The following is a 72,089-nucleotide window of genomic DNA, read 5'->3' as shown; positions in this document are numbered from 1 at the left end:
TGTCTGCACCCCCAAGTCCGTGCGCATCCGCGAAGCTGCCGACACTCCTATGGCGCTCACAAACCCAGATCCGTGCGCATCCAACAGACTGGCATCCCAAAAGCAGGTTCGATTATCGCTGAGCAATAATCATTTCAAACGGGTCGATTTGGTATTGGGAAATTAACCTGATCAGGTGTCAGATCTCTCAGTGGGAGAGCATTTTGGAGATAGTGATCATAAATCTATCTCCTTTACAGTAGCATTGTAGAGAGATAGGAGCAGAGAAATTAGAAAAGCGGTTAATTGGAGTAAGGGGAATTAAGAGACTATCAGGCAGGAATTTGGAAGATTAATTTGGGAACAGGTGTTCTCAGAGAAATGTACGGAAGAAATGTGCCAAATCTTCAGGGGATATTTGTGTGGAGTTCTGCATAGGTACGTTCCAATGAGACAAGGAATTTATGGTAGGGTACTGGAACCGTGGTGTTCAAGGGCTGTAATGCATCTAGTCAAGAAGAAAAGAAAAGCTTACAAAAGGTTCAGAGATCTAGATAAAGTTAGAGATGTAGAAGATTATAAGACAAAAAGCAAGGAACTTAAGAAGGAAATTAGGGGAGCCAGAAGGGGCCATGAGAAGTCCTTGGCGGGCAGGAATAAAGAAAACGCCAAGGCATTCTACAAGCATGTGAAGAGCAAAAGGATAAAACGTGAAAGAATAGGACTTATCAAGTGTGACAGTGCGGAAGTGTGTATGGAACCGGAGGAAACCCTTCTTAGGGATTTTAGGGATAAATTTGCCCATGTGAGGAAGATAAAGAATGGTAGGGTGAAGGAACGATGGGTGATACGTGAGGTGGAAAATCTAGTCACGTGGAAGAAACCAACATATATGAGGTTTAGGAAACAAGGATCAGATGGGTCTATTGAGGAATATAGGGTAGCAAGAAAAGAGCATAAGAAGGAGCTGAGGAGAGCAAGAATGGGGCGTGTGAAGGCCTTGTCGAGAAGGGTAAAGAAAACCCCAAGGCATTCTTCAATTATGTAAAGAGCAAAAGGATGACAGGAGTGAAGTTAGGACCGACTAAAGGTAAAGGTGGGAATATGTGCCTGGAGGCTTTGGAAGTGAGCGAGGTCCTCAATGAAAACTTCTATTCCGTATTCATCAATGAGAGGGAACTTGATGACGATGAGGACAATATGAGTGAGGTTGATGTTCTGTAGCATGCTGATATTAAGGGAGAGGAGGTGTTGGAGTTGTTAAAATACATTAGGACGGTTAAGTCCCCGGGACATGACGGAATATTCCCCAGGCTGCTCCACAAGGCGACGGAAGAGATTGCTGAGCCTCTGGCTAGGATCTTTATGTCCTTGTTGTCCACGGGAATAGTACAAGAGGTTTGGAGGAGGCGGATGTTGTCCCCTTGTTCAGAAAAGCTAGTAGGGATAGTCCGGGTAATTATAGACCAGTCTGTGCTGTTGGAAAAGATTTTTAGAGATAGGATCTATTGGCATTTAGAGAATCATGGTCTGATCAGGGACAGTCAGCTTGGCTTTGTGTAGGGCAGATCGTGCCTAACAATCCTGATGGGGTTCTTTGAGGAGATGACCAGGCTTATAGACGAGGGTAGTGCAGAAGATGTGATCTACATGGATTTTAGTAAGGCATTTGACAAGGTTCCACATGGTAGACCTATTCAGAAAGTCAGGATGCATGGGATCCAGGGAAATTTGACCAGGTGGATTCAGAATTGGCTTGCCTGCAGAAAGCAAAGGGTCATGGTGGAGGGAGTACATTCGGATCGGAGGGTTGTGACTAGTGGAGTCCCACAACGATCAGTTCTAGGACCTTTAGTTTTCGTGATTTTTGTTAACGACATGGATGTGGGGGTAGAAGGGTGTGTTGGCGAGTTTGCAAACGACACAAAGGTTGGTGGTGTTGTGGACAGGAAAAATTGAAAACTAAACCTACCGTGCCTCGCGCATTTCCGCCCAAACCCGTTGAGACAAAGCCGTTACGCCTTCACTCTGCTCCCGGCTCACTCCTCCGCCCCCAAACGACGATGTCCACTGTATAAGGCTGTGCTTCTTTTAAATCTTCCGCGCTTCACTACCGACGTCACACGCCTGCGCAGTCCCGTCTCTCTTAACCCCCGATGAGAAGAAAAATATCAAAATGGCTCCCGCAACACTCCCGTTCTGATTGTCAGACTTCCTTCTCTTCCGCACCCTCTCCAAAACATCAGCATTCTTCCTATAGTGGGATGACCAGAACTATATGAAATACTCCAGATGTGGCTGAGCCAGAATTTTTAAAAAGTGCAGGTTAATCCCCTGACTTTTGACCTCAATGCCCTTCTCCGTGCCTCTGCTAGGATCAAGCGACAAGCTGACGGCCATCGCTCCAATGTCCCACATTACCGCCAAGGACAGCGTGTGTGGCTTTCAACCGGAGACCTACCCCGCAAGGTGGATTCCCACAAACTCGCCCCGCCCCGCTTCATCGGCCCCTTTCCCATTGATAAAGTCACAGCCCTGCTGCCGTATCTCTCAAGCTCCCCTCCACTCTCCGCCGCATTCATCTCATCTTCCATGTGTCCCGCATAAAGTGTATCATGAGCCACCCCTGCGTCCTGTACCCAACACCTCCCTCCCTCACGGCTCATCGATGGGTCAGAGGTGTTCACGGTGCGTCGACTGCTGGGCGTTCGTCACCGGGGGCGTGGCCTCCAGTATCTTGAGGACTGGGAGCGCTACGGACCGGAGTAGCGGTGCCGGATCCCCGCCCGTTACATCCTGGAGGCCTCTCTCATCAGGGACTTCCATCGCCAGCACCCAGCTCTACCTGCCGTGACGCCAGGAGGCGTCCGTAGTGTGTGTGTGCGGGGTCTGGGGTACTGTCAGTACCTCCAGTTGAACTCTGTCTTTTTGTGTGTTTCCTCCAGCTGTCAGTCTGTGGTTTAGCATTGCCATGTGCTCCTGTCCCCGCTCCTGCTCTACTCGGGCCCCTGTGTTACTGAGTACTCCGTCTCTCATCTGTTTCTCATTATTACCTGTATTGCTGCCACCTGTGTCTCACTGTGCTCCACCTATCACCTGCCGCTCTGTTTATTGCTCAGTGTATTTCAGTCCGGTGCTTTCACCGGTTTGTTTCCAAATTGTGTCAGTGAATTTTCCTGAGCGTTTCCAGCATTTGTATCTGTACCTTGTCCGTCTGAATATCGACTCTGCCTGTTTCCCGATTCTGGTGTTTGGATTTCTCTGGATGTTTTGATCTTCACCTGAACTTTGACGCTGACTTTGTTTGTACCTCGGGATTTGTGACTCAGTATATATCACTGTGTGCACTGTCCTGGGTCTGCGATTGGATCCCTGCTCCAGAGCCTTGACAGAAAGAGCAAACATGAATTGCTCTGCTCACTCACCAGGAACTCCAATAGATAGATAGATAGATAGATACTTTATTCATCCCCATGGGGAAATTCAACATTTTTTCCCATGTCCCATACACTTGTTGTAGCAAAACTAATTACATACAATACTTAACTCAGTAAAAAAATATGATATGCATCTAAATCACTATCTCAAAAAGCATTAATAATAGCTTTTAAAAAGTTCTTAAGTCCTGGCGGTTGAATTGTAAAGCCTAATGGCATTGGGGAGTATTGACCTCTTCATCCTGTCTGAGGAGCATTGCATCGATAGTAACCTGTCGCTGAAACTGCTTCTCTGTCTCTGGATGGTGCTATGTAGAGGATGTTCAGAGTTTTCCATAATTGACCGTAGCCTACTCAGCGCCCTTCGCTCAGCTACCGATGTTAAACTCTCCAGTACTTTGCCCACGACAGAGCCCGCCTTCCTTACCAGCTTATTAAGACGTGAGGCGTCCCTCTTCTTAATGCTTCCTCCCCAACACGCCACCACAAAGAAGAGGGCGCTCTCCACAACTGACCTATAGAACATCTTCAGCATCTCACTACAGACATTGAATGACGCCAACCTTCTAAGGAAGTACAGTCGACTCTGTGCCTTCCTGCACAGGGCATCTGTGTTGGCAGTCCAGTCTAGCTTCTCGTCTAACTGTACTCCCAGATACTTGTAGGTCTTAACCTGCTCCACACATTCTCCATTAATGATCACTGGCTCCATATGAGGCCTAGATCTCTGAAAGTCCACCACCATCTCCTTGGTCTTGGTGATATTCATTTTCTCTGTCCAGTGATTTGTCCTCCTGTGCTGCAGACGATCTCTCGGAATGAGATGTTGAGATTACACATGCCTGAGGCTTTTAATATCAGTTAGCGACTACACGGAGACAGATTTCAACAGACTTAAAAGAAAAGATATTTAATTTATTTACAAACCAATTACGTCAAGCAGGTGTAATCCTCGCTGTGACAGATTCAGAATAAACTGATAACTTTATATTTAGACCATTTGTGGGAGTTAGTTTGTCCCAACAATGGTGGCTGATCCTTCCGAGGTGTCTTATCAGCTAAATGTGCTTCCACTGTACATATGCCCAATTCGTCAGACATAGAATATGGCAGTAATTTAAGGCATAGTAGCTTGTGAAACTGTATTGAATCACCGAATCACCGACTCTTACCAATGTCCTCAAGAGTATGAACTCTTGATGAAGGTTATGTTTAGGGGTCTCTACCGAGGAGGTCTCCAAAATAATGTCTGTATGTGGTGATGAATAAAGCGGTTCCTATCCATGAAACGCTCAACGACTTCAGAGACTCAGTCATACTTAGAACATTTGGGGGCTCGTCCAGGACCCATCAGTAAACCTGACATATCGCCATCAAACTCACCAGTCTAGTGTTGGGGAGGATGCTTTAATCAGTGCACCCTGTATGTGTCAAATAACACGGATGAGAGCCGAAGGGGCGGTAAGATAGTCTGTGTGTGTGTGTGTGTGTGTCTGTGTGTGTGTGTGTGTGTGTGTGTGTGTGTGTATGAGTGTGTGTGTGTGTGTGTGTGTGTGTGAGTGTGTGTGTGTGTGTGTGTGTGTGTGTGTGTGTGTGTGTGTGTGTGTGTGTGTGTGTGTGTGTGTGTGAAGACCCATTGTCTCTGCCTGACCCCGCATGACTTTTCACGTCTCTTAATCCAATTCAGTTTATCCCCCTTCGTCCGTGCCCCTAATATAATCTCACTAGTCATTTGATAAGGTGCCCCATGCAAGGCTTATTGAGAACGTAAGGAGGCATAGGATCCAAGGGTACATTGCTTTGTGGATCCAGAACTGGCTTGCTCACAGGAGGCAAAGCGTGATTGTAGACGGGTCATATTCCGCACGGAGGCCGGTGACGAGAGCGGTGCCTCAGGAATCTGTTATAAGCCCATAAGACCAAAAGATTTAGGAGGCCATTCTGCCCAATAATCCAGAACTGAGGGCAAAATTCAAATTTCATTTATTATTATTTTCTGTACAAATACCTTGTGCCTTGAGGCTCATAACCTGCCCAGATCAGCGGACACTCCCACATGCACAGAGCAAGATTAATTTCAAATAGTTCACAGATCGGCTGTCTCCTTTTAACTGAAACAAGAAAAGAAGTCAAAGTTCATAATGCATTTAATATTGAAGTCTGTATAAACGGAACAACTTTGAGATTCGATACTACACAAAATCCAACGGCTCCCACAAGGCAGTGTGCACTCCCGAATCCGGCAACACACTCAAATCTGTGCAAATCACTGTGAGCCCACGAATCTGTGCTCACTGGTAAACGCGCATTCAACCCCTAAATCAGAGTGCATCCCGAAAGCAACGGACACCTCAAAATCCATGTGCACCCACCCATTCGCTTCCATACCCCTAAATCTTAGCACATCCGTAAAGCAAGATCAGTCGCCGAATCACTCCTGCCTCCCCGGGTCTCCACTGTGTCCTGTTCCTTGTGCATTCAATATTCGATAGCTTTCAAACTGATTTCTCCCTCATTTTTCGCCCAGAACCATCAAACGCGCCTCAAAGGTTCACTCTTTCATTCCCTGTTCAACCTCCTCAGAGTTAAGCCCATGATATTGCTGTATCCCTCACAAACAATGCAATGCTATATAGTTTCCCGATCCAGCGTACACACATCTCTCTTTTGTCCTCGCCAAGTGTTCTCAGTAGCCAAGCCTACATGAAAAAGCGCCATAGTTGTCTGCTAGCTACTCTCTGACTCAAAGACACACACGGAAACTCATATAAACACGCACAGATGCAGACAACAAAGATACATTAATAATGAACACATTAAGAGTTTTGAACTTTTTAGATAGATAGATAGATACTTTATTCATCCCCATGGGGAAATTCAACCTTTTTTTCCAATGTCCCATACACTTGTTGTAGCAAAAACTAATTACATACAATACTTGACTCAGTAAGAATATGATATGCATCTAACTCACTAACTCAAAAAGCATTAATAATAGCTTTAAAAAAAAAGTTCTTAAGTGCTGGCGGTTGAATTGTAAAGCCTAATGGCATTGGGGAGTATTGACCTCTTCATCCTGTCTGAGGAGCATTGCATCGATAGTAACCTGTTGCTGAAACTGCTTCTCTGTCTCTGGATGGTGCTATGTAGAGGATGTTCAGGGTTTTCCATAATTGACCGTATTAATATGGAGGCAGCTATTTCGCGAACTGTTTGAAATGAGTTTTGCTCTAGGAAAATCTAACGTGTCTGTGGCGTTGTCAGCGGGTTTGGGGGTACACATGGAAATGGGGCTGTACATTGATTTGCGGATGTCCGGACGTTTCAGGGCATGTTGGCGAATACGGGTGTGCACACCGATTTCGGAGTGTCAGTGAATTTCGGGGTGCCCACAGCTGTGACATGTGAGGGTGCACAGGGTGTGCAGATCTATTTGAGTCACCGCACAGAATTGGGTGTGTCGGCGGATTTGAGGATGCACACAGATTGCGGTAACCTTGGATTTAGGGGTGTGATGTGAATCTCAAGATTGTTTCACTTATAGACACTTTAATAACAAATGCACTTTGAACTTTGTTCTTGCTATTTGATTTAACGTGGCGGCAGCTTTTTTTGTGATTTGCTTGAAATGATTCTTGCTCTGGGATAAACTAATGAGCATGTGGAGTTGTCAGCAGCCTTGAGGTGCGCACAGATCTGGGTATGTAGGTGGATTTGGGAGTGTCGGCAGGTTTGGGGTGCGCACGGATCTGGGTATGTAGGTGGATTTGGGAGTGTCGGCAGGTTTGGGGTGCGCACGGATCTGGGTATGTAGGTGGATTTGGGAGTGTCGGCAGCTTTGGGGTGCGCACGGATCTGGGTATGTAGGTGGATTTGGGAGTGTCGGCAGCTTTGGGGTGCGCATGGATTTGAGGACACACACTGATTTGGGAGCGAACACTGAGTTGTGGCTTGCATGCGGCTTTGCGGGTATGCACAACTTTAGGAGAACAAAGGTTTGCAGATTAGCGCAGATTTGGGAATCCCGGTGGATTCGGAGGTTGTCGAATCTCAAGTTTGTTTCATTGATACAAACTTTAATAATGAATGCAATTTGACCTTGACCTCAGTTCTTGCTATTTTTTAGGGTGGAGGCGGATATTTCGAGAACTGCTTGAAATAATTCTTGCTCTGAGATAATGTTACTTGCATGTGGAGGATTCAGCAGGCATGGTGTGCGCACAGGTCTGGGTATGTCGGTGTATTTAGGGGTGTCTGCCGGTTCGGCGTAGGCACGGATATGGGGCTGTACACAGATTTGAGGATTGTGCTGATTAGGGATGTTTTGGTGAATATGGGGGTGCACAGGGATTTGTGGATGTGAGCAGCCATCGGGGTTTGTCAGCGATTTTGGGACTCGGTGGATTTGGGAATCCCACTGATGAGGGGATAATGATAAGTTTGGTGAGGTGCGCAGATTTAAGGGGATGTCAATGATTATAGGAGGAATATGCATGTGGGTGTGTGTTTGCAATTTAAACTTTGTTCTTGTACTTTTTAAGGTGGACGCAGTTATTTTGTAAAGTAGTTGAAGTGAATCCTGCTCTGTGATAGTGTAATGTGTAGGTGTGCGCACGGATTTGGGGTGCGCACGGATTTGCGGATGTGCGCACATTTCGGGACCTGTCGGTGAATCTGGGGGTGCATGCGGATTTGGCAGCGAATGTTGCTTTGAGGATGTGCACAGATTTAGGGGTATGTCAGAGAACGTGTGATTGCACTGGAATTGTCGGGTGTCGGTTGCTTTTGGGGTGCACGCTGATTTGAGGGTTGAATGAGGTTTTGCCAGTGAGCACAGATTTGTGGATGCACACTGATTTGCACAGAGTTGGGGGTGTTGGCGGATTCGGGGTTGAGCACTGGCTTGGGGGAGCCGGTGGATTTGGAGGTGTGTCAGAACTCAGGGTTGTTCCGTCTTTAATGCGATATTAATTAATTCAAGATGAACTTTGACCTCTGTTCTTGTTTTTTATATGGAGACAGCTATTTTGTGAACTGCCTGAAATGACTCTTGCTCCGGGATAATCTGATGTGCATGTGGGGGTGTCTGCTGAAATGGAGCTGTGACGAGTCTCAAGGTTGTTTCACTTCTACTTACATTAATAACAAGACGGCTCAATTTCATGGCATGTGTTCGGGTTAGGGATGGGTCACGGATGAGTCCCCAAATGATCTGCGTGACACAAACAGACATTTTCCTCGAGGCCCTCTCAGTAGAGTCCCACAAGCACAAACTACATCAAGAGTTTATACTCTTGCGGAGAATAGAACAGTTGGTGATTCAGTACAATTTCACAGGCACAATGACATAATTTACTTCAATATTCTCAGTCCGACAACTGGTACCTTTACATATTTTCAGTGGAAACACACTTAATTGATAAGACACCTGGAACGGCTCAGTCACCTTTGTTGTAACAAACTAACCCCGCAAATGATCTAAATATTATTCATTAATTTAATCTCAGTCTGTCATCGCAGGGATTTTACCTGTCTGACGTAATTGGTTTGTAAATAACTTACAAACCTTTATTTTTAAATCTTGTTGAAATCTGTCCCTGTGGAATTGCTAAATGGCTTTAAAAATCCCAGTCATTTGCTGCTTTAGCATTTCATTCCGAGAGATCCCCTGTCGCATAAAGGGACAAATCACTGGCCAGAGAAAATGCTTGCAATGTTCTATAGGTATATCAGTGTGGAGAACATTTTGTACATGTTCATTGCCGCCATTGGAGTTCCTGGTGAGTGAACAGAGCATTTCATGTTCGATATTTCTGTGTGTTAACCTGTTTAAGATAATGTTACAAGCTTACAACCTGATCATCACTGCACAGATATCCATTAGAGATATCGATCCTGTCAATTTTACATTCTGAATGTTCGTATTTAAAAACAAGTGGAACTAAGTCTATGAGTCTCCTCTAACTCACGGGATCGAATAGAACGCTATTCTTGCCTTAAATGACACCTTGCCCAGAGATGTCCCAGTGCTGGGGCCAGGGATCTCTCCGGGAAGTTGTGACTGGGAGATGTTTGCATTCTGTAGTACACTTTTCCTAAGTTATTGATCAGAGTGAAACCCTAGTCCTGTGCTTCACGTCTCCCTGTGGAGTCTCTCACAGTCGGATCCCTCTGTCCGTTGGTCAGTTATTGGGTCTGATCACCTGAACCAGTGGAATTAATGGAATTAAACAGCGCTGGAATGTTATGGAATTAAACAGCGCTGTAGAATTAATCCATTAACGTAGCAACTCAGCCACAGGTCACTAAGTGGTTCCTTCTCTCCCTCTAAAACCCGTCAGAAATCGGGGCAGCGCTTCGTCCTGAACGAGGGTCTCGACCCGAAACGAAAGCTGATTCAATTCCACGGATGCTGCCTGACCTGCTGAGTTCCTCCAGTTTTGTGTGTGTTGCTCCTCTCTGTATCCCTTCTCGGCCTCATCAGATGCTGACTTTCCAGAGTGCTGGTCAGTCACAGTTAAATCAGTGAAACCGGCCCCATCAGCGACTGGAATGGGAATCAGCACCGATCGTTGTTGTTCATGCATCTCGTTTTTTATCGCCAACGATTCCCGGCACATCGTCCTATCTCCACAGTGAAGAAGACAGGTCAGAGACAGTGCGAGCCATTTCTGGTGTTAGATTAGCAGCCGTTTACAGAATCTAGCACTCTCGAGTTTTAGCTAAAGCCCGATCCCGTATTAATTCCTGGAGAATGTTTTCAGTAATGCCCAGTGTCTGTTCCCTCTCTCCAGTGAATGTAGTGGCGATTGTGATCCTGTCCCGGGGAAAGTGCGGCCTGTCTACCTGCATCACTCGCTACCTGGTGGCCATGGCAGCGGCGGATCTACTGACCATAATCATCAGCGTCATTTTGAAACGACTCAGAGTGATTTACTTCCGGTGGAGTTTTCTGGGCATCACCCCTGTGTGCAGTGCTATCGATGTACTGAGCTTCACAGCCACACACTGTTCTGTCTGGTTCACCGTCACTTTCACCTTTGACCGGTTTGTCGCCATTTGCTGCCAGAAACTGAAAACAAAATATTGCACCGGGAAAACTGCGGCTGTGGTTCTAACAACAACCGGCGTACTGTCCTGTCTGAGAAACGTTCCCCGATACTTCACATGGGAACCCGGAGTGATCATCGACAATGTACCGTGGTCCTGTATTACCAAGGACAATTATTTCACTGACCCCTGGTGGGTAGGATATGACTGGCTCGATATGGTTTTAACTCCCTTCCTCCCTTTCGCTGGGATCCTGTTGCTCAACGCTCTGACAGTCAGACATATTTGAGTGGCCAGTCGGGTCCGTAAGGGGCTGAAGGGTCAGATCAAGAGGGAGAACCGCAGTGACCCGGAGATGGAGAGCAGGAGGAGGTCTGTGATTTTACTCTTCACCGTTTCCGGCAGCTTCATCCTCCTGTGGATGACAATGGTTGTAAATTTCATACATTATCAGGTATCAGGGACAGGAATCAATTTCAATGACTCTGAATTGATCTGTCACTACTTCGGGTTTTTCCTGATGGATCTCAGCTGCTGCACTAACACATTTATTTACGCGGTGACTCAGTCGAAATTCAGGGAGCAGGTGATCAGCGCGGTGAAATATCCCGTCACTTCGATGCTTCAGTTGATTAATGGCGCCGCATCCTGAGTAGTCGTCAAAGGCGGCGGCAGAGTCTCCAGTCCGGGCTCCAGCAATTCAGATTCACCACCTCATCTCCCTACTGTTATTCCCGGACGGATTGTCCCATCATCCGGCAGTCCGGGACGTTAAGATAGTGTGTGTGTCGGGAGGGGCAAAGCACCGTCCTAGAGAGTCAGAACCTCATTCTTCCCGCCAGATGCCAGACAAAGAACTACTCCGGAATGCCGCCCGCACATTCGTCTGCGGATATGTCCATCTATTCCCATTCCGCTCACCAACTTCACTGTCAGACTTTCCAACAAGACGGCGCGGGGCGAGTCAGATGATCATTTACTAACCTAATATGAATCACACCAGTCCCCGCCATCTCCTTGAATGATTGGCTAAATTAAGAAATAGGTCAAGCTTTGGATTAACGACGGTTGACACCCCAACTTAAAGGCGCTTTCCCATTATCAATTGGACTGGACTGTGGTGCAGAGAACTGGGAAATAAAATCCTCACTGCTTCGGTCTTCTAATGAAAGCTGAATTACTCGCAACAAATCCTATCGATTATATGTAATGAAACAGAATACTGCGAATTTAATTAAAGACACACCCATTACTAAGAAAGCGGTTAAATGAAATCAATCAAGACCGCCAAAATTGCAATGAAGCCTGCATGATTTCTTTCCTGATATCCTTCACCTGTGTTCAACCGTTTCTTAATGAACAAACCTACACGATCCGGAAGCTTGTTTTGTAACAGGACAAAAAGAATAATTAAGCATAGTAATTCATGGCGATATAATTCCTTCCCTTCTTGTTTCTCCCATAAACACAGCACTTTTATGTTCCCAGTCTGGTTCATGTCAATATAATTCCGTCCGTTCTTGTTTTACCCCTTTCTCCCCATACACCCAACACGTTTAAGTTCCCAGTCTGGTTCATGTCAATATAATTCCGTCCGTTCTTGTTTTACCCCTTTTTTCCCCATACACCCAACACGTTTATGTATTCTGTAAAGGTATACCCATTTTCACATCAGTCTTTCCATCAGCTCCTAATTCTCAACATACATAACTCCGAACCTCTGATTTGTTAACTGAAGGGTCTTTATCCACAGTTGAACTTTTGTAACTTACAGTCAACCCACTCATTCCCCTCAATACCTCTGTGTGCAGGGACCTATAAGAAGAAAATATATAAACAAGTACTTGAATATGAATTAATGTCTGGTGAGTTTCCAACAGTAAATCTGACCGACTGCTAGAATAACGTGTTTAAGGGTCATCAAAACCGAAAAGTAATCTGAACAACTATAACGTTACGTGGGAAAAAAGTCTCCACCCACCTTAAGCCAAAAATGATGGCAACCAATTCTGCTGTATGTACTGTTAAATGGTTGGAAAGTAATTTCTCTGTCATTGTCCATACTTCAGGCACAAAAATGGGCACCATCTGTAAAAATGTTAAAAACTTGACATGATTAGTGTAACGCTTCGGGCTATCGGCTTGTATTTGTCCAGGGGAAAATCTGTCCTCCCGCCAAACCGTGTCTCTCGTTTGTGTAGATGCTGTGTAATGCACACTCGTACAAACTCGCACACACAATATCAGACAGCACACAATCTACGTTTTACAGATTACTCTTTATACACCTGATTGGAACTAGGTAATTAATAACGATACCGTATAAAAAGAAAGAAAAGGGCGCTAAATTTTTTTTAGAGTTCAATCAGTTCGTGCACAACCGCTGGAGCTCAATTACCGAAGCCTTCTGTCCACCATTCGATCTTCTCCGACCTCCTCGACCCGCCGCCTGGGACCAACCTGAGACCAAAGGGTCCAACACGTCCTTCCCCTTCGGTTCTCCTCCCGAAAATCCCGCGCACTGACTCCAGGTTCCCAGAGATACAGACAGAACAACATAGCTTCCAGTGGTTAGTTCCTCCGTTATCAATAATTATAACCTTTACATTCCAACTAAACAGAGCATTACCAAATCAGTACCTACAAAGAAGCCATTTCATTATAACGCTACAGAGAAGCCATTTTATATATGCAGTTAACAGTTAACATTACAGTTAATGATCTAAGAACCGTGCATCCTCCCCCCACCGAATTAAGTCATGCCATCATGACGTTCAGATAATTCGCCAACCCCTCCTGCAGAACACTCCGCCCAATCCGAGTGCAGAAAGCAGTGGCATAACTCCCCAAATCAGTGGAGATCACACCCTGTTCCCCAGGTGCCACATAGGCCAATCTATCGGGGGGATGAAGGGGGGGGGGGGGTGGGGGTGCCTTCTTCTCCGAGGCCTGCGCACACCCTCTTCTAACTCCTCCACCTCGGACAATACGGGAGACTCATGGGAACTATGAGGCGAACCCTCCCGCGAGCGGTCACCCAAACCCCTCTGCACCTCGGAACCCTCCATCTCTTGCTTGGACCCTACATCCTTTAATCCAACAACCTGTGGTAACTCCGACTGCCCATCACTGGCCCCTCCCCCCTTGCCCCGTCTAACTCAGTGATGGTAGGGCCAGGAGCCTCCCCCTACATCTCCGGGGCTTCAACGAACGGCAGCATGTACCAGTCATCCGAGTCATCATCCTCCGAGTCAGTATCCCTCACAGGGACTGGGCCCGGGCCCGACTCTCCCGGTGTGGGCTTCCTCACCCTGCGTGGACGCAGAGTCCTGGTACAAGGTGCAGCCGGCACCTTGGGCTCCCGCACTACCTGTAATTCTCGCCCCAGGGGCAACAGGTATTCCGGTGGAGAATCTTGACGGGCTCTCTCCCATCCTTGGGCCTCATCCGGAAAACAAGTAGATTTGGCATCAGACTCTCTACTACATAGGGCGTGTCCGCCCAGCGATCAGCCAGTTTACGTTTCCCAGGTAGTCCCAAATTCCTTATGAGGACTCGATCTCCCGGCAGTAGTTGAGGGAACTTTACCTTCTGGTCATACCTCATCTAATTTCCCGATTCTGCTCGGCGGCCGCCTCCCGAGCCAAAAGCTCTTTGCAGTGACTTTCGCCACCGCAGTCGCCCTTTGCTTCTTGGTAGGGAACGCCTGAGCATACCTGGTGTAGCGGTCTTTGAAGACAAATATATTCGCCGTATTGCTGGCATCGGGTTCTATGGCCAAGAAATCCGTACACACCAGGTCCAACGGCCCCTCACTTTGCAAGTGTGACAACGGAGCAGGGGATACAATGGATTATTTAAGGAGTAAATTATCATGGTTGCTCACTGAACAAAGCGAACCCGTGGAGTTGCTTTGGAGGAAATTCAATTTACCAGGGAGTATTATGAGCAGCCTACACTGCATTCAGGTGGATGAACCCTCAGGCCTGACCCACTGCTTTGTGGAAGGAGCGAGAAAATTGTTGAGGTCCACTGAAGGCTGCCCCAGTGACTGAAGAGTGGCTAATATAACAATCACAGTCACAGCACGGAAACAGGCCATTCCGGCCCTCCTAGTCCGTGCCGAACTCTTAATCTCACCTAGTCCCACCTACCCGCACTCAGCCCATAACCCTCCACTCCTTTCCCGTCCATATACCTATCCAATTTTACCTTAAATGACACAACTGAACTGGCCTCTACTACTTCTACAGGAAGCTCATTCCACACAGCTACCACTCTCTGAGTAAAGAAATATCCCCTCGTGTTTCCCTTAAACTTTTGCCCCCTAACTCTCAAATCATGTCCTCTCGTTTGAATCTCCCCTACTCTCAATGGAAACAGCCTATTCACGTCAACTCTATATATCCCTCTCAACATTTTAAATACCTCGATCAAATCCCCCCTCAACCTTCTACGCTCCAATAAATAGAGACCTAACTTGCTCAACCTTTCTCTGTAACTTAAGTGCTGAAAACCAGGTAACATCCTAGTAAATCGGCTCTGCACTCTCTCTAATTTATTGATATCTTTCCTATAATTCGGTGACCAGAACTGTACACAATATTCCAAATTTGGCCTTACCAATGCCTTGTACAATTTTAACATTACATCCCAACTTCTGTACTCAATGCTCTGATTTATAAAGGCCAGCGTTCCAAAAGCCTTCTTCACCACCCTATCTACATGAGACTCCACCTTCAGGAAACTATGCACAGTTATTCCTAGATCTCTCTGTTCCACTGCATTCCTCAATGCCCTACCATTTACCCTGTATGTTCTATTTGGATTATTCCTGCCAAAATGTAGAACCTCACACTTCTCAGCATTAAACTCCATCTGCCAACGTTCAGCCCATTCTTCTAACCGGCATAAATCTCCCTGCAAGCTTTGAAAACCCACCTCATTATCCACAACACCTCCTACCTTAGTATCATCAGCATACTTACTAATCCAATTTACCACCCCATCATCCAGATCATTTATGTATATTACAAACAACATTGGGCCCAAAACAGATCCCTGAGGCACCCCGCTAGTCACCGGCCTCCATCCCGATAAACAATTATCCACCCTACTCTCTGGCATCTCCCATCTTGCCATTGTTGAATCCATTTTATTACTCCAGCATTAATACCTAACGACTGAACCTTCTTAACTAACCTTCCATGTGGAACTTTGTCAAAGGCCTTGCTGAAGTCCATATAGACTACATCCACTGCCTTACCCTCGTCAACATTCCTCGTAACTACTTCAAAAAATTCAGTAAGGTTTGTCAAACATGACCTTCCACGCACAAATCCATGCTGGCTACTCCTAATCAGATCCTGTCTATCCAGATAATTATAATTACTATCTCTAAGAATACTTTCCATTAATTTACCCACCACTGATGTCAAACTGACAGGTCTATAATTGCCAGGCTTACTTCTAGAACCCTTTTTAAACAATGGAACCACATGAGCAATACGCCAATCCTCCGGCACAATCCCCGTTTCTAATGACATCTGAAAGATCTCCGTCAGTGCTCCTGCTATCTCTACACAAACTTCCCTCAAGGTCCTGGGGAATATCCTGTCAGGACCCGGAGATTTATCCACTTTTAAATTTCTTAAAAGCGCCAGTAATTCCACCCCTTTAATTGTCATAGGTTCCATAACTTCCTTACTTGTTTCCCACACCTTACACCATTCAATATCCTTCTCCTTAGTGAATACCGAAGAGAAGAAATCGTTCAAAATCTCTCCCATCTCCCTCGGCTCCACACATAGCTGACCACCCTGATTCTCTAAGGGACCAATTTTATCCCTCACTCTCCTCTTGCTTTTAATATAACTGTAGAAGCCTTTCGGATTTACTTCCACCTTATTTGCCAAACCAAACTCGTAACTTCTTTTAGCTTTTCTAATCTCTTTCTTAAGTTTCCTTTTACATTCTTTATATTCCTCGAGCAATTCCTTTACTCCATGCTGCCTATATCTATTGTAGACATCCCTCTTGTTTCGAACCAAGTTTCTAATATCCCTTGAAAACCATGGCGCTTTCAAACCTTTAACTTTTCCTTTCAACCGAACAGGAACATAAAGATTCTGTACCCTCATAATTTCACCCTTAAATGACCTCCATTTCTCTATTACATCCTTCCCATAAAACAACTTGACCCAATCCACTCTCTCTAAATCAATGCGCATCTCCTCAAAGTTAGCCTTTCTCCAATCAAAAATCTCAACTCTAGGTCCAGTCCTGTCCTTCTCCATAATTATATAGAAGCTAATGCTATTGTGATCACTGGACCCGAAGTGCTCCCCAACACATACATCTGTCATCTGACCTATCGCATTCCCTAACAGGAGATCCAACACTGCCCCATCTCTAGTCGGTACAGCAGAAGTTCGCTGATGACACGGCCATAGTGGGGTGTGTCAGGAATGGACAGGAGGAGGAGTATAGGAAACTGATACAGGACTTTGTGATATGGTGCAACTTAAACTACCTGCGTCTCAATATCACCAAGACCAAGGAGATGGTGGTGGACTTTAGGAGATCTAGGCCTCATATGGATCCAGTGATCATTAATGGAGAATGTGTGGAGCAGGTTAAGACCTACAAGTATCTGGGAGTACAGTTAGACGAGAAGCTAGACTGGACTGCCAACACAGATGCCTTGTGCAGGAAGACACAGAGTCGACTGTACTTCCTAAGAAGGTTGGCGTCATTCAATGTCTGTAGTGAGATGCTGAAGATGTTCTATAGGTCAGTTGTGGAGAGCGCCCTCTTCTTTGTGGTGGCGTGTTGGGGAGGAAGCATTAAGAAGAGGGACGCCTCACGTCTTAATAAGCTGGTAAGGAAGGCGGGCTCTGTCGTGGGCAAAATACTGGAGAGTTTAGCATCGGTAGCTGAGCGAAGGGCGCTGAGTAGGCTACGGTCAATTATGGATAACTCTGAACATCCTCTACATGGCACCATCCAGAGACAGAGAAGCAGTTTCAGCGACAGGTTACTATTGATGCAATGCTCCTCAGACAGGATGAAGAGGTCAATACTCCCCAATGCTATTAGGCTTTACAATTCTACCGCCAGGACTTAAGAACTTTTTAAAAGATATTATTAATGCTTTTTGAGATAGTGATTTAGATGCATATCATATTTTTACTGAGTTAAGTATTGTATGTAATTAGTTTTGCTACAACAAGTGTATGGGACATTGGAAAAAAGTTGAATTTCCCCATGGGGATGAATAAAGTATCTATCTATCTATCTATCTATCTATCTATCTATCTATCTATCTATCTATCTATCTATCTATCTATCTATCTATCTATCTATCTATCTATCTATCTATCTATCTATCTATCTATCTATCTATGTATTGTTGCAAAAAACTATCCTGCACACATTTCACAAACTCTAAACCATCCAGCCCTTTTACAGAATGAGCTTCCCAATCTATGTGTAGAAAATTAAAATCTCCCACAATCACCACCTTGTGTTTACTACAAATATCTGCTATCTCCTTACACATTTGCTCTTCCAACTCACGCTCCCCATTAGGTGGCCTATAATACACTCCTATCAGTGTTACTACACCTTTCCCATTCCTCAATTCCACCCAAATAGCCTCCCTAGAGGAGCTCTGTAATCTATCCTTCCAAAGCACCGCCATAATGTTGTTTTACTGTTTAAAGAGCTGTCAAGGACAAGCCTGGGAACTGCAGGTCAGTCAGCCTGACTTCAGTAGTTCGGACGCTACTGGAGGGGATCCGTGGGCACTTCCAACCAGCCAACATTTCCCACTTACACATTAGATTATCCCAGAGAGAGAGAAAAAAATCAAATAGTTCACAAAATAGCAGCAACCAACTTAAATTCAGAGTCAAAACAAACACAAATTTAAAGTGCTTTTATTGATGGAGCCAGTTTGCGATAGTCCACTGTGGATCACTGAAAATGATTTCTGAATGATTTCTGCCCCAACTTGTGCACAGAATTGGCGCGACTGTAGTATGCATACACCGGACGTACGAGGTAATTGAAAGGCAAAAAGGGGGTTTCATTGTTGGGGCTCGTCCGGGATGGAGTGTCTGAGCTGCTGTGTGATTACCCTGAGCATTGAACAAGTGGGGTTGTGTGTTTAAACCTGCGTTAAACAATTGTCCGTAAAGTGATTGAGAGACGGGATTGTGAAGGCTGCAGGGATTGAATGTTGTTGCGAATCAAAGAGATTACCGGTAGCTAATGATTGTGTTTGGAATGGGATGGATATTCTTAGCCCATATTAAATGTTACTTATGATTATAAGTACCGTTAGAGCATTAGCAACAGTTGCGATCATGGAGCGAAGTTTTGACAAAATGGCAGGCAAAGATTTCGCTTGAGTTTATACTAGCGCTTTCGTTAGGGCAGTAGATCTGTCCGGTGCTCTTGCGGCCCCGGGAGCAGGGGTGGGTCATGGACCATTCTTCCTTTCGAGAAGAGGGGAGCGGAGGCGAGGCTGCCGAATTGGAAGCGGAGATTCCTGCAGCTGCGCGCGGAGACTTTAAAGAAAAGCTGCTGTCGTTTCGGCGGAGTGAGAGGAGAGAGACGGCCGGAGAGACGGCTGAGTTGCTTGCGGCGGAGATGGGCCATACAAATGGCTGAGGCGAATTAGTTTAGGATGGATCAAGTGACAAAAAGGCACACATTCACAGGCGACGATCGATATTGCCTCCGAATGTCCGTTAGACGCGTACCCCTCCCTGCCGCGTTGGTTGAGCGGATCAGAGAAGTAAGAGGGGAGGAAAATGCGACGGGTGAGCGGGAGGCCTCCGTCAGCAGGGTGGCGCCCTCGGTAGTAGCCTCCGTTGCTGAAGAGAACAATGATATATCACAACCGGGGATGTTACAGGAGTTTGTGGCAGATTTGTGAACTGAGATGTCCAGGCTACAATGGGTAGCTGCCGCCACCAGGCATGACAAAGCCGACAGGGAGCCGAACCCACTGATGGGATACACTGAGCAGAGGGACGCTGTTGAACGGGGTCTCTGGAAAAAGCGCCCGCTTCAGGAGGGAGTGTAAAGAACGTGAAAACCCTCAGAGATTGAGCCCGCGGTCACTCCGGCAGGAAGGGAAGTCAGCAAACTTCAGGGAGACACAATGAGGGAACGGCATGGCTTCTCGATAGGGACACATTCCAATCAATACATCAAGAAAAACACTGAAGTGTAAAGTCCTCTTCCTGAAGGCTTAGTGAGGCAAATCTGCAGCTTATCGCTAGGTATCGCGGGTATTTGTGCTATAGACATACTTGACGCAGGTTCCCAGGTTACTCCCCTGTGTAGATCACTCTACAACCGGTATGTGACGTATTGGTGCCACACAGCGTGCAAGAGCCCCGGGGCCTCAGTACCGATGACCACCCGTACGGTGGATAACATCATTAAAGGAGTCTGCGGACCTGGGGTTATGACAAAACCCATGGTTGTTTCAATTTTGATACTTTAATAAAAACGCTCTTTGAACTTTTTTCTTGACATTAGTTTAAGATGCAGGCAGCATTTTGGAAAAGATTCTTGCTCTGGGATGATCTAATATGCATGTGGGGTGTCCGTGGGTTTAGGAGTTCGCACAGATTTGAGGGTGTGCGCAGGTTTAGGGGTGTGTCGGCGGATATGGGAGATTAGGGGGTGCAGGTCAATTTGAGGTGTGATGACTCTCAAGGTACTTTACTGATAAATAGAGTTTGAACTTTGAACATCGTTTTCGTTATTTTTGTGAGGTGGAGGCAGCTATTTTGTGAATTGTTTGAAGTGATTCCTGATCTGGGGTAATCTAAGGTGCATTTGGGGGTGTCACTCCTCACTGTGATGTGCTGAGGAAGCGTACCCGACCAGAGTCACCAGTTGAAAAGCAACCGATGCCGGGCCGCAACAACACGTTCGTGCAAAGGGTTTTATTCAGTGCCGGGCGGAAATAGTGCAAAAGCTCTTCAAAGGTTGTGAAGAAGAAAGGAGGCAAATGAAAACAAACATATATCAACAAAAAATTACAAATATACAAAGCTTTCTTCATAACAAACTTTTTTAACCTTCCCATATAACTATCCACCAGACGTTAAATCCAACCGCCACATCTCCCAGCAAAGGCAGACTGAGGGTTTAAATCTGCCTCCGCCTGGCCGAGAAGGACTGTTGGTCTGGGCGGGGGAAGGGTGGGGGTGAGTGTGGATTACGTGACCAGATGATAGTAATTATTTTAGATGAAGAAAATGACCTTTTTAAACAGCGTTCTAACGTGCTACAGTTTGATTCCACAACAAATGTCCCACTGATCAGTGTCCACATGCTCAGGAGAATATAAAACAATAATGCCCTCCCACCAGTGGTGTTACCTCTGCAAGGTGTGGGGCGCCGGACCCCACTAACCCGGGTATTGTCTCAGGACACCCCAAAAGGTCTCTCCGGTCTCTTGGGGTCGTTCTGCTGTCTGGAAACCGAAGTAACGGTGTGAGTGAAAATAAATGAAACTGTTTGGAATGACTGTGTCCAGAATCGTTATTTTTATCAGTTATCTCTACACGGTCCATTCCCAGGTCTCTGTTTTTCCGAAACTTTATCGTCTCCTTCACTCCCATACTGCATATTCTGCTGTCCTTGTCTCCCTTAGACACCATTCTCTGACACCTATACTGTATAGTTCCCTGTCTTTGTCACACCGGCACTGCATCATCTCCAGTCTCTGTCTCCGCTAAAATGTACAGTCTGTCCTCTCTATCACCCAACACTGTCAAGTCTCCAGACTCTGTAATCCTACAGTGAATTATCCCTGGATTCTGTCACACATAGAGTGTACAGTCTCTCGTTTCTTCACCCCTATACTGCAGTCTCCAGCCTCTGTCACCACTATATCCTATATTCTCCACTTTCTGTCACCCCTGTACTCTGTAGTCTTCAGCCTCTATTACTTCTGTACTCTATAGACTCCAGTCTCTGTCACCCCTATACTCTATAGTCTCCAGTCTCTGTCACCACTGTACTCTGTAGTCTTCAGCCTCTATTACCTCTGTACTCTATAGACTCCAGTCTCTGTCAACCCTGTAGTGTATCGTCTGCGGTCTCTGTCATCCCTGTAGTGTATCGTCTCCGGTATCTGTCACTCCTGTACTCTATAGACTCCAATCTCTGTCACCCCTATACTGTCCTGTCCCTAGTCTCTGTCACCACTATACTGTCCTGTCCCTAGTCTCTGTCACCCCTGTACTCTGTAGTCTTCAGCCTCTATTACCTCTGTACTCTATAGACTCCAGTCTCTGTCACCCCTGTAGTGTATCGTCTCCAGTCTCTGTCATCCCTATACTCTATAGTCTCCAGTCTTTTTCACCCCTATACTGTATCGTTCCTAGCCTCTGTCACCCCTGTAGTGTATCGTCTCCGGTCTCTGTCACCCCTATACTGTACTGTCCCTAGTCTCTGTCACCCCTATTCTCTGTATTCACCAGTCTCTGTCACCCCCATACTCTATAGTCTCCAGTCTCTGACTCCCCTATACTGTATAGTTCCTAGTCTCTGTCACCCCTATACTCTATAGACTCCAGTCTCTGTCACCCCTACATTGTATAGTCCCTAGTCTCTGTCAACCCCATAGTGTATTGTCTCCAGTCGCTGTCACCCCTATACTCTATAATCTCCAGTCTCTGACTCCCCTATTCTTTATAATTTCCAGTCTCTGCTCCCCTATACGCTATAGACTCCAGTCTCTGTCTCCCCTATACTGTATAGTCCCTAGTCTCTGTCAACCCCATAGCATATCATCTCCAGTCTCTGTCACCCCTATACTCTATAGTGTCCAGTCTCTGTCACCCCTATACTGTATAGTCCCTAGTCTCTGCCAAACCCTATACTCTATAGTCTCCAGTCTCAGTCCTCCTATACTGTACAGTCCCTAGTCTCTGTCAACCCCATAGTGTATAGTCTCCAGTCTCTGTCACCCCTATGCTGTAAAGTCCCAAGTCTCTGTCAACCCCGTAGTGTATCGTCTCCAGTCTCTGGGGTTGTGGACCTCTGTAATGGACCAGAAGCAATGTTGGTGAGGGTTCAGCAGAGGGTTGTCAGGGTGAACTTCTGAACAGTTACGATAGTAATTTTTGTGAGGGAACGAGCAAATAGGATTGGAGATCCTTGGAGAGCCCATTTGTTGTTTCTTCGCCGTATTGTTGAAGTAATTTTGGCGAATTTACTGGAACCGGCAAACTACTAACATTTGCTCCACTGGCTGCTGGAATATAAACACATTGCCCCGACATGTAAATAACATTGAAATGCATTTGAACTCCTTCAAAGCTTACAATCGAACAGCGTTTTAGCGACAGAGTCGATCATATAACGTAACCAGATGTTTGACTACTGCCTTCAGCTCCTGCCTGAATCTCCTCTGTGCCAGAGTGTAGATACACGTGTTGGTGCAGGTACAGAGATATTGTAACATGAACCCAAACTGTTGCAGGGTATACGTCGGGGTGTTCAAATATCTGTCTGTGTAAGAATAATTCTCAACTTGCCAGTTCATAGTATATACAGTATAGGTGATCCACAACAATATGAAATTGGCCGATAGAGCGAACAACAAAATTATTGACTTTCTCCGGTTCGACACCTCTGGATCATTCTTTTTCTCTCTGCTGTTCCTTAGCCCCCGGCGAACTCTGTTTGCCGTGATAATATGACTGACTGTTAAAGTATTAAAAAGTAGAATCAAACCGATCGGCAATAAAGGTGTATTGATAATGTTAAACAACTGGAATGCTCTCCACGCTGGTAAAGTAAGGAAATCCATTCGGAAAATGCATCGCCAGGGTATGTTGTCAATGATACGGTAAGGTTCTATCGCAAAGTAGAATGGAGCACTTTTCGCACAACTTGCTAAACACACAACTACAATCACAATAGTCGCTGTCCTCTCGGTGCAGTATCGCTCCCGCAGCTTTTGACTGCAGATTGCAACGCAGCGATCGAACGTGAAAGCCACCGTGAGCCAAACAGAACAGTCCATGGTTACGACACTCAGGACAAGCGTCACGGCGCAAACCGGTGTAATGAGCAAAGGAAGGGCATAAACATAAATTTGATTGATCTCACAGAGTACCACAGCAATAATAACACCCAGTAAATCAGCTGCTGCCATTCCCACCAGGTAACGGGAAATACATTTAGAGAGTCCGCAGTTTCCCAGAGATAGGATCACAATCGCCACGAAATTAACTGCAAGGAAGCAAAGAAGAGTTAGGTTCATGCGCAGACACCCAGATCATGATAACTTGGATTACACGCATAGAAATGTGTTAAATCGGATTGAGTGAATCTCAGACATCCGATCATATTCCGGGTATGCCAGGCTTAAATTCCGTGAGCGGAAATGTTCTTCGTACGGACTCCGTCACTGTCCTTCGGTTGGGTGACAACGATGGACCCGAGTAACAGTTGAGCCGCAACTTTCCAGTTGTCGGCAAGTTATCAGTGAGCGGCTTATCGACTCACTCATCCAGACAGCTGAGAATGCTGAAGGTTGCATATATTGCAGGGATCAAATGGACTCAGGGAGATGACATTTGGAGTGGAGGGGTAGGACGGCTAAATGCGTTTCGATGTACAGGTGGCAAATAAACTTCAATCTTGTACATTGCGACTGAGAAGCAATATAAGGATTTTTGCTCCCTCATGTTGTACGCTGGATGGAAGAAACGGAGAAAATTTTTATTTAAATCAAAACTGGGCCTAAGGGGACACGGTAAAATAAAAGAGTTTTTCAGCTTATCGTGGCAATTTCCGAGACATGTCAATAAATAAACAGACAAGAAGTCTTTCTAGTGACAATGAGACGGAGAAAAAAGGAACTGGGTGTTGCCGAAAAACCGGGGTGCTGGCAAAGAGAGCTGCGGCGATGCTGTAGGATTTGTTTTCATTTTAGTGAACATTTGAGATTCTGTCTCGATGTAGAATCAGATTTGGAACAACACGTGATGGTAAAGCTGCAAAGACGAGAAAGGTAAAATGCTGGAACAGTATCAATATTAACACTCAATCAATTGTTAATATTGACAAAGTGATCGGACCTGAGAAAAGAGCAACAATTCCAGGGTAAAATTAAAGAATAAAATAAAATATAAATTTAAGTCTGAACCGGAGGAGGCACCATCTGTAACAAATGCAACAAGAGCAAAACACACACATCCAGTCGGAACCAATTCCAGTTACTTACCAGGGATACCAATCGCTGCCAGTACAGGATAGTAAATTCTCGCGATGTAGTAAATTGCTGGATATCCCATTTTCTCTGTGAGTTGGTGATCAGTTGAAAGCAGTCCAGCTACTGATCGCTACTGTTGATTGCTTTTGCAAGCTCTTATACAGGTGAGGAAAGTGTCCTCTGACAATTAATCATACCACGTGGTCAGTCACATTAGTGACAGTCCACTAAACAAACACTTGAGGTAAGCTATTTATATGAATTGCGTCATCGTGCAATGAAAATCGCTCTCTTGGAAGAATTACAAAATAACAATTATGTTCAATTCTGTTTATTCACACCTTCAAACGAGAACGTTGTACATTATATGTATTCTATGACAATTCTATGACACAGAGTTGGTGCGTTTCACATGAAATAATCCTCAGTCTCAATATCGTTACAAGGTGGACTATCACAGTCAAATAATCAACAATAGTTACAATAGGCGAAGCGCATTATGATTCAGAGGTTACGGAAGGCATTTCGTTTGATTGTTCAATTCAATAATCTTTCCCCGATGCTCACATTTCCTTCTTGCTTTCAGATTGGTTTGGTGCCACAAAAGTGGTCAAACTGCAGGATAAATAACTCAGTAAACAATAGACAATATACAATAGACAGTAGGTGCCCGGGTAGTCCATCCGGCCCTCCTAGCCAGCACCGCCATTCACTGTGACCATGGCTGATCATACACAATCAGTACCCCGTTCCTGCCCTCTCCCCACATCCCTTGACCTCGCTATCTATAAGAGTTCTATCTAACTCTCTCTTGAAAGCATCTAGAGACTTGGCCTCCACTGCCTTCTGGGGCAGAGCATTCCACATATCCACCACTCTCTGGGTAAAAAAGATTTTCCGCTTCTCTATTCTAAATGGCCTACCCCTTATTCTTAAACTGTAGCCTCTAGTTCTGGACTCACCCATCAGAGGGAACATGCTTCCTGCCTCCAGCATGCCAAATCCCTTAATAATCTTATATGTTTCAATCACTCATTCTTCTAAATTCCAGTATATACAAGCCCAGTCGCTCCAATCTTTCAGCATATGACAGTCCCGCCATTCCGGGAATTAACCTTGTGAACCTACGCTGCACTCCCTCAATAGCAAGAATGTCCTTCCTCAAATTTGGGGACAAACTGCACACAATGCTCCAGGTGAGATCTCACCAGGGCCCGGTACAGCTGCAGAATGACCTCTCTACTCCTGTACTCAATTCCTCTTGTTATAAAGGCCGGCATGCCATTGGCGTTCTTCATTGCCTGCTGTACCTGCATGCTTGTTTTCATTGACTGATGTACAAGAACACCTAGATCTCGTTGTACTTTCCCTTTTCCAAACTTGACTCCATTTATATAGTAAACTGTCTTCCTGTTCTTGCCACCAAAGTGGATAACCTCACATTTATCCACATTAAACTGCATCTGCCATACATTCGCCCACTCACCTAGCCTGTCCAAGTCACCATGTGTTCTCATAACATCTTCCTGACATTTCACACTGCCACCCAGATTTGTGTCATCGGCAAATTTGCTAATGTTACTTTTAATCCCTTCATCTATATCATGACTGTATATTGTAAACAGCTGCGGTCCTAGCATCGATCCTTTCGGCCTCCACCTGGTCACAGCCTGCCATTCCGAAAGGGACCCGTTAATCGCTACTCTTTGCTTCCTGTCAGCCAGCCAATTTTCAATCCATGTCAGTACTCTGCCCCAAATACCATGTGCCCTAATTTTCCCCACTAATCTCCTATGTGGGATTTTATCAAAAGCTTTCTGAAAGTCCAGGTACACTACATCCACTGGCTCTCACTTGTCCATTTTCATAGTTACATCCTCAAAAAATTCCAGAAGATTTGTCAAGCATGATTTCCCCTTCATAAATCCATGCTGACTCGGAATGATCCTTTTACTGTTATCCAAATGTGTCGTAATTTCCTCTTTTATAATTGACTCCAGCATCCTTCCCACAACTGACATCAATAAACGATTAGATTAGTTATGCATCTCGAAGTCCACCTCCACATAGAAACATAGAAAAAAAACATATAGCACAATACAGGTCCGTGTTCACTCAAACTAATCTCATAAGCCACGCTCCCCAACACAGGAAATATCCTTGGAAATCTCCTCTGCACCTTTTCTATGGTTTCCACGTCCTTCCAGTAGTGAGGCGCCCAGAATTAAGCACAGTACTCCAAGTGGCGTCTGACCAGAGTCCTAAATAGCTGCAACATTACCTCTCGGCTCTTAAACTCAATCCCACGATTGATGAAGGTCAATGTTCTGAAAGCCTTCTTAACCACAGAGTCAACCTGCATAACAGCTTTGAGTGTCCTATGGACTCGGACCCCAAGATTCCTCTGATCCTCTATACTGCCAATTCTCAGACCATTTTTGCATCCTATCTATGTTCCGTTGTAACATTTGACAGCTCTCCACGCTATCCACAATGCCCCCAACATTGTGTCATCAGCATATTTACTAACCCAATCCTCCACTTCCTTATCCAAGTCATTTATAAAAATCACAAATAGTCGGGTTCCCAGAACAGTTCCCTGAGGCACAGCACTGGTCACCGGCCTCCATGCAGAATATGACCCGACTACAACCCCATTTGCCTTCAGTAGGCATTCCCGTTCTGGTTCCACAAGGCAATGCCTCATTACTTTCTCCTTAAGCCTTGCATCGGGTATCTTATCAAATGCCTTGCGAAAATCAATATACTGTACATCTACGGCACTACCTTCATCAATGTGTTTAGTCATATCAACAAAAAAATTCAATCTGGCTCGTAAGGCATGACTTGCCGTTGACAAAGCCATGCTGACTATAATCATATTATGCCTCTCCAAATATTCATAAATCCTGCCTCTCTGGATCTTCTGCATCAACTTACCAACCACTGAAGTAAAGCTCACACTCATATGATTTCCTGGGCCATCGCTACTCCCTTTCATGAATAAGGGAATACCATCCGCAACCCTCCAATCCTCCGGAACCTCTCCAGTCCTCTTTGATGATGCAAATATCATTGCCAGAGGGTCAGCAATCTCCTCCCTCTCTTTCCACAGTAGCCTGGGTCACAGCCCGTCCCGTCCAACCCGGTCACTCATCCAACTTGATGCTTTCCAGAAGCTACAGCACATCCTCTTCCTTAATATCTAAATTGTCAAGCTTTTCAGTCCACTGCAAAGCATCTCGATAATCGCCAAGTTCCTTTTCCGTGGTGAATACTGAAGCAAAGTATTCATTAAGTACCTTCGCTATTTCCTTCGGTTCCATACACACTTTCCCACTGTCACGCTAGATCGGTCCTATTCTCTCACGTCTGATCCTCTTGCTCTTCACATACTTGCAGAATGCCTTCGGTTTTTCCTTAATCCTCTCCGCCAATACCTTCTCATGGCCCCTTCTGGCTCTCCTAATTTTATTTTTAAGCTCCTTCCTGCTAGTCTTATAATCTTCTGGATTCCTATCATTACCTAGTTTTTTGAATCTTTTGTAAGTCCTTCTTTTCGTCTGGACTAGATTTCCAGCAGCCTTTGTACACCACGGATCTTGTACTCCACCATCTGTTCCACGTCTCACTGGAACGTACCTACTCAGAACCCCACGCAAATATCCCCAGAACATTTGTCACATTTCCTCCGTACGTTTCCCTGAGAACATCTGTTTCCAGCTTATGCTTCCAAGGTCTAATTTATGTTTCCAAGATCCAATTTATGATTTCAAACTGATATGGGGGTTGTGGGGTCATCTCTAATTAATGTACGGAGTTTGTTTCACAAAACTATCTCTTTTTTAATACATTTGTTATTAAATTTTTAAGAGAATTACATAAAATGAATAGAATAATAGAATAGTGAAAAATTAATATTAGCCCTCCCCTTCCCTTAACCCTTCCCCCTTAAGATCCCTATCTAAAAAAATAGAAAAAAAGAAAAAAAAAAAGAAAGAAACAAGAAAGTAAGAAGGAATGCCTGGATATCGGAGGATCCCCGCATGCTCCATGGAGTTCAAAATAACTTTACTATATATCTTTATTTTTCCCCCCAAATAACTAATAATTTTATCTTCAAAGGACCTATATATTTAATCCTATCTTTTGTAGATAGGGGTGCCAAATTTTCAAAGATATATCATATTCATTTCTTAAATTATAAGTAATTCTTTCAAATGGGATACAGCTATATATTTCATTATTCCAACGGTCCATAGTTAAATATGAATCTGATTTCCAAGTAACTGCAATAGCTTTTTTGGCTACTGCCAATGTAATTTTTATATATTTTTTTGATCTTTATCTAATTTAGGTTTCGGTATTAACCCTTCAATATCGCCTAATAAAAATAATATTGGGCTATGTGGGAGTTGTATTCCAATAATTTGTTCCAGTAAAAGTCTTAAATTTATCCAAAAAGTTTGAATTTTAAAACAAGACCAAGTAGAGTGTAAAAAAGTACCGATTTCTTGATTACATCGGAAACATTGGTCAGATAAATTTGGGTTTAATCTATTTATTTTTTGTTGTGTAATATATAATTGACGTAAAAATTGTATTGTACTAATCTAAGTCGGACATTTATTGTATTTGTCATAATATCAAGACATAGTCTTGACCAATTCTTTTCATCAATTTTAATATTCAAATCAGTTGCCCATTTTTTCTTGACTTATGAATTCCTGGTTTAATTATCTGATTTTGAATCAAATTATACATACAAGACGTAAATTTTTTAAATTTTTCCTTTTTGAATTAAAGTTTCTATTTCATTAGGTTTTGGCATTAACATTGTTTGACCCAGTTTATCTCTGAAATAGGCCTTTAATTGAAAATAGCAGAAAAGAGTGTTATTTGATATTTTATATTTATTCTTTAATTGATCAAACGACATCAATATACCTCCTTCAAAGCAGTCACCTATATATCTGATCCCTTTTTGAAACCAGTTGTATAAAAGTTGATTATCCATTGTAAAAGGAATAAGTCTATTTTGAATTAGGGTTCTCTTTGCTAATAAAGATTTCTTTATCTCATCATCCATATTTACCTTATTCCATAAATCAATCAAATGTTTTAATATAAGAGATTCTTTCTTTTCCATCAAAAAAAGATGCAATAAATCTAAGTTGATTTGCTTTATAATAATTCTTAAAATTTGGGAGTTGTAACCCTAAGAGGTTAAATTTACATGTCGATTTTTCAAAAGATATTCTTGACATCTTACCTTTCCAAAGAAACTTCCTCATACATTTATTCAACTCTTGAAAAGACTTCTGGGGCAGTTGTATTGGTAATGTTTGGAATAAATATTGTAATCTGGGAAATATATTCATTTTTACAGCATTAACTCTACCTACTAATCTTATTGGTAACATCATCCATTTATCAAGATCTTCTTGTATTTTTTTCAATAATGGCAAATAATTTAATTTATATAAATTCTTTATATCATTATCGACTCTTATACCTAAATATTTTATACCATTTGTTGGCCATCTAAATTGAGTTACTAACCGACATTGACTATAATCTCCTTTAGTAAGGGGTAAAATTTCACTTTTATCCCAGTTTACTTTATACCCTGATAGTTTCCCATATTCTTCCAACCTAAAAGATAATTTATGCAACGAATGCAATGGATTTGTTAAATAAATCAGAACATCATCAGCAAATAAATTAATCATATATTCCTCCTGGTTAACTCTGAAGCCCACAATATCTGGATCCATTCCAATTAAATCAGCTAATGGTTCTATCGCCAATACAAATAGGGCAGGTGATAATGGACATCCTTGTCTAGTTGACCTCGAAAAGTAGAATGATGTTGAAATTTGACTATTTGTCACTATTTTAGCTTTGGGACTAGTATTTAAGGTTTTAATCCATTTTATAAAAGATTTTCCTCACCCATATTTTTCCAATACCTGAAATAAAAGTCCCATTCCAATCTATCAAATTTTTTTCTGCATCCAAAGCAACTGCCACACTCATTTCCTCCTTGTTTTGTGCCTGATGAATTATGCTAAGTAACCGAGTTACATTATCCGCCGATTGTCTATTTTTAATAAAGCCTGTTTGATCCATATGTATTGATTTTGATAAATATTTAGATAATCTATCAGATAAAATTTTTGCTATTATCTTATAATCCGTATTCAACAAAGAGATAGGCCTATATGATGTTGGTTTTAAAGGATCTTTATCTTTTTTTGGCAATACTATTAGGATCGCTGTTTAAAAAGATTGTGGAAGTTTATGTGTTCTTTCCGCTTGATATATTAACTCCATAAAAGGAGGGATTAATAAATCTTTAAATTCTTTATAAAATTCAGGCGGAAAACCGTCTTCTCCTGGAAATTTGTTACTCTGGAGTGATCCTAAAGCTTCTTCAACCTCTTTTAATGTAAAGGGCATATCTATTTCTGTTCTTCCGAATTCAATTTTGGAAGAGTTATTTGTGATAAAAAAAATTCTATCTCAGCAGCTTCATTTTGTGATTCTGATTGATATAATTCGGAGTAAAAGTTTCTAATAGTTTCATTAATTTCTGAAGGTTTATGAGTAATTTTATTTGCACTTGTTCCAATTGCATTTATTGTTTTGGAAGCCTGCTCTGTTTTCAACTGCCAAGCAAGAATTTTGTGTGATCTTTCACCTAATTCATAATTTCTCCGTTTAGTTCTCCTAATTACTTTTATTGTTCATTATGTCTGGAGTGTATTATATTGCAGCTTCTTATTGACAAGTTGTCTTCGTTTTTCTTCTGTCATATATCTTTGGGATTCTTTTTCTAATTTTGTAATCTCTTTTTCTAATTGATTTATTTCTACCATATATTCCTTAATTTTAGAAGAATAACTTATTATCTGACCCCTCAAATATGCTTTCATCGCTTCCCATAATATAAATTTATCATCAACTGAATATGAATTTGTATTAAAAAAATTGGATCTGTTTTTTCATAAAATCACAAAAATCCTGACGTTTTAATAAAATTTAATTAAATCTCCATCTGTAAATCAATTCCTCCTTATCCATCATTATCATTGTCATTATCAAGGAGGAATGATCTGACAGTATTCTCGCTTTATATTCCACCCTTTTCTCTCTATCCTGAATATTCATTGATAATAGGAAAAAATCAATCCTTGAAGAAGTTTTCTGTCCATTTGAATAAAATGAATAATCTCTTTCTCTTGGATTAATTCTTTTCCATATATCAATTAGATTTAAGTCTTTCATCAATGATAAAGTTAACTTTATTACTTTTGATTTTGTAACAGCCTTAGTTGCCCTATCTAGAACTGGGTCTAAACAAAAGTTAAAATCTCCACCTATTAATATTTTATCATGTGCGTCGGCCAAATTAAAAAAAAACTTCTTGTATGAATTTTGCATCATTTTCATTTGGTGCATAAATGTTCATAATAGTCCATAATTCCGAAAAGATTTGACAATGTATAATCACATATCTCCCCACAGAATCAATTAGTACATTTTGTATTTTAATTGGTAAGGCTTTATTAACCAAAATTGCAACTCCCCTCGACTTTTAATTAAATGAAGCTGCAATAACGTTTCCAACCCAATCGCTCGTTAATTTCTGATGTTCTGTCTCTGTTAAATGTGTTTCCTGCAAAAAAGCTATAACTCCTGTCATTTTTTAAATATATGTTAAAACTCCTTTTCTTTTCACAGGTCCATTAAGCCCATTAACATTAAAACTTTAAAAAAAATAAGTAAATTATTCATTCATGATACCTTGGCGAATCTCTTTAAAATTCTCCATGTTGCTATGTGTCTTCCCCCGCCCCCCCCAATCATCCAGGCAAAAAAAGAAAAATAGAAGAACGATAGTTAGTAATGAAAAAAATAACAAAATACCACCCCCCACACTAATGTCGTGCATGAATAGAAACACAACATTACCCCCCTGCGTTTTACGGGTCATGGCAATCGCCATGATTACACACGTGAATCCCGCAGCAATCGATCAGAAGCTCCTCCAGATCCCCCGTAACAAAAAAAAAGATATATATAAGTGAAGAAGAAAAAAAAATAATATCTCTACTCCCAATTAATATTCCTCAATTTTTTTTTCTTGTTCCCCTTCTATCATATACTTAAAGTATATTTGTATATTATTCTACTCATAAATGTCCATCAGATCCGATCCCTATCTCAATCTTCATCTTCAATCCATTTCATTTCCATCATTCTTTACCGCATCTTGCGAATATTAGGAAGTTCTCGTACAAACTCCTCAGCTTTCTGATGATCAGTAAAAAATCTTCTTTCTTCGTCATCCATAAAAATTATCAGTGTTGCTGGGTAGCTCAATATAAATTTATAACCCTTTTCCCATAAGATGTTTTTTTCACTGAATTAATTTCCTCCCGCCTCTTCAAAAGGTCGTAACTTATATCAGGATAGAAAAGAACTATTTTCCCTTCTATCATCAATGGCCCATTTCTCTTTCTGGCACCTTGAGCAGCCGCCCTCAAGATATTTTCTTTATCTTGATATCTTAAACATTTTATCAAGATTGATCGTGGATTTTGATCTTGTTGGGTCTTTGGTTTTAAAGCTCTATGATCCCTTTCGATTTCAATTAACTGACTTCCCTCTTCCATTTCCAATATTTCCGGAATCCATTTTTGAAAGAATTTTATTGAATCTTCTCCCTCTATACCTTCTTTAAGACCAACAATCTTAATATTGTTTCGTCTGCTGAAATTTTCGACTACATCTACTTTTTCCAACAACCGTTTTCTTTCTGAAGTCCAGGCAGGGATAATATCTTCCATCTTGTCCATTCTTTCAGTGTTGTCTCCCATTTTTTTCTTCCAACTTTTTAACTTTCTTGTCCATCTTCTTTTGTTTTTCCAACACCTTATCAAGCGTAATCTTCACATTTCTCATATCTGTTTTTATTACTTTTAATTCATGCATTATTTGTACCAGGGCTTTTCTTATGCATCCAGAAAGTTTTCCACCTTTAATTTCCTCCTGTTCTTCTTCTTCATCATCTATTTCCTGATCTGTGTTTTCCAGACAGTCTGATTCTACTTCCGATTCACTTTCATTTTCACTTCCAGTCGCAGTTGGAACTTGTAGTTTTGTTTGCACCTGTTTGTGCATAGTCGTTTCTTCACGCATGCGCAGCTCCCGATGTTTCTTCTTAGAGACCGTTGATATTGCCGCAGCCTCCTGCCCTGCACCATCGGAAGCGACAGGTACTTCACCGGTAAGAGATCCAACTTGAGTACGAGGCTCAGCCAAAACGGCTAGGCCTCTTTCCCCGCCAACTCGCGCTGTCTTCAAAGTAGTAATTCTCTTCTGTTTCTGTTTAGGAGGCATATCTAAAGATAGTCCTGAGTTGTTTATAAGTAGTTTCTAGAAGGTATTTATTAACTCTTCTTCACTTAAAGTTTAAGTGAAGTTTAAGTTTTATTGTTTTTTACAGGAGTGCTGGATTTCCACGTCTCGATCATACGTCATCACGTGACGTCCCCCCATGCGAAATTGTTAAGCAACACGCTGCTTTTGCTCCTTCTCTGAGACTTGTTTATCAAACGAAGCTTTTTCCATTACAGTATCCAGCAAAAATAAGGATCATTATTAAAAATTCTGGAAATCGTATTTTTGATGATCCAGCTGAAGCATTGCGTTTTATTAACTCTTTGTCTGACGAGGCCGAAGGCGAATTTCAAGTTTGAAGATTGAATGATTTATAATAACTTGATGGTCTCGTGGTGTAAAGTGAAGAAATTGGAAGATTTGATGGTTCTAAAAGTTTTTTTTTTACCTTAACATGTATTTTATCTCCGAAAAAGTCTGGGTCTGGTTCGGAGGGTTTAACCCTCCGAAGATATATCTGGAGAACTGTTGAAAGGCCATACATAATTCTGAGCCATCCAGACTTTATCTTTTTCTGTAGCATCTAAATGTACCTACTGTTTTTTTTTGTTTCGTATGCTTTTGTAAAGTTTCTTTTAAGTAATTTTCTGGATTTTCTTACGATTTAAAGAAAGACTGAACAATTTGAAGATGGCGGCTTTTTTTCTTCTGTGCAAATACTTCAATGACGACGAATTTGAAGCCTGAAGTTGAATGACTTATAATGGTTTGAGTGTTCGCGACATAAAGGCTGATAAAATTGGAAGATTTGATGGTCACAGAAAGACTTTATTTTAAAATGTATTTTTATTTTTGAAAATAAAACTGGTTTAAACGGTTTTTAACCTTAGGAAATATAGTGCGAGAACTGTTGATAGGCTGTAGTTAAGTTTGAACATCTAGAACATTTTTTTGCAGTATTTAAATGATTCTGTTTTTAATCCGTATGCTTTATTGAAGTTTTTTTTTGAGTAATTATTTGTATTTCCTTGTGTTTTCAAGACAGATTGGACAATTTAAAGATGGCGATTTTTTTTCTTTTGTGCAAATATTCCAAGAATTGTTTTGGATGTGTTTTTCTTCCCTTATCTGATATTATAAAGGTTACTTTCAAATTGAAGGTCGTTTGGTTTCACAAGAAAAACACTGTCCTTCCAATTATACTGACTGTAGTGAGATTTATATTCGGTAGAGGGAGAAAGAGATTACTTTGTATTATAATTATTATTTTACTCAGCTCGGCGGAGTTGTATTCGCGTCTATGCTTTTCTTGGGGTTTGCATCGATTAACATCGGCTTGCTTCTGGGCTTTGTAGGTTGGGTGTTTTTTTTTCTTTTTCTATCCCAATTATGGAATTCCGGAGCAAACGCTAATTATTTTTAATGTTGTTCATCTCCTCCATTTTCGATCACTTTATCCTGACATGCGTCAATCTACTTTTTTTTAGATACAAAGTTTCATGATGACATCCAAACAGTTAAATGTTTTAACTTGGAATGTCCGCTGTTGGAAACACCCTATTAAGCGTAAGAAAACATTTAAAGTTGTAAATCGATTCCAGCCTGATATAATTCTTGCTCGAGAAACGCATATCAGGTTATGTGATAAAACTCGTTTTTTTTTTAATTTTGGAAGAGCCCTCTATTTCATGCAAATTCCCAGAGTAAAACTAGAGGTTTCTCTATTTTTATCAGGAGGATATTATAGCCGATATTAATGGTTAATTTTTAATTCTTAAAGGAATAGTTTGTAATAAGAAAATAGTTTTGGTTAATATTTATGGACCAAATGTTGATTATCCCTCATTTTTTAAAGCAGTTTTTGCTCTATTACCTGATTTAAATGAATATATGTTATTAATGGGTGGTGATTTTAATACTTGCTTAAATCGTTTAATGGATAAGTCATCATCCAAAACATTAACTTCTTAACCGTTCTGCATCACTTATTAATTCCTTTTTAATTGATTAATGTTTAATTGAGATCTGGAGGCTAATGCATCCGACTGATAGAGAATAGTCCATTTCTCACATGTTCATAATAAATATTCGAGAATTGACTATTTTATAATGTTCAGAAATGTGAGTATGATGCGATTGCTATCTCTGATCATGCTCCTTTAAATTTAATATTTGAATTGAAAGATGTTGTTTCTACCAGACCATTTTGACATTTTCTAGAACATTTATTACAAAGTGCAGAATTTGATGAGATAATTGAAACTCAGCTAAAAGAGTTTTATCTCTTTAATAATATAGGAAACGTCTCCAAGTTAGTAATTTGGGATACATTAAAAGCTTATCTACGTGGTCAAATTATATCGTATATACCTAAATTGAAGAAACAAAAAAGAATGGAATTCGATAAAATTTCTAAACAAATTAAAGAAATAGATAACATGAATGCAATCTCTCCAAATGTTGTTTCGTATAAAAGAAAGTAGAACTACAATCACAGTATAACTTATTACTAACATATCCTATTGAAGGATATTTGCTTAAATTGAAAAGTCAATTTTATATTTCTGGGGATAAAAGTAATAAGCTCTTAGCTTCCGAACTAAGAGCAGTTAGAGCTAAAAGGCAAATTTTAACGATTCGTAAAAACAATCGAGAAATAGTAAGTAACTATGAGGATGTTAATAATACTTTTCAAGATTTTTACTCTGATCTTTATAGATCTCAATTTTCAGCAGATTCCTCCAAAATGGAAACTTTTTTACATACAATTAAATTTCCACAAATTTCTGATGAAGATCAACAGATGCTTGATGCTACAATTACCGAGCATGACATTCAGAAAGCTATTTTATCAATGCAATCAGGTAAACCTCCCAGACTTGATGGTTATTCGGTGGGATTTTTCTAAAAAAATTGAAACATTAGTTCCTGCGAATCTTTTGGAAATATTTTATGAATCCTTTCAGAAGGGTAATTTACCTTCTTCTTTTTATGAGGCATCTGTTTCCTTAATATTTTAAAAAAGATAAAGACCCTGTTGAATGCTCATCATATAGACCAATTCGTTATTAAATGTGAATGCAAAAAGTCTTTCTAAAATAATGGCTAACTGCTTGGAAAATTATTTTTTAAATCATCTCCATGGACCAAACGGGCTTTATTAAAGGCCATTACTCTTTCTCTAATGTTCGGAGATTGATGGACATTATTTTTTCACCATTATCTAAGCAACCTCAATGTGTTATCGCTCTTGGTGCAGAAAAGGCATTCGAAAGAATTGAGTGGCCATACTTGTTCAAAGTATTAGAAAATTTGGTTTTGGTATTAATTTTAATAGATGGATTCAATAATCTATAAGAACCCTATTGCCACCGTCATTACTAACAATTGTAGGTTTCTTTGCCGTGGTACTAGACAGGGATGTCCATTAAGCCCTTTATTATTTAATCTTGTATTGGAGCCTTTAGCTATAACATTGCGGGAGACCAAAAACATTTATGTTATTTCTATAAATGGAACCATACATAAGAGTTCTCCTCATGCAGATGATCTCTAGATTTATATTTCGAATGTTGATGACTCAATTCCTAATCTTTTGGAAACACGTAAACATTATGGAAAGTTTTCAGGACATAAACTTAATTTGAATAAAAGTGAATTGGTTCCATTAAATGCTCCTGTTAGTACATATAATGATATTTCTCTTAGAATTGTTAATACAGTTAGATATTTAGGTATTATAATTACTAAAACATATAAAGATCTTTATAAAGCTAATATAGTTCCTTTAGTAGACTCCATGAAATTACTATTTTCTAGATGGAATCCACTTACTCTTTCTTTAATAGGTCGTATCCATGCTGTCAAAATGATGATTTTACCTAGATTTTTATATATTTTCCAAAATATACCTATGCTTTTAACTTTTTTTAAAAATTGGCTTTGGATAAAAAAAATTGGCTTAAAGGAAGAAAGCAGAGGGTAGTTGTGGAAGGAAAGTATTCTGCCCAGAGGTCGGTGACTAGTGGAGTGCCGCAGGGGTCTGTTTGTGATTTTTATAAATGACCTGGATGGAGAGGCGAAAGGATGGTTGAGTAAGTTTGCGGATGACAGGATGATTGGAGGAGTTGTGGATGGAGCTGTAGGTTGTCAAAGGTTACAAGAGGATATAGACAGGCTGTAGAGTTGGGCAGAAAAATGGTAGATGGAGTTCAATCTGGACAAGAGTGAGGTGATGCATTTAAGAAGGACAAACCACAAGACTGAGTACAGGATTGAAGGTCACTTACTTAAGAGTGTGGATGAACAAAGGGACCTTGGGGTTCAAATCCATGCATCCCGCAAGGTCGCTGCACAGGTTGATAGGGTAGTTAAGAAGGCCTATGGGATGCTAGGCTTCATTAACAGGGAGATTGAGTTCAAGAGTCGAGAGGTCATGTTGCAACTCTACAAATCTCTGGTGAGGCTGCACTTAGAGTATTGTGTTCAATTCTGGTCACATCATTATAGGAAGGATGTGGAAGCTATGGAGAGGGTGCAGAGGAGATTTACCAGGATGTTGCCTGGTTTGGAGAACAAGTCATATGAAGCAAGGTTAGCAGAACTGGGATTTTTCTCTTTGGAGCGTAGAAGAACGAGAGGGGACTTGATAGAGGTCTACAAGATTATGAGAGGCATAGATAGGGTGGATAGTCAGTATCTGTTTCCCAGGGCACCAATAGCAAACACCAGAGGGCATATGTACAAAATTAAGGGAGGGAAGTTTAGGGGAGACATCAGGGGTAGGTTTTTTTACACAGAGGGTTGTGAGTGCCTGGAATGACTTGCCAGGGATGGTGGTGGAGGCTAAAACATTAGGGGTATTTAAAAGTCTCTTGGACAGGCACATGGATGAAAGAAAAATAGAGGGTTATGGGGTACTGTGGGTTTAGTACTTTTTTTTAAAAGGATTATATGGGTCAGCACAACATGGAGGGCTGAAGGGCCTGTACTGTGCTGTAGTGTTCTATGGTTCTATTAAATTGTGGTTTTATTTCACTGGACTAAGGAAACAGCATGATGGGTGAGCAGAACGGTGTGATTTAAGACATGAAAAACCATAAGTGGAAAGAACTCAACTGTTCAGAGAATAGAATAAGTAACATTTACTCATAGTCAGATAAGGAACTATAAGAGCATGAGGATTTCAGAAAGAGGATGTTGAGAGGGGCAGTGACGAAAATCCCTACAGAGGAGTAAGCAGATTCTGTTTCTGATGGAGTGATGGAATACATGAGACGTTGGAAGATCACCTTGGTGTAAGATACACTACCAAGGTTTTGAACCATCTGATTCAGTTATAGCTATAAAGTTATGAACAGACTGGTTAGATTCAGACACTTACCAATTATTAGAATTAGGTCATGACTAAAGAATAAAAATTGTAACAAGGACCAGAGGTGAGAACTTTGGACTTCTCAATACAAACTTAGAAGAAATGACTACTTATGGAAATCTCTGAATATCAGAGGTAATTTCTGAAATTTTAATAGAAGTGTAGGGAATAAAATAATTCATTAAAATGATTCCGAAATTGAAAGGCTTATCACATGAGGAGCGTTTGTTGGCTCTGGACCTGCACTCACAAGAATTCAGAAGAATGAAGGGGGATCTCACTGAAACCTATTGAAAGTTGAAAGGCTTTGATAGAGGGCATGTGGAGAGGGTGTTTCTCATGGTGGGAGAGGATACAGTCTCAAGATAGACATCCATTCAGAACAAAGATGAAGAAGAATGTTTTTAGTAGTGAATTTGTGGAATTCATTGCCATAGGTTCACCACTAAAGGCCAAGTAATTTGTTATATTTTGAACAGGTTAATAGATTCTTGATTATTCAGGGCATGAAGGGATTAGGAGAGAAGACAGGAGATTGGGGCAGAGAGGAAATTGGATCAGCCATGATGAAATGGTGGAGCAGATTCGATGGGCCAAATAGCCTAATTATGCTCCTAATTCTTATGCTCTTAAATGGGAAAGGAGTAGACAAAATTAGCTGTCATCATAGACCTGTAAATCAGTGATGTATTTTCAGATGAGAAGCTAAGAATGGAGGCAGATGACTGAATATGGCTCATCTGTCTGGATAATAATGAATTGCTGGACACCATCACAGTCTGAACACAGATTGAAAGGAACAAGAAGGAATGGATGACTTTGGTCACAATAACATAGAACAACAATCTCTCTTATATTATGGCAATATTTTCTTCCTGTACTCTGTACAGGAAAGAGGTAGAGAGTTTAGTGGCATGGTGTCAAGAAAGTAACTTTCTCTCACTTTCGAAAGAGCGAAAGAGCTTGTCATTGACTTTAGGAAATGGAACAGACTACATACCCTTGTTTATAGCATTTGAACTTAAGTGAAGATAGCTGAAAGCTTCTATTGCCTTGGTATAAATATCAGGGTAATAATGATTTTCCCTGATCTCACTACAGAAATGCTATGGCTATGAAAGCATACCAATTCTTCTTTTATCTCAGAATTTATAGAACTCTCCCAATTTTTACAGATGCACCAAAAAACAAAATCCAGATGCATCACTGCTCTGCTCAAGGCAGGAAGGAACTGCAGGGAGCTGTGATTCAAAATTGAGCAATTATTATAATCTCAACGTAACTGCCGATACCAAGATACACTCTTTTTCATTCAAATGTTCTCTACACAATGAATCAAAACTGACTCATACTGACAACATCTGAGGAATCAAAGTTCAAAGTAAATTTATTATTGAAGTTCATGTATATTATCATATACAACCTAAGATTTATTTTCTTGTGGGCATACTCAATAAATCCATAATAGAATCAGTGAAAGACTGCTCTAACTCGGATCTTCATCAAATGTGCAAAAGACAACAAATTGTCCAAGTACAGAAAGAAAGTAATGATAATATTATAGCAAGCAATAAATGTCTAGATCATGAGATGAAAAGTCCTTGAAAGTGAATTTATAGGTTGTGGGACACTTCAATATCGGGGCAATTGAAGTTGAGTTAAGTTATCCCGTTGGTTCAAGAGCCTGATGGTTGTGGGGTAATAATTGTTCATGAACCTGGTCTTGTGAGTCCTGAGGCTCATTCTGATGGCAGCAGTGAGAAGAGACCATGTCCTGATTGGTGGGGGTCCCTGAAGATGGATGCTGCTTTCCTGCGACAATGTTTCATGTAGGTGTGCTCTATAGTGGGGATGGCTTTATCCGTGATGCACTGGGCCATACGCATTATGTTTTGTAGGATTTTCCATTCAAGGCATTGGTGTTACCATACCAGGCCGTGATGCATTGTGTCAATATACTCTCTACTTCGCATATATAGAAGTTTGGCAAAGTGTTAGATGTCATGCTGAGTGTTTGAAATCTTCTAAGGAAGTAGTGATGCTGCTGAAAATATGATGAGACACAGTTGTCTGAGCAGGTCACTGTTCCTGACTGCAGGACTCTCATTGATGAGACCTCGTCCTCTAAAATTTATCCCTTGCTCATCACAAACATTTTTACTTGAAGCTTTCAATTTGATCCAATTCTTATGTTTCTCCCCACAGTGCCCAATTCCTAATTAACCTGAGAAAATACATTTCAACTCTTTTTCCCAATTCTGTCTGATAACTGTGTCAGCTATTTTATACAGTTTTTAATGTGGCATCACATTAAATTTCTGAATTACATCCATGATAGTCAAACACAATTTCAGTAGTTACAGTGGAATTCAAGTCAGAAAACTTTCAATGGAATTATATGTCCAGATAGAGGTTACATGTAAGCGAGAAAGCATGATAGTTTAAAATGCTTTCCAGTACTTCACTTTTTTCAGATCAAACTAACCACATATTGACATAAAACATAGTGGGATGCAGAACATTACTACAGCACCAGCGACCTGGGCTCTATTCCACCAGTTACTGCGAAGAGTTTGCACGTTCTCCCAAAGACTGCATGGGTTTCCTCTGGGTGATCCAGTTTCCTCCCACATTCCAAAGACATACAGGTTAGTAGGATAATTGGTCACATGGGTGTAATTGTTGGGCTGGAAGGGCCTGTTACCATTCTGTATCCCTAAATAAAATCAAACACCATGTCACGTATAAGCACACAAAAGCACTCTTTCTAATGACTTTAACATAATGTAATAATGTTTGGCTATGAATTATTCTAATGGCTTCTGAAATAGAATTCATATATAAGCAGGCTACTTTATGACAGTATTGTAAATATTGTAGCCTTATGGGCTGTCAGGAGAGGTATAGCAATTTGCATCCCACATCTCTCTTTTTCTCACTCATCCTACTTCAATCCTCAACTGTACACTTACAAAACCTTGGTACACTGTACACTCTCTCAGGGAGTGCAAGATTTTGGACATATTTCTGAAATTATGAGCCATATGCTGTTTTCTATCCAATGACCCAAACTGTTTTGTTAATAGAGCAACACTATTCCTGCAGGTATAACTATACTGTATCTTCCAATTATCTGCACACTGCTGCATCAGATAGATTACCTAGGCATGACATTCATGAAGAAATTATTTCAAATATTTCCACATCAGTGACAAGTAGTACCAAACTGGGATTTGCCAGCATTCATACAAGAGTAACTAGTCATTGACTACTGTTGTAATCCATGTCCAGATATTTTACTCAACGGAAAAGAGTTTTATTTCCCTCAGTATTCATGTGGTCATAAATCATGGGAAGAAATCTTTATAATTAGTACTTTACTTCTAGAAAGCATGCATGATTCCTTCACTTTAAGATGGCCTGTCCGGCCAGAAATTTCCAATGGCCAGCACTGCTAAGAGGAATGGATTTAGGGGACAAGAATTGTCCTCTACAGATATTGCTCTTCACATTAGTGTGGTCTCCAGTCACAGCAGCTAAGCACAGGAACTAGCAACATGCATGTACCAGGATAGCATTGCAAAATGTCACTGAACTCCTCAACTTGAGACTTGGCTTCTTTCAACAACTCAGAGGTACTTGGTGTAAATATCAAGCAAAAGCAGAGACTTCATCAACCTTGACTACATGCTGCATAATGTTCCAAAACAAAGACATGAGCCAATGTTACAAGATGCGCAGCAAGAAGACCACAACAAGAAAGCTTGCCGTGACTATTGAACTAAGCCACTCTGAAGATGTCATTCAATAGTTTAGTAATTCCATTTAAAATCAGATAATGAACACAATGTACAACCTGAAATTATGCTGCAACGCTATTAAGAACTGTGAATCTGCCGCACAGCAGCTGAATTCCGGTTGAGCTAGTGTTTGTTTACATTTGGGGGGGGGGCGTTGTTTTCAGTGTTTAATAAACGTGTTATTTGTTATAAAAACTCTTGCCTAACTCATATATATTTATTGTTGCCTGAATACGTAACATAATTATGGGGGCTACGTCCGGAATTGGATCGTTTGTGTTAAATGTTTGTTAACTTTTGAATCGGTGTTTTGGTAACAGGGATTACTCGATTCTTTTGTTTGATTGGCTTGTGAGTGGTATTCGGCAACGATGAATATTGATGAGTTTCTGGATTCGCCAGCCGCGGATTTGTTAGCGAAGGCGAAAAAAACTGAAGTATCTGAGATTGCTAATAGATTGCAACTTAAAGGTATTTTGGCGACTACATCAAAAGCTGTAATACAGAGAAAAATCGCATCACATTTTGTGGCTTCGGGTGATTTTGATGAATCGATTTTAGAATCGTTTCCAATAGGTAATCTGGAGATGCAGTTGCAAATCGAACAAATGATGTTAGAGCGGTGTAAATTGGAAGCTGACCAGAAGCAGAGAGATTTTGAATATGCAATGGCGAAATTAAGGTCTGGGAATCAGTCTTCTGATTCCAAAAAACCGTTTGTTGCTAGCCAATAAATTAAATTGGTCCCTCCATTTAGTGAAACAGAAGTGGAAAGATATTTTCAACATTTTGAAACTATTGCTCGGATGTCAGACTGGCCGAAAGATAAATGGTCAGTGTTGTTACAGAGTGTGATTAAAGGCAAAGCACAGCAAGTTTACACAGCTTTAACTGCTGCGCAAGCATTAGATTATGATATTGTGAAAACGAATATTCTCAAAGCATATGAATTGGTCCCAGAAGCGTACAGGGAAAGATTCAGAAGTTTGAAAAAGTCTGTGGAAAAGACTTAGTGTGGAATTTGCCTATGATAAAGCTATGTGTTTTGAGAGATGGGTTTCTTCTAAAAATGTAAATGAGGACTATGATACATTGAAAGAGCTGATTTTAATGGAGGAATTTAAAAGAAGCATTCCTGTTGAAGTAAGGACCTACTTAAATGAGAGGGATACTGATAAATTGCAGGACTGTGCTAGATTAGCTGATGAGTATGTTTTAATCCATAAGAATAAATTTCCTCAGGGTAGAATTTTTAAGAGGAAAAGTAATATGGAGACTCAAGGTAAATCAGAAATTAAATCAGAGGTTAATGAGAGAGGTAAGGAGGAAGGAAAACCTGTGAAGGAAAGACAGTTTGGTCTTATTTGTAACTATTGTAAGAAGCCTGGCTATGTAATAGCTAACTGTTTCAAATTGAAAAAGAAAGAGAAGGAAGCAGTTCTAGATGCTTGTGTGCAACATACTGAAGCACCTGTAAAGTTACAGGGTTTGGTAAACACAAATGAGGATTTGTTAGAGTCTGACCAAGTTAGAAAGGGATATGATCATTTTATAACTGAAGGGTTTGTATCCTTGAAAGAAGGAACTACTCTGGTGCCAATAAAAATTCTTAGGGATACCGGAGCTTCTCAATCACTGATGTTAGATAGTGTGTTGAAGTTTAATGAAGAGAGTGATCCTGGTGAGGTAAATTACATAAGAGGTGTTGGAAGTGATTTTATGCCTGTGCATTTACATAAAGTAAATTTAAAGTCAGGGTTAGTTACAGGATTTGTTAAAGTAGGATTACAGCATAGCTTACCTGTGAAGGGTATTTCTTTATTGTTAGGTAATGACTTGGCAGGTGGATAAGTTTTTCCTGAAGTGCATTTGACAATGGAGTCAGAGGAATCAGAGGTGAATTCTAACACAGATTCTTCCTGTGTTGTGACTAGAGCTATGGCTAAAAAAATTGATGTGCAGAATGAGGTTGTTACTCATGACTGTTCAACTCAGGATTCGAGTTTTGAGGATGTGTCAGAGACTTTCTTACCTTCGTTGTTTGAACCAGATTCTGGGAGTAAGTCTGACTATGAAGATTTATCTCTGTCTCGGAAGGAGATGATAGCAGAGCAGAATAGAGATCCTGAGATTATAAAATTAAGGGAACAAGCTTTACTAGATAGTGAAATTGAGAAGGTGTCAGTAGGATATTACTTGGAGAAAGGAGTGTTGATGAGGAAGTGGAGGTCGCCTACAATTCCTGCAAGTGAGGAATGGAATGTTGTTTCTCAGGTAGTTGTTCCTAAAGTTTATCGGAATGAGATTTTGACTTTAGCTCATAGTGTGCCTTTAGGTGGACATCAAGGGGTAAGGAAAACTGTGGACAAGATTTTAAAACATTTTTACTGGCCTGGTCTAAGAAAAGATGTGGCGATGTTTTGTAATACGTGCCATACTTGTCAAATTGTGGGTAAACCAAATCAGGTTACACCGGTAGCTCCATTACAACCTATTCCAGCATTTGGTGAACCGTTTTCTAAAGTTATTGTAGATTGTGTTGGTCCATTACCAAAGACAAAAACTGGTTATCAGTATTTGTTGACTATCATGTTTACTTCGTCTAGGTTTCCAGAGGCAGTACCACTTAGGAATATAAAAGCTAAAACTGTGACGAAGGCACTTATAAAATTCTTTACTTATTTTGGATTGCCTAAGGAAATACAAACTGATCAAGGCAGTAATTTTATGTCTGGATTGTTTCAACAGATAGTTTATAAATTGGGAGCTTAGCAAATCACTTCGTCTGCATACCATCCAGAATCGCAAGGTGCCTTGGAGAGGTTTCATTCTACTCTCAAGAATATGATTATGACACATTGTGTGGAAAATGAAAGTGACTGGGATGAGAGTATACATTTACTTTTATTTGCAGTAAGGGAATCGGTACAGGATTCTTTAGGTTTTATTCCATTTGAACTTGTGTTTGGGCATAGAGTTAGAGGACCTTTAGCTTTATTGAAGGAACAGTGGATTAGTAAGGAAGTTAGTAACACTAATTAGTAACACTAATTTGTTGGACTATGTTTTGAAATTTAAGGACAGGTTACATAAAGCTTGTAGTTTAGCCAAGGAAAATTTAAAGTTGGCTCAGGAGAAAATGAAAACTTGGTATGATAAAGAAGCTAGGATGAGGATGTTTAAGCCTGGAGATAAGGTGTTGGTTCTGTTCCCAGTGCAGACAAATCCTTTACAAGCTAGATTTCATGGTCCTTATGAAATTGTGTCTACAATCAATGATGTGGATTACGTAATAAAAACTCCAGATCGTAGAAGGTCAACACAACTTTGCCACATAAATATGATTAAACCATATTTTGGGAAACAATCTGATACTGTGACTGTTGTGGTTAGTGAGAATGAGTTTAATTTAATTGGGAACATGATAGATGATTCATCTGACTTTCATTCTAAATCTAACATTGTTTCTGTTAGGTTACCTAATTCGACCATTCTGGAAAATATGGATGAGAAATTAGCACATTTACAGCTAGAGCAGAAACAACAGATGAAGGAATTGATTTTTAAGTATAAGGATTTGTTTCCAGATGTTCCGAGAAGGACTACTATAGCTTCACATGATGTAGATGTTGGAGATGCCAAACCTATTAAACAACATCCATATAGGATGAACATGGAAAAATGTGAAAGAAATTGAATACATATTAGAGAATGATATTATTAGACATTCTAACTCGAATTGGAGTTCGCCATGTGTTATGGTGCCAAAACCTGATGGTAGTATTAGGTTTTGTACGGACTATAGGAAGGTGAATGCTGTAACAAAAACAGATGCATATCCAATTCCTAGAGTATATGATTGTGTAGATAAGGTTGGAAAAGCAAAGTTCCTTACAAAGATTGATTTATTGAAAGGGTATTGGTGTGTTCCATTAACGGACAGAGGTAGAGAGATTTCTGCATTTGTAACTCCATCTGGGTTATATGAATATAATGTTCTTCCATTTGGGATGAAGAATGCCCCAGGTACTTTCCGGAGGATGATTAACTCTGTGATTCAGGGGTTGAAAGATACAGATGCTTATATTGATGATTTAGTGACAGGAAATGATACTTGGGAAGCACACATAATTGCGGTGGAGAAATTGTTTGAAAAGCTTTCAAAAGCTAACTTGACTATTAATTTAGCTAAGAGTGAATTTGGACATGCCACTGTGACTTACCTTGGTTATGTTGTAGGTCAAGGTAAGGTAGCTCCTGTTCAGGCAAAAGTTCAGGCAATTTTAGAGATTCCCACTCCGACGGGGAAAAAAACTCTTAGAAGATTTTTGGGAATGGTAGGATATTATCGAAAATTTTGTAAGAATTTTGCTAATGTTGCCCTTCCATTAACTAATCTTCTACAGAAGAATGTAAAGTTTGTGTGGAGAGTGCCTTGTCAGGAAGCATTTGAAAAATTGAAAACAATGATATGTCAACAACCTGTGCTTAAGGCACCTGACTTTGAAAAACCTTTTTCATTAGCTGTAGATGCTAGTGATGAAGCTGCGGGAGCAGTATTGATGCAAAGGAATGAGGGTGATGAGGTTGATCATCCAGTAGCTTACTTTTCTAAGAAATTTAATAAGCATCAAAGAAACTATTCAACAATAGAGAAAGAATTGTTATCTCTTGTTTTAGCTTTGGAATATTTTGAGGTATATGTTGGTACAACTCAAAAACCAGTTATTGTTTACACTGATCATAATCCGTTAGTTTTTCTGAGTAAGATGAAAAACAAAAACAGAAGATTGTTAAATTGGAGTTTGATGTTACAAGAATACAATATTGTGATAACTCATATTAAAGCTAAAGATAATGTGGTTGCTGATTGTCTATCTCGATGTTGAATGTACAATGTAGTTTTTTTTTGGAGTGGTTTTTTTATTGTAACACTCCTACTGTATTGTATATTGTGTATGTTATATAATTTATACATTTGTTTTTCTAGTAAGTAATTGTTAAAATTTTTGTTCTTGTCAGACCAAAAATGTTTTTTTTTTTTGGAGGGAGGTGTTACGTACCCGTGACACGTGACAGTGGTACCCTTGTCACGTGACTGGGGTTGAAGTTATACTGGACTTGAGGTAATGGTCTTGTGATGGTGGAGTGACGTCATTTCCCCCGCCAGTAGAGGTCATGTGACAGGTTTTTTTTACAGGGTATAAAAGGAAGACCCACCCTGTCAGGTGGGGCCGTTCGTGGCGGGATTTGCCAAGATGACTTCATGTCACTGCGTGATTTAATGTGATGACGCAGTTTAGTTGAAAAATGAAGTTTTATATAATGCCTAAAGTTTAAAAGGTCATAGCGAACAGTTTCTTTGCTGTGGAGAGTGAAGATAAGAATTTGGAAGATAAAAATCGAGGAGAATCGATTTTCGACGGTGGATTGATTTCGATCTTATTTGATCCTCATTCGGAAGGATTTCGTTGACTGTTCTCGTGTTATTCTCCGCTGGGATAGCGGGAGATTGAGGACAGAGTGTGGAAGAAGAGGTTAGTGCCTTTAAGACGTTATATTCCATAAAATTCTTCGTGGGAAAGTTCGACGCCGGGGAATCGAAGGACATCGACGTGGAAGAGAATTTAAATCGCTTTAAAAAGTCTCTCCTTTTAAAAGGACTGTGAGCTTTTGAACTCTCGGCATACCGCTTTAAAGAACTTTTTTTTCAATACCGTTTTAAGAACTGTTATGCTGCAACGCTATTAAGAACTGTGAATCTGCCGCACAGCAGCTGAATTCCGGTTGAACTAGTGTTTGTTTACTTTTGGGGGGGTTTGTTTTCAGTGTTTAATAAACGTGTTATTTGTTATAAAAACCCTTGCCTAACTCATATATATTTATTGTTGCCTGAATACGTAACATTGGAACAATAAGAGATCAAGAATTAACAAGCACGATTTACAAAAACCCAAAAAAGATGGTGGATTTACACCTCCTAATTTAAGACTGTTATTGGGCTGCAAATATTAGACAACTATGTTTTTGGTTATACTGGCTCAATAAGAGCCAACAACCACTTAGGGTTGATTTGGAATTAAAAGCTGTTAAACAATTTCATTAACTACAATATTAGGAGCTTCATTACTTTTAGAGCTCTCTAAAATTCCAAATTTAAATTTTTACCCGGTTATTAAACAATCTTTACGGATTTCGATTCAGTTTCGTAATTTTTTAAATTTTTAACAATTTAAGTTGTCTAGTTTTTTATATCGAAACTTTTAATTTAAACATTCAATAACCGACCCTATTTTTCTCTTATGGAAAAATAAAGGGATCCTTTTTTTTACAGATTTATTTTGTAATGGTCGATTGATGACTTTTGTAGACTTAATTAACAAATACTCTCTCTCACACACATTTTTTGCAATATTTTCAGGTTAGACATTTTTACAACAATATTTACCTAAGTTTCCATATTTACAAGAATCTGATATGTTGGATACCATTTTGAAATTGAATCCCTTAGTGAAAGGTTCCATTAGTTAAATTTATAATTTACCCTTGTTACAAAAAGATAACCTATCACTAAAGATTAAACAAGATTGAGAGAGAGAACTTAATATGACCTTTGTGAGTGAAGATTGGGTTCGAATTTTGAAAAATGGAAATTCTTCATCTATATGTGCCAATCACTGTTTAAATCAATTTAAAATTGTCCATCGTTATCATTTAACAAATGAGAGACTATCTAAACTATTTCCTAGTGTAGATAATTACTGTGATAGATGTAAAACTGAAGTAGCTACTTTGTCATATATGTTCTGGTCATATTCTTCATTGAAACTATTTTGGAAATCTTTATTTTCTACAATCTCTAAAGCTTTGAAAATTAATTTACAACCTAATAGACTCACTGTTCTATTTGGAATAGTTCCGCATAATATTCAGGGTATTTCATCTTCAGATCAAAATGTAATTGAATTTGTTACATTGTTGGCAAGAAGGGCTATTTTATTAGATAGATAGATAGATACTTTATTCATCCCCATGGGGAAATTCAACTTTTTTCCAATGCCCCATACACTTGTTGTAGCAAACCTAATTACATACAATACTTAACTCAGTAAAAAATATGATATACATCTAAATCACTATCTCAAAAAGCATTATTAATAGCTTTTAAAAAGTTCTTAAGTCCTGGCGGTAGAATTGTAAAGCCTAATGGCATTGGGGAATATTGACCTCTTCATCCTGTCTGAGGAGCATTGCATCGATAGTAACCTGTCGCTGAAACTGCTTCTCTGTCTCTGGATGGTGCTATGTAGAGGATGTTCAGAGTTATCCATAATTGACCGTAGCCTACTCAGCGCCCTTCGCTCAGCTACCGATGTTAAACTCTCCAGTACTTTGCCCACGACAGAGCCCGCCTTCCTTACCAGCTTATTAAGACGTGAGGCGTCCCTCTTCTTAATGCTTCCTCCCCTCGACTCTGTGCCTCTTAAAATGGAAAGATATCTCTTTTCCTACCTTAGTTGAATGGTGTTCTCAAGTCTCAGCTTGGAAAATAATTAGAAGTAGAACTTTTGAACCTCGATTTGATTTTGAGAGAAGATGGGGTTCTTTTGTCAGATATCACCATTTAATTTGAATTATTCTATATGGTTTCCTTCCAATTTTATTATCTTTTTTTAAAAAATGTGAATTGGCGGTTGATGACTTTTTTCTATATATCTAGATGATGGTTCAACGTATTGCTTCCGGGGGTTGATTCCTAATGTTGTTTTGTTTTTAAGTTAATTTTTTTTTTCTTAGTTAGATGGGGTTCTTTCTTTTTCCTTCTTTTTTCTATATATAATTTTTTCATTTTTATATATTACGATTAGTTTTTTTTCTTCAGCTCTATTAGTTGTATATATTTTAATATGTTGAAGTTTTGTATTATTCTATAGCTGTTGAAGATTATGTAGTAATGAAAAGATTCTAAAAATGAAAATGAAATGGAAATGAACCTAGCAAGATGATTGGAGTTTAATTGTGAAAAGTTTATGCCACATGATTTAAAACTCTCCCAGGCACTGGCAGAGAAACAACGTTATCTTAGGTGTAGCCTGTTGCCATGACACCGGTCTTTCCTGCCAGTGAAGAGAGCTCAATGATCCCGACATCTGAAACTACCCCGCTGCACCAACTACTTCGCTGCAAGTTTAACTGTACTGCCTTCCCAGTTCTTAGCCCGTTTGCACGTGGCACAGGAAGTAAGCCTGAAATCAACATAATAAAGGACCTTCCACCTACTGTGCATCATATAGACCTATTTCGTCATTAAATGCGGATGCTAAAATTCTTTGAAAACTAATGGCTAATCAGCTGGAGAATTTACTAGCTAAAAACTATCTCTCAAGACCAAACACGTTGTGTTAATGGCCGTTATCCCTTCTCTAATGTTAGGAGACTGTTAAATGGTATATATGCATCCTTTTCTAAAACACCCCACCACCCAAACCATCCCACTGCACCCACCCCCACCCCCGAGATACACACACTAGCCATGGGTAACAAAAGACATTAAGGACATCCTGAACGCTAAAAAGTGGGCGTTTAGAGATGGAAATTGGGAGGAGCTGAGGACAATACAGAGGGACCTGAAAGACAAGATCAGAGAGGCAAAAGACAGTTTTAGGAGGAAGATTGAGTGGAAACTCGAACAGAACAACAGGAAAGAGGTCTGGAGTGGGATGAGGACCATCACTGGGTTCCGGCAAACTAGCAACGGAGGAGCTGAAGACAGTACGGACAGAGCCAACGAACTTAACCTGTTCTTCAACAGATTTGACACTGTGGCCCCTGCCCATCGCCCACATGATTCATCTGTTGTTGGCCCCCAACTAACACATACTCCACTCTCCCCTCCTACCCCTCCTCACAGCCACCACCCTGCTCTCAGGACTACATACCTCCCTCACCTGAAACCACCACAGTGGGTTTCACAGCTGAACAGGTGATAAAACAGCTGAAAAGTTTCCACCCAAGCAAGGCTGCAGGCCCGGATGGTGTCAGCCCCAGGGTGCTCAAAGCCTGGGCCCCCCAGCTATGTGGAGTACTTCACCATGTCTTTAACCTGAGCCTGAGTCTCCAGAGGGTTCCTGCGCTGTAGAAGCCGTCCTGCCTCGTCCCTGCACCGAAGACGCCGCGCCCCAGTGGCTCCAATGCCTACAGACCGGTGGCATTGACCTCCCACATCATGAAGACCCTAGACAGACTTGTTCTAGAGCAGCTCCGGCCTATATTTAGGCCACACTTAGACCCCACTTCAGTTCGCGTACCAGCCCCGACTAGGAGTTGAGAATGCCATCATCTACCTGCTGAACCGTGTCTACGCCCACCTGGACAAGCCGGCGAGCACGGTCATGTTTTTGACTTCTTCCGTGCGTTCAAAACCACCCGCCCTGCTCTGCTGGGTGAGAAGCTGACAGGGATGCAGCTGGATGCTTCCCTGATGTCATGGATTATTGATTACCTGACTGGCAGACACAGTACGTGCGCTTGCAACACTGTGTGTCAGACAGAGCGATCAGCAGCACTGGGGCTCCACAGGGGACTGTCCTGTCTCCCTTTTTCTTCACCATCTACACCTCGGACTTCAACTACAATACAGAGTCTTGCCATCTTCAGACGTTTTCTGATGAATCTGCCATAGTTGGATGCATCAGCAAGGGAGATGAGGCTGAGTACAGGGCTACGGTGGGAAACTTTGTTACATGGTGCGAGCAGAATCATCTGCAGCTTAATGTGAAAAAGACTAAGGAGCTGGTTGTGGACCTGAGGACGGCCAAGGCACCGGTGACCCCTGTTTCCATCCAAGGGGTCAGTGTGGACATGGTGGAGGATTACCTGAGGATATGAATTGACAATAAACTGGACTGGTCAAAGAACACTGAGGCTGTCTACAGGAGGGGTCAGAGCTGTCTCTATTTTCTGAGGAGACTGAGGTCCTTTAACATCTGCCGGACGATACTGAGGATGTTCTACGAGTCTGTGGTGGTCAGTACTATCATGTTTGCTGTTGTGTGCTGGGGCAGCAGGCGAGGGTAGCGGACACCAGCAGAATCAACAAACTCATTCATAAGGCCAGTGATGTTGTGGGGGTTGAGTTGGACTCTCTGACGGTGGTGTCTGAAAAGAGGATGCTGTCCAAGTTGCATGCCATCTTGGACAATGACTTCCATCCACTCCATAATGTACTGGTTAGGCACAGGAGTACATTCAGCCAGAGACTCATTCCACCGAGATGTAACACTGAACGTCATAGGAAGACATTCCTACCTGTAGCCATCAAACTTTACAACTCCTCCCTTGGAGTGCCAGACACCCTGTGCCAATAGGCTGGTCCTGGACTAATTTCCACTTGGCATAATTTACTTATTATTTAATTATTTGTGTTTTTATATTGCTATATTTCTACCTATTCGTGGTTGGTGCGACTGTAATGAAACCCAATTTCCCTCGGGATCAATAAAGTATGTCTGTCTGTATGTCAGGCATTTGACAGAGTTGAATAGAGACACTTTACTAATCCTTTAGAGAAATTCGACTTTGGTATTAATTTTAATAAGTGGATCAGAATTATATATAACACACCTTTTGCTACTGTTATTACTAATAATTGCAGATCTCCCTTTTTTTCGGCCTTCGCGGGGTAGGAGACGAGGATGTCCATTAAGTCCCTTGTTAATTCATTTGGTACTGAAACCCTTGGCTATTGCACTTCGTGAAGCTAAAGATATTCATAGAATTTTCATAAATGGGACTATTCATAAGATCTGCCTTTATGCTGACGATCTCTTAGTTTATATTTCGAATCCTGAAGAATCCATTCCCAGTTTATTGAAAAGTTTTCCAAATTCGGGACAGCACTTCATAACCTCGCCTTCCGGGACTGGAACCCGGACGGTTGTTCACTACTTAACAATGCCGCTTGATGGCGCTCTGCTGGCAGCCTCTGGCTTTCCTTGTGATGGTTAACTTCTGGATGGAAAACGAACGAGATCTAAATTGTGCATTATGATGTAGAATCAGATTGAACGGGACACACGCATCACATCCCATTCGGCACAAGTGCACCTATTATCCTCACTACAGCCCGTTCGACTATTACTCATGCAACACAAGTAAAGTTACACTGATCATTCTGCAGCAGATAATAATATATTATTTTAATTTTATATGACTTATTGCAGTTAATTACATCACTCGCCTATCTAATCTTTCCAGTTAATGACGTCATTTATGCAGTGTGGTGACCAGAACGGCGCGGTGATACATGTGCGCCCTACTTCAAGTCCTCAAGTCATTTTATTGTCATTTCGACCAGAACTGCTGGTACAGTACACAGTAAAAACGACACAACTTTTTTCAGGACAATGGTGGTACACGAAACAGTACAAAAATTACACTGAACAACGTAAATAAAACATAGTAAAAAAATCTACACCTGACTACAGACCTACCCAGGACTGCATAAAGTGCACAAAACAGTGCAGACATTACAATAAATAATAAACAAGACAATAGGCACAGCAGAGAGCAGCAAGTTGGTGTCAGCCCAGGCTCTGTGTACTGAGGAGTCTGATGGCATTTAATACATTTATATTTAAGTATACATTTAAATGCATACTTAATACATTTTCAGCTACTGAAGACTTTTCCAACTCCCCCAAAGCCTCCATGATGAAGGCAAACATGCCGCGCTCACCCTTCACCACCTGGTCTACACGGCACAGAACAGAGGAACGTCTGTCAGCACAGAGTTGAGGTGGGATTTCTGTTGCCTGCGAGTGGTGAATCTGTGTCCAGACGTTCTCCTGTCGGGAAAGTTTCTGCAGGTGCTCAGATTTGTTCGACTCTGTAAAGTCACGGGATATTCAGGAACGCAAACAAAATTCTCATTCAATACTTAACCGCCTGAGGTTGTCGCCAGAAGCGTTGGAGGCACGGGAATGACAAGACAGGCTACTAAGCTGGGCTCTTCTAGGAAGGCTCACCGCACATTTCACCCACATTGAACACGCTTCGTCTTACTGGTTCACCTGTTTCTAACAATTTAGAATTGTTCAATGACTAAAGGAGACAGCGCTTGCTGATGTTGTTTCTTTTTCTCTTTTAATAGTTCAAACATTCCGAAACAGAACTGCACCAACCCTCGTCACTGAAAATGCTTCACGGTAATCAAAGGAAGTTCTTTCTAATTTTCCTCGACGAACTAAAGATGGTGGACAATGAGACAATGTGTTTGTTCAGTGGATTGTGTCTAATGATCCCAATGGGAACACTGACTGATTTAACCTTGTTTTCGACTGATGTATAAGAACTCCTCAAACTAGTGCATGCTGGCAGTTGGGACAATTTGTACAACTGATCGCTGTTTGAGTTAGAAAATGGGATATTCCACAATTTATAATATCGTCAGAATTTACTGCCCGGTGCTTGCCGCACTCGCTGTTCCAGGTAATGCCATGTCTTTATATCGCGCTCGGGGAATCGTAGATTAATAGTATTTTGATGCTCAAGGTGCATATGCTGTCCAGTGCACTTTCCTTTGTTCTTGAACGATGAAAGTAAATCTTCACAGTTCAGTTAGATTCCAAATATAATTCGCCTATATTTACTGGTTTGATTTCATCCGGGGATATAATTGAGGTGTTTGATACATTTATATAAATTAATGTAATATCGATTAAGCATACATTATACGTTGTAGTACTGTTAAAACAACAAATGCCGGGAAAGTTGAAATATGTTTACAAAATGCGCAAAGAGGGAAATACCACATTCACAATGCTGGTGGAGGTCAGTAGGTCAGGCAGCGTCCATGGAAAGGAAAACCTTTTCGACGTTTCGCGTCGAGACCCTTCAGCTGGACTTCCCCAGGGCAGCCCACAAAGATACTCCTTCACGCAGCCTCATGACAGTGACAGCAATGACTCTTCAGGCTCGGCCAGCGTTGAGACCGCACTGTGCCGTGATATCTCTCTCTCTCTGACTTCGGGCAGCCCCGGCACAATTCCGCTCATAATAAGCTGAAAGTTTACTGCAGGGAGAAAGAGATTCGATGTGTCGTAAGTATTTATTAGATCGCAAAGTTTCATTAGTTTTTCCCTCTCCCTCCATGTAAAATTGATACATCCCCTGTTGTCATCACAAACTGAGGGAATTATAACAAAATACCTTCTCTATGTACATTACATTTCTGGTGTGATATCATATAAAGGTTGTGTAGTGCTACTCAGTGAAGGAAATCAATGGTAATGTCGTTTCACGTCGCTTTTGTAATTGCAATTGAATTACTTAAGAGTGTGTTCAACCTTCCGAGGTACCTCCACCCTGAATATTTCAGTTAAGTTGTCTTCATATCTGTTGTTTCTTGTCCAATCAGGAATCATGACACTTTCTCCAGGTTTTTTCCCCAATACCGAAGTAAACACAACATTTGTTCGAGGAGTAGAGAATTATTTTCCCATGTTTCCCCAAATAAGAATACCTTTGTCCTAAAACCAGGGGCGGCGGCCGTTACTCCATTACCTTATCCCTTCCAGCGCGATTGTCGGCTGAGGGGAGGGAATACAATGTGTATCTGTTCCTCTCGATGTCTCTCGATTGCTGGAGGAAGTAGCTGTGCGACTGTCATGAGAAGAAGGGGAAATTCACAGCCCGTGCAGAGTACACCTGTGGCCATTCCCCGCAATTATAATTTTACAACTTCAGAGACTGCAGGGAGCCACAGTGACTGATCTCTGGTACAATGGCTCTGCAGAGTAGAGTGCTAAAAGTGACTGTAGTGTTCATTGGATATTCTACAGTCAGAGCAACAGAGAGGAGATTCTGGGGGCGCGATAGATCCAAACCGATGGTTGTCTTCCTGGTGCCAGCATCACGGAAGTCCCGGATCTGTTCCGAGGTATTCTGAAGGGCGAGGGTGGGCATCCGGAAGTCCAGGTACATTTTGGCAACAGTGACACAGGTGGTTAAGTTGAGGGGGAACTGAAGAGAGAGGTTAGTAAGCTTGAGGAAGCTTGAGGTTAGGAAGAAAGGTTGAGAAACAGGACTTCCAGCGTAGTAATCTCTGATTTGCTGTCTGTGTCACGTACCAGTGTGAATACGAATCGGGTGATTTGACAGGTGAATGCGTGGACGACGAACTGGTGGAGGGGCGGAGGCTCAGATTCATGGATTTTTGGGATTTCTACTAGGGATGGCACGACCTGAGCCCGAATGGGAGCCAATATCCTTGCGGGCAGGCGAGCTGCAACTGTCTGGTTGATTTTTATTCGATGGCAGGCGGATGGAAACCGGAGTGATGGTGTTGAAGAGGAAGCGGTTCGTTTACAAACAGAGGTAATGAGTAGTGAGACTCCAAGCAAGTGTAGTATAATCGTAGGACGAAGCTGCAGTCAGCCAGATCCATTAAAACGTAAACGGTGAACAAAACCGAGCACGGCGAAGGCAGGACTGAAGGTTTTACACTCGAAAGCGCGCTGTATACGGGATCAAGTAGATTAACTTGTATCACGTTTACTGACTGAAATGTATGATGATGCAGGCATCACTGACTCGTGGCTAAAAGAAGATCAACGCTGGAAGATAAACGTCCAAGGATACACATTGTATCGGAAGGCAAGGGAGCGGAGTTCTTCTGTTGTTAAAATGAAATCAAATCTTTAGAAATAACTAGCAAACATTTGGATGGTGTGGAATTACAGTGGGCAGAGCAAAGGAATATCAAGTGTAAAACCACACACACACGCGCGCACACGCACACACACACACACACACACACACACACACACACACACACACACACACACACACACACACACACACACACACACACACACACACACACACACAGTGTTCGGAAAAGGTGGATAAATAAATTGTGGGGTGTTAGTAATTATGTGTCAAGAGTCACCAGCTTCTGGAATGGTTCCTGACGACTGGAATATTGCAAATGTCATTTGACTCTTAAAGAAGGGAAAGAGGCAGAATAAGATAAATCCTAGGCCAGTTAGTCTGAACACAGGGTTTGAGAAACCGGTGAAGACAATCGTTCAGGATGTGGTTTCAGGTTTCTTGGAGATGCGTGATAAAATAGGCGATGGTGTCCTCAAGAGCAAATCTTGCCTGACAAATCTGTTGTAATTCTTTGAAGAAATAAAAAAGCATAATATAAAAAGAAGAACCGGTTGGTGTGTACTTAGATCTTCGAAAAAACTTTCACAGGGAGCCACGTATGTGTCTGCTTAACAAGCTACGAGCCCATGGTATTATATGGAATCCTCTAGCATTGATAAAACAGCGGTTGATGGGCAGGAGGTAAAGAATGGGAATATAGGGATCCCTTTCTGGTTGACTGCCGGTGACTAGTGTTATTCAACAGGGACTGTGTTGAATCAGATTGATTTAATGCTATATTTAAATAAACAGGTTGATGGAATTCATGGCTTTGTTGCAAAGATTGCTGACAATATGAAGACAGATTGAGAGGCAGGTAGTGTTGAGAAAGTAGAGAGGCCACAGAAAGACTGAGATAGATTTAGAGAATGAGCGAAGGTGTGGCAGATGGAATGTGATGTCGGGAAGTGTATTGTCACGCATTTTGGCAGAAGACATGAACTAGTTGGCTACGTTCTAAATGGAGAGGAACTACAAAAGAATGAGCTGCAAAAATAAAATGATTCCAGGATGAACGGCTTATCGAATGAAGAGAGTTTGATGGGTAACTTTTCATTAGAAATCGGAGGAGTGAGCGGTGACCTACTTGAAACATATCAACTCATGAATGGCCTTAATAGAGTGGATTAGGAGAGGATGTTTCATATGTTTGGGGAGTCTGTGACCGGAGGAAACGGCCTCAGAATAGAGGGAAGCCCATTCAGAATGGAGATGAGGGTATGGCGTATCCTTTACCCAGAAAATGGTAAATTTGTTGCCGTCGTTTTCAGGGGCTGCTGTGGATCCCGCGTCTTGATGTCTAGTTAAGGCATAGGTTGATTGCTGAGGACATGAAGGGATTCGGGGGTGACAAGAGATTGGCACAGGGAGAGAATATGTGTCAGCCATGACCAAATGGCCGTGGAGACTTGATGGGACAAATGACCAAATTATGCTTCTTTGTCTTATGGTCTAATGTGTATTACAATAACTGTCTCATTCGTTAGGTGATTCAGTTTCTTTTTTTCTTTTTCAATTTCGATATAACTATATAAGCAACAATTTATTGAATCCACTGAACTTAATGTCCAGCTATTGTTTTTAAATTAATATTGATATTTCTGTGAGCATGTTGATTTCCCACGAATGTTTCGGCGATTAAGCATGTCTCGCAGCGCTTACAGTAAAACTCTCATGATTTACCTGTTTGTAATTTTGTAGTCTGTCTTCCTAATAAAAGTCAGCAGGCCTCGCTGATATCTCCGTTTTTCGACACAGAGCGCACAAAGTGTAACGTCTGACTTTAACATTCATGGTTTGTCTCCCTGTGACCAGCGAGTCCTGAGATCTGTTTCACATCTTCTGAGATCAGAAGACTGTGCCAACGGCCTGCAAATATCTCCTGGTTTACAGTGAAATGCATTCATGACATTTAAAAAAATATATTTTTTTAAATTATATGAAATCTAATTAAATACTCTTTTAAGGAAGTGTAATTAGGTTAAAAAGCTCTCTCCACTACCTCTGCCCTTTTCCGCAAGACAACATCCTATTCGGGACAGTGTGTTATAACCTCGTCTTACAGGAGAGGAAAACGGCCCTTAGTTCACTCCTGAACAGAGCCAATTGCGGGCGCTCTGCTGTCAACTCCTGACTTTCCTTCTGATGGTTAACGTCTGGACGTGAAACTGTAAAAATCAAAATTGTGCAATAAAAGTTAGAATCAGCTTGGTCGAGCCAGCCATACCGCATCTTGGTCAGCGCCGGGGGACTGTTACCCTTGCAGAGACTCGAGACAATGATCCACTCCATTACTACTCACACAACGCAAATCAAGTCACACCGATCACTCTGCGGTACCTGATAGTAATTGTTTTTTAAATATAACTTTTGCAGTTAATTTAACGGCGATTGTGATCTTGCTCCGGGGGAAATGCGGGCTGTCCAAATGCATCACTCTCTACCTTGTGGCCATGGCGGCAGCCGATCTGATGGTGGTGATCGCTGTTCTTATATTAGAGAGGATAAACTATATCTATTTGTTTGCTCATTTCTTGGTCGTAACGCCGGTGTGTTCTGTGCTACTTGTCGTGAGTGTCGCAACCAGGGACTGCTCCGTTTGGCTGACGGTAGCTTTCACGTTCGATCGGTGCGTCGCCATCTGCTGTGAGAAGCTGCGGAACCGATATTGCACCGAGAGAACAGCGGCTGTGGTGGTAGTAACAGTGAGTGCGGCATGTTGTGCCCCGGCCATTCCATATTACTTTGCAGTAGATCGATGGCGTTGTGTCCCCGTGGCTGAATACTTCACCTCACCCCTGTGGAAAGCCTACCAGATCTTTCACGGCATCACAACACCGTCACTGCCAATCTGTTTGATTTTGTTATTCAATGTTACCACCGTCCACCGGGTGATAGCGACAAATAGAGTTCGCCAGGTACTTCGGAAAAGCAGCGGAAATCGTCATGATCCAGAGGTGGAGAACCGGAGAAAGTCAATGATACTGTTGTTCGCTCTTTCTGCAAATTTCATATTACTTTGGATGCCCTATCTCGTACATTCGATGAAGTGGCAAGTGGAAAACTATTCCTACACAGACAGATATTTCAGCAAACCGACCTATATCCTGCAGCAATGCGGGTTCATGCTGTCTTTCCTCAGCATGTGCACCAACACTTGTATCTATGGACTGTCACAGAGAAAATTCAGGGACGAGCTGAAATATGCAGTGAAGTACCTGTTCGCAGCGACGGGAGAAATCTGTAAATAAAAGCGAACGGAATTATTTCCCCCTGCAGCATCAAAATGTTTATTTGGTGTAGTATTTGAATTGAGCAACATGCGACCGCTATTTGGGAATATAAACATGGAAAAATAGAAAGCCTACAGCACAATGCAGGCCCTTCGGTCAACTGAGTTGTGCCGAAATGTCCCGACCTGAGAAATTACTCGGTTTACCCATAGCCCTCTATTATTCTACGCTCCATGGACATATCCAGGAGTCTTTTAAAATACCCTATCGTATCCGCCTCCACCATCGTGACCGGCAGATCATTCCACGAACTCACCACTCTCTGCGTAAAAAACACCCTTGCCATTTCCTCTGTACCTTTTCCCCAGCGCCTTAAACCTGTGTCCTCTTGTGGCAACCATTTCAGCCCTGTGAAAAAGCCTCTGACCACCCACACGATGAATGCCCCGCATCATCTTCTTCACAACTCTGTACAACTGAAAACTGAACTGAAAATTATTATTGCGTTCACGGAAGAATTATGCCTCGTGTATCATGCATTTGCCGCCCACTCTCTTTGATTCCGTAGTATCTAATATATAAAAAGGGATTAATCTGATTATTTATCCATAAATGTTGCAATCCTCCACCGGGATTCAGGTGTTGCTGAATGAACTGTTGCTGTATTCCTCAGATCATCACAGCCCGGCCAGTTCGTGACGGATGGATCTTCAGACCATAAGACACAGGAGCACAATTAGTCCATTTGACCCATCGAGTCTGCTCCACCATTCAGTCATGATTGATTCTTTGTTCCCTTCCTTACTCCCACTCCCCGGCATTTTCACCGTAACTTAGGACATAAAACACAGAAATGAACAGTACATTACATGCCTTTCGGCCCACAACGTTGTGCGGACCATGAACCCTACCCAGAGTTTCCCTAGCGTACAGCCCTCTATTTTTCTGAGCTCCAAGTACCTGTCTAAGTTGCTCTTAAAAGACCCCATTGTAACCTTTGATGCCGTTGCCACTCATTCCTCGCCTTGAATACTCCCAACGACCTGGCCTTCACAGCTGCCTGTGGTAACAAATTCTACAAATGCACCACTCACAGGCGAAAGGAAGTGCTCCGCAGCTCTGTATAAATCTGACGGTCTCTATCCGGAGGCGTCTTGTCCAAAACTCCCAACCCATCGAAAATACCCTTTCAACATTCTAAAGATTTCAGCTCATGCTTTTACGTTGGAGTGGGTATAAACCCTGAGCCATCAAACATTCCCCTTTCGTTCCTGGAATGATCATTAGCGAACATCCTGTGAAATGTCCCCAACGCCAGTGTATCATTTCTCAGATAAGGAGCACAAAACCGTTCACAATACTCAAGGTGATGCCAACGCAGTGATTTAAAACGCTTCAGTATCACATCCCTGCTTTGATATTCCAAACCTCTTGAAATGAATACTAATATTGCACTGGCGTGCGTATCACCAACTCAACCTGAAAGTTCACCTTTATGGCGTTCGATACAAGAATTCCCAAGTCCCTTGGCATCTCAATACTTATTGAATTTCGTCCAAGTTTAGAAAATAGTCTGTAGGTTTATTGCTTCCACCAGATTGCTTGACCATGCATTTTCCAAAATTGTGTTTCACTTGTCACTTCCTTGCTGATTTTCCTTATCTGTCCTTCCACAGCCTACCTGTTTCCTCAACACAGACCGCCCCTTTACTAACCCTGTTTCACATGGAATCCTGGCAACAAAGCCAGCTATTCCATCATCTAAATCATTGATATACAGCATCAAAAGAAGCCGTCCCAACAGCGACCCCTGTAGAGCACCAATCGTCTCCGGCAGCCCACCAGGAAAGGATGCTTTCATTCCCACTGGCTGCCTCCGAGCAGTCAGCCAATGCTCTAATGATGATCGTAAAGTACTTGTAATACTCTGGCGCCCTGTCAAGGGCCTGCTGGGAATCCAAATATACTCGGTCATCTGCATCCTCTTTAACTACCCGACTTGTAATCCCCTCAGAGAAACCTATCAGGTTCGTCCGAAAACATTTTCCCTTAAGCGCACCATGCTGACTTTGTCATGTCTTGTCCTGAATCACCAAGTACTACATAATTTTATCCTCAGAAATTAACTTCAACATCTTTCCGACCACCGAGATCAGCTAACTGCTCCATAATTTCCTTTCTGCTGTTTTCCTCCTTTCTGAAAGTCCTTAGTGACTTTTGCAATTTTCCAGTCCTCTGTCCTCCAGTGAAGACTGATGCAATATATTCATTTAGTTAATCGGCCATCTCCGTGTTCCTCGTTATAATTTCTACCACCTCATTTTCTACTGTCCTATATCCACTCTCATATCTCTTTTATTCTGATATACTTGGAAAATATTTTTTTCTATCCGACTTGATATTGTTTGCTCACTTGCTTTCATTTTTCATCTCTTACCTCCTAATTGATTCTATTTGTTGTTAGGTTTCAAAAATCTTCCTAACCCTCTAAATTCACGCTATTTTTTTGTCGTATGCCCTTTCGTTTGCTTTATTCATTAGCTTTAACTTCCTCTGTCAGCCACGGCTGTACTATTTTGAGGACAGTATTAACTACCCTTTTTGATTCTGTAGTCCTAATGCATCGATACTCACCGTGCTAGCTGCTGCTTTGTCCTGTCAACTGCCTGTCCTTCCCGACAGTTTGACTGCACTCTGTCTTTGCTTTTCAACATGCGTCCTATTCAGAGTCCATTCATTATGGTTTCCACGCTCCTACAGAATTAGATGGAATGTCACCAACAAGATGAGTAAACATCGAGAACAGCGGACCCCGTCTGGTTCAGGTGCAAGCTGTCTCTTTTGTGGAGGTCATGCAATCCCCAGAATATATCGCAATGATTCAACAAACTGAAGCCCCTCTAACTGTACCATCTTCTCAGATCTACACCATATTTTTCTGCCACATAATCCTGATTCTACCCTCACTGGCGCATGCCAGAGGTAGAAATCCAGAAAACATTCACCTAGAGCTTCTGCTTTCAGTTTCTCTGCTTCGCTCTCTAAATTTTATCTTCAGTCTATGTTTGTTTTCCCTTCCTATGCCATTGGCACCAATGTGTACCGAGACAACTGACTGTCCACTCTGCCCCTCCAAATTGTGGTGGGCGCAATCCGTGTTACCTCTGATCTAGCACATGGGAGTCACTATCCGTGTGCACTTTTCACGTTCACAGAATCTCCTGACCGTTCACTTGACTGTTGACCATACCCCACCTCCAGCACTACCAGCTCCCTCTTCCCCCGTTTTTCCCTTCTGCACCACGGACTCATGCTTAGTGCCAGTAACCTAGTCTCCGCTTCATTTCTCTGGGAGGTCATCGGCCACTGGGGTATCCAAAAGGGTACAAGTATTATTCAGGGGAATGGCCACAGGGGTGCTCTGCGCTAACTGCCTATTCACCTTCTCATTCCTTCTGCTAACAGTCACCCAGCAAGCCACCTCCTGCAACTGAGACGCGATTACTTCCTTGTAACACCGATCAGTGATCTCCTCACCGTTCGGTAAGAGCGGAAGGTCATCCAGCTGCTGCTCCACATCCCTGACTGGGTCTTTAAGGAGCTGCGCCTGGACGCACTTCAGGCTGAAGTAGTTCCATGGGAAAATCTTTGTCTCCCAGTGCTCCAACATCCAGCATGACGAACATTCAGCGTCTATCTAGACTACTCTAAGTATCGCTGACACAGTAAAAAGAGATAAGTTTCACAGAAACCTATCCGGGTGTCGTCCCCAGAGCAGACACCGCTTCTGATCCGAAGCCTCCTTTGAGGCAAAGCCTGACACTATTTCAGAGAATTCCAACAGATTTGTCAGGTAGCATTTCCGCTTCAGAAATTCTGACCTTGCAGAATTTTAACGTGTGCCCCCAAGCACCCCGAAACCTCATCCTTAGTGATCAGCTCCGACGTCTTCCAACCGTTCAAGACAGGCAACCTGACCGATAATTCTCTTTGTGATACCCCCATTCCTTCCTAAAGAGTGCAGTGACATTTGCAATGTTCCAGTCCTCAGCATCCATTCCAGAATCTCTAGATTCTTGAAAGATCATTGCTGATGCCTCCAGAATCTCTTCAGTTATCTCTTTTCAGAACTCTGCAGTGTCGTCTCTCTGGACCAGGTGACTTACTTACCTTCACGCTTTTCAGCTTCTGAACATCTTCACCTCAATAATACCACCTACAGTCACTTCTGCCACCTGGCGATCTTGCGTTTCTGTCAGTCAGCTGGTGTCTTCCACAGAACAGTCTTTCTGTAACCTCGTTGATGTTATTGGCAAACTCACTTTCATATTTAATCTATTCTGTCCTTAAAATCTTCCCAGTGTTCTACAATCCCACCAAATATTTGCTATATTATATACCCTATCTCTTGAGTTTAAACTGTCTTAGACTTCTCTCGTCAGCTACGGTTGCCTGATCCTCCCGTTAGGATACCAATTTTTATATTCGGGATGCACCTTCCGTTCGCTTTCCGAATCTCACCCAGAAACACTAGCCATTAATGCAAAGCACCGTCATACTTCCCAGTGACTCATCCCAATCCATTCTGGCGAATTCCTCGCTGATACTAATCCAGAATTACCCTTTCCGTGTAGGCTCAACCACACGCTGCTTCAAAGGCCATATCGTATGCATTCTAAAATGGGAGTCAGCACTAACGGACCTTTTCAACCTCCCTGCATATTGAAATCCTCAGTGAGTTGTACAATTGCAACATTGCCCTTTATTTACATATTCTAGATCTCTTGTTGTAATTTGTTGTCCACTTCCTGGATGCTGTTTCGATATCTGTATATAACCCCCATCAAGGTAATCTTACACTTGCATTTTTAATCTCTATCTATAAGGATTCTCTAACTGTCACTTTCTAAGGATTTGACTTCATTTGTACCACAGACTACCAGCCCCCTCCACAGATCTATCTAGTGCTTTCGATACAGTTCATATCCTTGGATGCCCTGCTCCGTACTCTGTTCCTTTTTCGGCCATGACCCAGAATGTCCACTGTCTCATACCTGCCAATCCCCAGCTGCGCCACAAGATCACCGACCTTATTCCGTGCACTGTGGCCATTCACATATCACACCTTCAGTCACATATTCATCATCTTCAGTGATGTTAGTCCCTTTCCAGTTTAAGATATCCCACTAACAGCCATTTCCAAAGGTTCAAAGATTCATTCATTTTCAAAGTCTGTCGCCATATACAACTCCGGATAGAAACGAAACAAAGAAAGAGCATGAAAGCCGTTCACAGAGAAACGTCAAACCCGCACTCCTGGACAGAAAAGGAACGGCATCCTGATCATCAACCCCAACCACCCCGGGACAAAACAAAGCAAGAACCCTAACCCAATCCAAGGGCCCACTCCTACTGATCCCCGACTAACCTTGGCATCACAAACGAACATATTTAACACCATGTCCCATCCTCCTCTTTCTCTCTCTCTCTCCCAATGGGGAGTCCAGCATTTCCATCTCTCAACCATACCCCTAACCTAATGCCTACTCCCCTCCTACAAATCCTATAAACCCTAACCCATACCTCAGGTCCTATTCCCTGCAATCCAACATCACCCATATCAATCAAAAGTCGTCACCTCATCACCTTAGCATTTTCATGACCATGATTTATAAAACTTTTGTAAGACTGAAGAATATCCCACGAAAGGCAAGTGTTGGACCAATTTAAAGAAGACGTGGGCCAGAGCAAAATGAGAGGGTTGCGTGAAAGTGAATTTCGAGTTAAGTGATCAAGAAGCACAGGAGGGATGATCTTCCCACTCCCGTGTAATCACAAACTACACCCTTCTTACAAATCCCATAAAACCCAGCCAGTACTGGGCGCACCGGTTAATTAAGCCACGTGATATTGGACAATGTTAGTGAAAGGCACGGGCCAGATTAAAGTGGCTACACAACCCTATCAGCCACAGGCACACATATCTCCCGACACTAAACTCCAACACGCTCTTTCCTGCAACCCCATATATACATCCACAAACTTACTCTTAACACTAATTCTAAAGGTCCACAACACAACCAGCCCCGCCGGCACCTCGACTATGCCTGGTCACATACATCAAGCTTAGTTAACACCAGGAGAGTTCCACGCCCCTCTCACCCCGTGGGGAGCGCTGCATTTCCAATTATCAACCCTCCCTTTAACATCACCGACCCCCCCATATAGATACCAATAGACACTAACCCAGCAGTCATTCACTACAATCCAACATCACCCCCACATCAATCACAAGTAGCAACCCCATCAGCGTAGCATATTAACAACCATAAACCTTAACATTTGTGTTTGGAAGAGGAAGACACCAATAAAGGCAAATATTGAACCGAGTTAACGAAGCTGTCTACCAGAGGAAAGAGTCGGGTGTGATGAAACCAAGAAGCGCAAGAGGCATGATTTCCCACTGCCCGCATAATCACAACATAACCATAGCTTTTTGGTGAGGAGGTAGGAACAGACAAATGTTTTTTGCATTACTGGACACGTGGAATAGGCTATTCGGTGCTCAGAGTCGGAAAATTCAAAACAAAAATACAGAAATATTAATCCCTCCTACCTACACTGTACTCATCCAAAATGTCTGTTCAAAACCTCTGTTATATTTTCCTCTACCACTAAACCCAGGCAGCGCATTCCAGGCATCTATGACTCACTGAGTAAAACAACTGCCTCCACATACCCCTTGAGCCTACCCCCTCTCACCTTCGATGCCTGCCCGATGGTATTAACCATTTCAACCTTGGGAAACGGGTAGACTCTATCCACTGTATCTACGCCTCTCGTAATCTTATAAACCTCTAACGGATCTTCCAACAGCCTGCAACTCTCTAGAAGAAACAACACAACTTTATCCAGACTTTAATGATAGCACATGCCCTCTAAACCAGGCAGCGTCCTGGTAAATGTCCTCTGTACCCTCTCTAAAATATCAGCATCCTTCCTATAGTGGGATGACCGGAACTGTATGAAATACTCAGGCACAGGATTATGCTAGTAAATTATGGCATAGTAGCTTGTGAAACTGTTTAGAATCACGGACTCTTACCAATCTCCTCAAGGGCATAAACTCTTGATGAAGCTTATGTTTAGGGGACTCTACCGAGGGGGTCTCCAAAATAATGTCTGTTTTTGGTGATGAATAAACACTTTCCTATCCATGAAACGCTCAACGACTTCAGTGACTCAGTGATACTCAGAACGTTTGGGGGCTCATCCAGGACCCGCCCCTAACCCTGACAAATCGCAATCAAACTCACCAGTCTAGTGTGGGGAAGCATGCTTTAATCATAGCGCACTGTATGTGTCAAAGAACACAGCTGAGAGCCGAAGAAAGTCTGTGTGTGTGTGTGTGTGTGTGTGTGTGTGTGTGTGTGTGTGTGTGTGTGTAGACCCATTGTCTCTGCCTGACCTTGGATGACTATACACTTGTCCGTCTCCATTTCAGTTTATCCCCCTTGGTTCATGCCCCTAATTTAATCTCCCCAGGGATTTGATAAGGTATCCCATGCAAGGCTTATTGAGAAAGTAAGGAGGCATGGGATCCACATTTCTTTGTTTTCCAGAACTGGCTTGCCCACAGTAAGCAAAGAGTGGTTGTAGACGGGTCATATTCTGCATGGACGCCGGTGACCAGAGCTGTGCCTCAGGAATCTGTTATGAGTCCATAAGACCAAAAGATTTAGGAGCAGAAGTAGGCCATTCGGCCCAATAATCAAGAACAGAGGGCAAAATTTAAATTTCATTTATTATTCTTTTATGGACAAATGAAACAGCCTTGAGACTCGTCACCTGTCCAGATCAGCAGACACCCCCACATGCACAGAGCAAGAATAATTTCAAATAGTTCACAAATCGGCTGACTGCATTTAACAAAAGCAAGAACAGAAGTCAAAGTTCGTATTGCATTTATTATTGAAGTCTGTATAAACGGAACAACTTTGAGATTCGATACTCCTCAAAATCCAACGGTTCCCACAAGTCAGTGTGCACCCCCGAATCCGCCGACACACTCAACTCTGTGCAAATCAGTGTGAGCCAACAAATCTGTGCTCACTGGCAAACGCGCATTCAACCCTTAAATGAGTGTGCAGTCCGAAAGCAACGGACACTTCAAAATCCCTGTGCACCCACCCAATCGCTTCCAAACCCTTAAATCTTAGCATATCCGTAAAGCAAGATCAGCCGCCGAATCACTCCTGCCTCCCCAGGTCTCCGCTGTGTCCTGTTCCGTGTGCATTCAATATTCGACAGCTTTCAAACTGATTTCTCCCTCATTTTTCTCCCAGAACCATCAAACGCTCCTCAAAGGTTCACTCTTTCATTCCCTGTTCAACCTCCTCAGAATTAAGCCCATGATATCGCTGTATCCCTTACAAACAATGCAATACTATATAGTTCCCCGAACCAGTGTACACACATCCCTCTGTTGTCATCGCCAAGTGATCTCAGTAGCAAAGCCGTCACGACAAAGCGCTAGTGTTGTCTGCTGGCTACTCTCTGACACAAAGACACACACGGGAACTCGTATAAACACTCAGAAATGCAGACACACAAAGATATATTAATAATGAACATAATATGAACTTTGGAATTTTTAAGAAGGTGGCAATTATTTCACGAACTGAAATGAGTTTTGCTCTCGGAAAATCTAATGTGTCTGTGGCGATGTCAGCGGGTTTGGGGGTACACATGGAAATAGGGCTGTACATTGATTTGCGGATGTCCGGACGCTTCAGGGCATGTTGGCGAATACGGGTGTGCACACAGATTTCGGAGTGTCAGTGAATTTCGGGGTGCCCACAGTTTTGCCATGTGAGGGTGCACAGGGTGTGCAGATCTATCTGAGGCACCGCACAGAATTGGGTGTGTCGGCGGATTTGAGGATGCACACAGATTGGGAACGAACACAGTTTGTGGTTTGCATGCGGCTTTGAGGGTGCGCACAGTTCTGGGTATGTCGGTGGAATTGGCGGTGTCTGCGGGTTCGGCGTTGGCACAGATTTGGGGGTGCGCACGGATCTGGGTATGGCGGTTGATTTGGGGGTGTTTGCGGGTTCGGCGTGGGCACGGATTTGGGGGTGCACACAGATTTGAGGATTGCTCTGACTTAGGAGAGTTTTGGTGAATATGGGTGTGCACAGGGAGTGGAGAATGTGAGCCGACATCTTGGTTTGTCAGGGAATATGGAGGTCGGTGGATTTGGGACACCCACTGATGAGGGGATAAAGATGGGTTTCGTGAGGTACGCAGATTTAGGGGGATGTCAATGATTATACGACGTATATGCATTTGGGCGTGTGTTTGAATTTAAACTTTGTTCTTGTTATTTTTAAGGTGGACGCAGCTATTTTGTAAAGTAGTTGAAGTGAATCCTGCTCGGTGAGAGTGTAATGTGTAGGTGTGCGCACGGATTTGGGGTGCGCACGGATTTGCGGATGTGCGCACATTTCGAGAGCTGTCGGTGAATCTGGGAGTGCATACGGATTTGGCGGCGAATGTTGCTTTGAGGATATGCACAGATTTAGGGGTATGTCACAAAATGTGTAATTGCACTGGATTTTGCGGGTGTAGGTTGCTTTTGGGGTGCACGCTGATTTGAGGGTTGAATGAAGTTTTGCCAGTGAGCACAGATTTGTGGGTTCACACTGATTTGCACAGAGTTGGTGGTGTTGGCGGATTCGCGGGTGAGCACTGGCTTGGGGGAGCCGGTGGATTTGGAGGTGTGTCAGAACTCAGGGTTGTTTCGTTTTCATGCAATAATGATCAGTTCAATATGAACTTTTACCTCTGTTCCTGGTGTTTTTTTTAAAAATGGAGACAGCTATTTTGTGAACTGTTTCAACTGATTCTTGCTCCGGGATAATCTAATGTGCATGTTGGGTTGTCTGCTGAAATGGAGCTGTGACGAGTCTCAAGGTTGTTTCATTTCTACAGACATTAATAATAAATCTGCCCTCTGTTCTTGCTTGGTTACGGTTCAGCAGCCATTTTGAGAAGCGTTTGAAATGAGAGTTCGAGAACATCTGCATTGCGGAGACAGATGGGAAGGGGCTGAACCAAGGAGGATAAACTGAATTGGAGGTGTACAGGCACGTGTATAGTCAGGCAGGGTCAAGCAGAGACACGGACACAGAAACAGACTGACACACACACACACACACACACACACACACACACACACACACACACACACACACACACACACACACACACACACACACACACACACACACACACACACTCAAACCTGCACTTTCTTATCCGCCTCTACAGTTCTTTGACAAATACGGAGTGACATGATTAAAACATACCCCCGCACTAGACTGCTCAATTTCATGGCATGTTCGGGTGAGGGACGGGTCCTAGATGAGCATCCAAATGATCTGCGTGTGACTAAGTCACTGAAGCAATTGGAGGATTTAGTATGTCAGAAATTGTGTTTATTCATCAACACAAACAGACATTTTCTTCGACGTCCTCTCAGTAGAGTCCTACAAGCACAAACTGCATCAAGAGTTTATACTCTTGAGGAGAATGGTAGCAGTAGGTGATTCAGTACAATTTAACAAAATACAATGACATAATTTACTTCAATATTCTGTGTCAGACAAATGGTTCCATTGAAGTAGATATTTACAGTGGAATCACATTGAATTGATAAGACACCTGGGACGGTCCAGTCGCATTTGTTACAATAAACTAACTCCCACAAATGATTGAAATATTATTCATTAATTTAATCACAATCTGTCCTCGCACCTGTCTGACGTAATTGGGTTA

Source organism: Hemitrygon akajei, unplaced genomic scaffold (assembly GCF_048418815.1).
Source record: "Hemitrygon akajei unplaced genomic scaffold, sHemAka1.3 Scf000067, whole genome shotgun sequence".
Classification (NCBI taxonomy): Eukaryota; Metazoa; Chordata; class Chondrichthyes; order Myliobatiformes; family Dasyatidae; genus Hemitrygon; species Hemitrygon akajei.
The sequence above is the reverse complement of the archived record's forward strand: the minus strand, read 5'-3'. Positions refer to the sequence as shown.